General features: G+C 35.9%; 1 long non-coding RNA gene across 2 annotated transcripts; it reads left to right on the top strand.

The window, feature by feature from the left end:
* The first annotated feature begins 27,230 nt into the window (after positions 1 to 27,230).
* Positions 27,231 to 31,907, top strand: LOC140689497 (uncharacterized). Of its 2 annotated transcripts, none has more exons than XR_012064513.1 (2): positions 27,231 to 27,321; positions 31,695 to 31,907. It is a non-coding gene; the product is annotated as an uncharacterized lncRNA (long non-coding RNA). The 2 variants fall into 2 exon arrangements; XR_012064511.1 differs by having other exon boundaries at positions 27,269 to 27,334.
* The last annotated feature ends 40,182 nt before the right edge of the window (positions 31,908 to 72,089 follow it).

Below are 72,089 nucleotides of genomic sequence, written 5' to 3'. Positions count from 1 at the left end.
TTGATAATTCTTGAAATATATCTTTAAAAAATTCGTATAACTAATGAAACCTTCAACAGTCAACTAATACAACTGAGAACATCTCTCAAGATGATGTAAAAAATAAACTCTTGCTGGCAAAAATATAAATCCTGAGCGCAGAATCCCTGAATTCAACTTAAACTGGATCATCTTGACCATGTCATTTTATGTTTCTGAGCATCTGTTTCTGCATAAACCAAAAGTGACTAATAATATATATTATACTTCACTCCCAGGGCATTTGTGGAGATAAAATAAGAAAACTCAGATGATATTCAAATCACAATAATAATACGGATGATGCATAGAAGAAAAAATATATTTTAATGATCATAATGTGTTTTTCCTGCTCTCTGGAATTCTGAATTCAACAGATGTATTTCTAAATAATTGAAATAATACAAACTGGAGTGGAACATTGTAAACCAAGCAAAGACACCCTTATATAACTGCCATAAGCTGAAACAAGAATAAACTGCATGAGACTGCTGACTGCAGTTAAGCCCCAAATAATTCAATTTGAATCCTTTAGCCATGGCCAAAGCAAGGACCTATAACACTATATGTATCACATTAAACCTATTATTTTGTTAAAATTTCATCTCTTATTTTTAGTGCCTAGAATAATTTGTTGGGGGTTGAAGGCTAAGGTAAGACCTATACCTATTAATATGATAGAAACATCAGTCAAAATCATGGCTTTGATTATTAGTCAATAGGCAAATCCCAAAAATGGATTTCTAGTCCCAATCTTTATCCAGAGCTCCAAACTAATATTTTTTTCCTATGTGCTATGAATCTCAAACTGTATATCCAAAATCAAATACATCCACTTTGTACTTAAATGTACTAGAGCTTTTGTTTACTTTTCCTGTATACTTCTTAAATAGTTTGTGCATATTTTCTATAAAAGCACATAAATGGTGAAGGTGAAATAAAAAAATGTATTTATATATTTCACTAATTTTACTAAATGGCCTGGATGCAGGTATGAAGATGAACTCATCTAAAACTTTATCCATCTTCTTAAAATCAAGACTTGACAAGGAAAATACAACCGTAAAGGAACATACCAATACCAGTTTACCACAAATTGTACAAGCAGTATAACCCTTGTATTTGAAACAGAGAAAATAAAATGAAATCTGCTTTCTAATGACTGATGTGACATGCTTAACTCAACTCAAATTAACTTTACCCTCTGCTAAGAAGGAGCCCACTGAGAAATAGTTGCACAGCACTTTTGCAAAGTCCAAATAGCACCACAGAAAGACAATGGTTAGGAAATGCCATAGTAAGTGTGATGTGAGTAATTAACAGATGAGAACAGTTTTATTCCCTTCTAAGGGCAGCAAGAGATTAATTTAACAGTACATAATGACATGACTGATTCGTTTATTTCGAGTATAAAAAATGAGCAGCTTAAATCAAATCCTCATGCTAACAGGTAATAATTATGGTTCCTTGAGAAAAGACGCAACATGTTCATAATAAGTAGCAAAAACAATTAGGTTGGCAAGTCTTCTAAGAGTGCTGCAAATATATTTAAGAAAGGGAATAGACAGCATCAATCTCCTATAGTGATCCGAGCCCTGAACTAGAGTGGAGTAGAATTTCATGTTATTTTTCTGACTTATATATTCTCTAACTTCAGAAATACTTAGATGAGATACTTACAACAGAAATTAAAAAGGATAAGAAAATCAACAAACTTATCCTTGACTTATACCTTTGAAAACAAAAGTGAAACAAAAACTTCTCTGTTTTACTTTAGAAAGGGAGACATAATATTACTCTATAATTAATAAAACCTTTCCAATTTTTTTCAAAAATGCACATATCAGTGATAGACCATAAGACAGGATAGCTGAAACCAAACAGGAGTCTATGAAAAAATACATAAATGTATTGCAATATAAAGGTCATAAGCAATATTCTGTTTCTTGGATTGGGTAGTGGTTACAAGGATTTGTATTTTATAATTATTCACTCTAGTATGTATTTATATTGTATAAACTTTTATATGTGAGTTGTATTTCATAACTTTTAAAAGGTTATTTTAAAGTATTACAAGCTAAGTAAACAACAAAGTCCCAGTTGTAGTTACTCTGTGGCTATGTCTTCCCTATCCCAAAATACACTTCAGGCAGTCGATCAAGCTACTGGAAGCATTTGTCAAGAAAGGCTGTTGGCATCATGTACATAAGTTCATCATGTAGACAAAATAATGAATTGACATGTTTCACTAATTCTTAGTAAATGGCCTAGGGGCAAGTATGAAAATGAACTCATGCTGAAATGTATCTATTTCCTTAAAAAAAAATCAAACCTTAACGAAGACAACATAATTAAAAATGAATTACTAATATAGTTTACCATAATCACCAAGAGGTACTCCCAGTAAACCCTTTTATTTGATACAGAGAAGATAAAAATGAAATCAAACTTACTAGTGATGGCTACGACTTACTCAACTCAATCAAATCAACCTCACTAAGGGGAAGGCAACTGTTGGTCACGCCAGTTACATAGCAACTCACTTCTCTGCTCTTCAAATTCACATCTGGAGATGCTACTTCAGACATGATTGTGGTAAATAAAATGTGTAAATCTACTCCTGGTTCTTATTCTCAGGTCACAGAGCGTGAAATTTGAGTATCCTCCAATCTGTGTATAGACATAAAAAGGTAAACAAATGCATGTGCTGGTATAGGAATAAGAGAGATGCTTACTGAAAAAATGGGATAAGCATTTATTAAAAGTTCTGTGAAACCAAGCAGTGTCCAAAATTTATTAACATGGTTGTAAATGCAGGAATGAAGATATAGCATCTAATAGTAAGTCTAATAATGAAACACAGTGGGTTAAATATAAGAGTCAGTAATACAGGCTTTAAAAACTTAGTCTGTAAATATTCTTCTCTAATATATACTGAAAAATCTCTGAAGAAACAAGTGTTAATATACAGACACACACACACATATACACACATACATGTACATACACATTCATTTAAATTGACAAACTGTGGCAGCAGCTAAAATTTAGGAAGCAACCTAATTTCTTTTAGACCATGAGTCCACAATCCTATGTTAATTTGATTGTTTGACATTCACAGCCATCAGATGGGAAAAAAAAAATTGGGCAAAGAGCTACAGACTGAGGCTGTTTGTGGATAATGCAGTATTATTCATTTTGAATATTTTAGAATGTGATTGTCTTGTGAATTCTTTTCATCTAATTCCTCTGTCTTATATCTTTAATTACAGAATCACAGAGAAATTATGGGATGTTGGGAGGCACTGGATGAATCAGGAAGATACACATTTGCTTATTACGAACTTTCTATATTTTCAGTAAAATTCCTCATAGGAAAAAGTATAAAAATTGTATTTTCAATAAAAAGAATTTTGACCCTGAAAACATTTTAGGAAGTTGGAAATAGATTTAACAGAAAAATAAGGGTAGGTCAGTGGTTTTTCTGTGTTAAGGAGATCATTAGCCAGGAGTAGTCAGAGACTGTCTAGCTACGACCTTTCAGCTAAGGAAGTCATTCTGATTTTATAAATTTGTATATTCCACCTCAATAACTTTTATTGTAAGAAATTACATTGGTAAAGTTACACCAGCTACTACAACAGATAAGCCCTAAAATCTCAGTAGTTTAACACAAATTTCCGTGGCTTAACCCAAGTTTATTTTTTGCTCCTGTAAATTCCACTTTTCTTGTTTAAGGGTGTCATTTGGCCAGAGGTAATTCAGGGACTCAACAATTCTACATCATGGAAGAAGCACAGCAATCTCTGGCAGACAACTAGCTCTCTCTTCCACAGAAAACTGTATTTTTAGGAAATCTCAGCTTATCAGGAAAATCCAACTCATAAATACTTAAACACTTGACTTCAGGAGACTCCTTATGCTAGGTCCTGAGATAGTCTAAAAGTGGAATCACTAGAAAATTGTAGTGTGGGACACTCCATACACAATAAAATATACAGAGTGTGGGAACATCACAGTTCTATAGTCAATAGAAAACTCCAGGAAGAAATGGTAAATTACATATAACACATACAAAAGGACAAATGTTAGACACAGATTTTAGAGCTCAAAAGGAATTCTGATAGATTTAATAATAGATATTGGATAAATTATGCTATAAATATGACAATATACCTGAAAGTTACTCTACAACACCCCTAAGGAATCATCTACATTTATTTTGCTGACGTTTTCATTTTAACCCATAAGAATTAAAAGCTCAACTATGTAGAGTGAAGGATGGCTTTAACAGAAATAAGCAAATTTTTCTGGATTCTCTGCTGAAGTGGCAGCAAAGGTCTGAGATTAAGCTGCTGTCGTCACTATTTCTCCTTGCTTGTTCTCAAAGATTAGACAATGCACTGTCTGGACTATATCTGTCATCTGTTATTCCTTAGATATGCACTGGACTATTGGTCACTATCTGTCCTTTTTGTCATAAAACATTTCACTATGACCTTAACTGTTTTGTAGAATCTGAGTAATTCAGATATATGACTGCATATGTATGAGACCCAATTGTTACTGTCATTGCCAAAGATGCAGAGTTAAACTATGATACTTTAAAATTGATGGGGCATGAGATTTTTTTTCATAAGACATGAGAGATCTCTGAAGGTGACCATCTCTTAGTTAGGAACAGAGATCACAGTGGTAGGCTGACTCTTTCCCTAATAGTGTCATGGTGATAGATCCTGAAGTTGGGAAATAATGGTGAAATAGCAATCAAAAGTTATTCCTCTGAGGAAAGGAGCATTCGTGTATAACAGGACTCCCATGATGCTGCAAATATCAAAAATCTTTAGATTCCAGCATCATATCAGTCTTAGTCTTCATGAGACCTTTCCAGGACCCCAAGTTATCACAAATTTTAGAAAAGAAATGCTAGTACACGTTACAGTTGACAATTCCCTGCCATCTTTACACTAAAAGCAACGGGAGGAGACTAATTTCATTGGATTCATATTTTACCAAGATCACTCAGGTTGGAGGAGGCAAAGACTGGAATGGATATGGGGAAGACACATGGGAAGCTTTGCATTCACCCATACGGGTTTCCCCAGTTTTCCAGTTAACTCAATTTAATTATGCAATGGAAAAAAGGGACTTACTTATTTAAAAAAATAATTGAATTTCACATGCCACAAATTTTCCTGATGTTATTAGGCAGCATAACACTATAGACTTAGCTTCTACTAAAAAAAAAAACGTTGATATTTCCATATATGTAGAACATCACATGTACACAGGGGTATACCTACAATCTCTGCTTTAGGTTAAAGAAAATAAGCCCCCTACTCTACTGCTTTCCAGTCCTTTATGCTTACTCTCAAGATAAAATCTTAATAGAAATTATTTCTTGCCACTTGGTTTATGTCTTTTTTCCCCTTAACTTTGAAAGCCTCTAAGCAAGTAAGCGTCTGAATAAGTGTCATGACATAAGATAGAATATTACCTGAAAGTGAAGCCCTAGCCATCTTTGAACGGGAAATTTTATCTCCATCGGCAAATTCCTTCTTTCATTCATTTCACACCTCGCCTATTTCACAAAAAGTGTTTTGTGGAAAGTACTGACGAGCACCTAGTCTTTCCCCATGTCTGTGGATTACCTAAATTTCAGAGTATAACAGGATACTCTGACTCTCTATAATTGTGAGGTTTGATGGTATCAGCAATATTACATTGTCAGATCTTACATTAAACATTTGTGTGAAAATTAAACATGATTTAAATTCTAGTTTCTAAGATTTATTTCTCCCTACTACTATTATACAAAACCACTATTAATATGCTGTGAAATGAGACATCTACAGCATCACTAGTCAAAGCCTTTAAGTGGTAATCCTTCTGAATCCTTTCTTGTAATAGCTGAACATTTGCTGTACAAAACCAATGAAATTCACACATGCTGCTATGGAGTAGTGGAGCGATTATTACAGCATTTTTTCCACCAAAGTACCTTAGGCTTTAGATGATTAGAGAATAGTCTTATGTTTTAAACTTCCTGCCAACAATGTAGCTTTTTAGTTGCATTGGATTGAGGACAAATTATAGTGTAATGTATGTTGACAGTTTAATAACATGGGTTACTATTCTTGGTGTACTTTATGATGTAATACATCCTTATAGGTGTCTCCAGAGATTTGTGCTATGATTTTCAAGGCACAGAAAATTCAATAAACTAAAACAGTCTGAATAAGATTTCTGCCTTCTATATACTTTGGACATTATCCTAAAAAATACATAGGTGCTACCCTTCTAAAATATTATTCCGACATGACTTTCATGTTTTCCTTCTCAAGCTGTAGATTTTAAGATTGCAATGGTACAATTCTTATTAAATTATACATTAAAAGTATAAAAGTCTCTTTCTTTATATAATAAACAGTCTTTTTGAGGTCTCAGAGGTAAAGTTCCTTTTCTATAAAAAGGTATAATTGTGGCTTTAAAAAATCTCATTAAATATTTAGATCTTTTAGTGCACAAGTGTTTTCTGCTGAGGTTTAAACACATTTAGGCTAATTATTTCTAATGTTTTGACCATTGTACAAATAGTTGTAGTATTAAATAGCTAACAGTATAAAACAAATAGCAAGTCTTATGTGCAGAATTCATATAATTACTCCTGGATTTTCTTTTCATTAAGATATTTATGGGTGAAATAAAAATGGCACTTTAACATATTTTTAAGTGATACAACACATTATTATTAAACAAGTGCAATTCTAAGCACAGATGTTACTTTATATAGCCTTGTCCATCTTTGTTTGCATTTATATGATCAAAAATGTAAGAAAATATTCAAGTTCTCTAGCACACCAAACCCACTGTGATTCCAGGATGGACAACTGCCTGGTATTATAGTGATATACAGAAACAAAAACACACTACATACACAGTATGAAGATTCCTCAGAAGACTAAAAATAGACCTAGCATATGATCCAGCAATCCCACTCCTGGGCATTTATCCAGAGGGAACTTTAATTCAAAAAGATGCATGCACCCCAGTGTTCACAGCAGCACTATTTACAACAACCATGACATGGAAACAACCTAAATATCCATTGACAGATGACTGGATAAAGAAGTTGTGGTATATTCATACAATGAAATACTACTAAGTCATAAAATATAATAAAATAATGCCATTTGTAGCAACATGGATGGACCTGGAGAATGTCATTCTAAGTGAAGTTAGCCAGAAGGAGAAAGAAGAATACCATGTGATATCACTTATATGTGGAATCTTAAAAAAAAAAAAAGACAAATGAACTTATATATAAAAACAGAAACAGACTCATAGACATAAAAAACAAATTTACACTTACCATGTGGGGGAAAGGGATGGGAAGCAATAAACTGGGAGTTCGAGGTTTGCAGATACTAACTAATATATATAAAATAGATAAACAGCAAGTTCACACTGTATAGCACAAGAAACTATATTTGATATCTCATAGCAACCTATGGTGAAAAGAATGAAAATGAATATATGTATATTCATGTATTAAAAAAAACACACTACAATATCCTAAAAGAAATATTCTCCCAATACCATTTTATAAAAAAAGAGAACTCAGTAATTTTAATCATCTCCCTGTAAGATGAAAAAGGAGTTAGAGAAAATGACTATAAATCACTACATACCATGACTACCATCCTTTACTGAGTCTTTTCCAAAAAGCTTAATAATATAGGAATAAGAAAATCACAAAACAAATTTCCTGTTTAAAAGATAATATAGTCATTTTTATTAAGTACTGTTTAAAATATTTGACATATATTATTCCGTTACTACTCCAAGCAACCCCAGAGGGTATATTTCTTATTATTATCTCCATTTTATAAGAGAGGAAAGAGGGGAGAGAAAGCTCAGTGGTTCATCTAAGATCTTAGAGCAAATAGGTGGAGGAATTAGGATTCCAGCCTCAGCAATCAGACTTCAGATCCTGGAACATATTGCCTTCCCCACTGGCCAAACAACTGATATAGATTTTTTCAAAAGCATATATGGGTATTTCAATAAAAAATAATATGAAGTCAATATAAAGAATATTAAATGAATGTAGGTTTTATTTCTTGCTTGTTTGAGGACTCAGAAACTCATCCCTTTGGGAAATCTTTTCTGAAATTCCTTCACTTCAGAGCATTTACCCAGGGTAGAGCAGCGTCCGCTCCCCCAAGAACTCAACATGACGGCTCCTGAAACTCTTATGCAACTTAAATGATCTCACTGTCATCAAGAGACAACTCAGGGCCAAACTGTCCACATGTTCAAAGCAGAAACATATAAAACCATCACCCAAGGTTTTGTGAAGTCCCTGAAAGCTAAGAGAATGTGATCTGAAAAACAAATGGAAGTACTGACTGTGAGGCTCAAACCAGGAAAAAAAAGGTTAATATGAACTTGAATTCTGGCCCACATTGAACTTTTTGGTTCCAGCATCTTTGTTGCTTTTTCTAATTTTTTGGCCCAGAGCTTGTGTGCTTTCCTCCCCTCAGGGGTTCCACTGAGCAGGCTTGGTTGGAAGAAATCCCAGAAGAGAGCAGAGGTCTGAGGATTACTGAAGTGGTTTTCTTTTTAATCACTTATAAAAACAGAGACAAAGCCAATCACCAGCCATGTGATTTGCTCCAAGTCACTGGGCCTCTAAATTCCCTGAAGAAAGCCAGAATCAGCACTTTCCCAACAGTGTTGTATTTTGAGCTACTCTCAAGTTTGAGAACCGTGTTGCTCTGGGAAGGGGAGGGAGGCAGAGGAAAAAATGACTTGAATACCTCAACAAAGTAGAGAACTAAGTTAAACGATCATGCTCGAATACAAAGTGTATGCTTATGTGTCTCTACTCCCTTCCAGCACATTGAAAATTTACTTTCACTTTATTTCCTGGTTGATGAAGCTTAACATAATCTCTATGCCTTCCCCTCATAGCCCTCTGATTTTTCTTTCATGGGGTTTGCAATCAGAAAGCACTCCTTAAAAGCTAAATTAGGAACAGAAGATGAAGAGACTGAGATAAATCTGATTGCCTTGGTCCTTACTAAAATTTAATTAACTAGCATTCAAATAAACACTCTCTGGGCAATTGCAGGAAAGAAGAAAGGCTCTGAAAGAGAAGTCTCAGCTTTAACACCCTAGTGGCTGAGGGTTCTATGGCATTGTCAATGGTTTCACATCAAGTCTCCATCCCCAAAAAACGGCAAAACTCCGGATGATTTGCACGAAGGATTAATTTCATTTTATTGTGTATTTGTAATTTTCAAAACTTTAGCCCAGTGACAACATTCATTTCCACCCACCTCAACCACTCCACCCTCCCCCAATTTTTAAAAAGAAAGCAATCTGTAAACTCAAACCAAATGTTTTCCTTTTTTTTCTCCTCTGTCAGAAACATCAGCAGACTTAGTCAAGCATGGGCAGAGTGCCAGCCTCAGAATGATTACACTAACCCCAAGATCTGGGAGTTGGCTTTGTTCCTCTGGGGCTTGCACAGAACTGCATTAACAGTAATGAACACACATAGGAACCCTGTAGGGCACGATGTGGTCTGTGTTTATGACTCATTGGAACCCAGTAGGTATTAGCGATTCTTCTAAATCTACATGTACTTCATATTTTCCAATTTTGAACGCATACTGACTCACTTTTCACATATTCAGGCTTCTTTCCCTTTCAACTGTCCAATCCCCATACTCCAAACCTATGTCTGTCCCTCCCCTCCTCTCTTTCCCCCAAAGTATGGGCTAACTAATTTGATAGAAGCTTTCCAGTCCCTTTCTAAGTGTCCCTGTCTTCTCAGAGCTGTTGATGCCTCAGGTTACACTCTTAATGTGATGTCCACAAATTGAGAAATTTCAAATTCCACTGTATATTTAAATTATAGTTATAATATCTTGGATCTAAACTGAAGGTTTATTAATTAATAAATAAAACTTTAATTTCTTTATATATAAACCTTACATGTATATAAAATGAAGCTTAATATTAAAAATAAAAAGCACCTAATAATTTGATTGGAACAGTCCCAGTCCCTTAAGAACACTGAAGAAATGTTGCATATATAATTTTATGTTCAAAACATACAGATGAGCTAGGTATACTAAGAGAATTTGAAAATAGAGAGAATCAATATTCCAACATTTACTGTTCATTGAGACTTATGATTTTTTCCCAGTAAGGAAAATGATGCAACTGTGAACTCTGCTTTATAAAGAAGAAAGACAAAATAAAAATGGTACTGTAGTAACTCGTCCAGTCAGTTTCATCTTGTGATGTTTTATTTGTACTTCTGCTCCACAGGAGGACCAGAAATTACTTTATTTTAAATAGCTTGTAAAATAAGAAGGCAATAATGACAATAAAATTTCAGAAATCAAGGGTACCATAATCTCTCTCCTTAGTAAGTGATTCAAATCAATTGAGTGGACCATCCGAATAAAATTGGATATATGTGCATCTACTGAAGCTTTGGCTCATGGCTGAGTGATTTCCAAGTGAAATAAAATCTGTTATCGGAAGAAAAGAAGTCACCAGAAAATTCATTGTCATTACATGGTTAACATTAGTCAGTTAAGTGAGGTTATTTCCTGTTAAGGCCAGACTATAAAGCTGTGATGATTTCTTTGCACATAATAACAATGTACCAAGTAAGGGACTGATTAGATTACAATTGTTAAGAGCCATTGCAAAGCCCTAAATATATAATTGACAGGGTTCCTCTGAGTTGAAAGTGCTAATCTCCAATACACATCAGCTCTGGCTTGGCTTGTCTTGTTAGGTAAACAAAATGTGTCTTGCCTGTCATTGCCATAAAATATTAATGCACTGGAAGTCTCTAAACCTTGCTAAGCATAAGGCCTATTATCACACTTAAGAGCAAAGCAATCTAATAAATCGCTGGCTGTATAAAAACTAAGTCAGCTGGCAGAGACAGTAATCTCCCTAAGGGATAGTAAGAGCCTCATCTTCAACTACAGCAGCTGCAGTTTCAGAGAAATTATGTTTCTTCTGCTCAGTAAAAATACATTTGTGCTGAATTCTGTTATTTAAACTCTAATGAAATCATTAGGAATATCCATACATTATGAGTAATAGAAAATTAACTAAAAAAATCATCTACAATGCTGTCATATAATAGGCACGGTATTTTTATTAGGCGTGAAGTTTAGAGGGCTAAATCTGATGTAAAATCAAGCAGCTTATTTCTAATACCCATTTTGAAAGTAGGAACCCCCAACTCATACATAAATAATTGTGTGTAAACACCAAGCACTGAGCCAATATCCTTAATTGAAAGCAACTTACTTGTTTGGCTCTGGTGTGAGGTCCTTCAGGCAGTATGTAAATGTAAAAGCTTAAACAGTGCTATAAAATTGCTATTGTGTTGCTATCTTACACTGCGCCTAACCAATCTCTGAAAAGAATAAGAAAGATATATTGTAGAATGGACCATACCTTTACTTACCACCCCTCTAGACACACACACACACACACACACACACACACACACACACACACACACACACACACACACACACACTGAATTAGTTAAATCAATGTACTTCCAATAATGGAGAAAGAGGGCCAGAAAGATTTTTAAAATAGTAATAGTAAGTGCTTTCACATACATTATTTCATTTTAACCTGATAACTACCAAGTAAGATAAGTTCAGGTATCATGTCCATGTCAAAAATGAAGAAACAGACAATTTTTCCATAGTCAACCAGTTAGCAAGAAGTACCACCAGTTAGTTCCCATATCCTGCTCAACTGATTTTGAATTCCACATCTCTAAAGCAGCCCAGTTGTTGCTGTTTTGTTTTGTTTTCTACTTAAACAATTTCATCCTACCAACATCGCTTCAATTCTTAAAAAGCATTTAGCATACTGATATGTAATTGCTACCCAGGGATGATAACATAGGTTACATGAATAATGGACAATACGCACCTTTCATGTCACCTTTGGTAATAAAATGTTGATGACCTACACACATGAAGAACATGAACTAAAAACCCTGCCATATTTAGAAGTAATGTTAGGAGATGAAATATTAAATCAAAGAGGGAAAACTACCTTTTTCATGGGTCAGGGATTATAGTCTTTAAACTTACATGGAGACAAATGTGGGCACTTAACAAGTATTCCTTATACATATGATGCCGGTGCTTCAATAAAGGAATGTAGTCCTCCCCTACATACTGTTTATGGTGTTAATGTTCTTAATAAGGCCATGCCATTTTCTCTACGTTGACAGTAACCTTGGTGTCAGACAAACTAAAGAAAACTGTCATTACAATTAAGTGGGCATTATTTCATCACTTAGGAAGAACTAAATCATGAGTTGGAAGCATAGAGATCTTCAGTCCTGTGAAAAGTGGGTCTGAAAGTTACACACTTACCTAATTACTCTGGTAAGATCTATGGTAGACAGTGCTATCAACCTCTCTGAATTTCTAATATTTACTTCATTTGTTTAATCAGCACATAGCTGTTGGTAACCTGCTCTGTATGCAGCATGATGTGAGATGCTGAAGTTTTAAAGGTGATTAACATTCAATGCCTATTGTCAAGGTGCCCACACCTTTGTAAAGAAAAAGAGATTAAAATGAAATTAAATAATGCATTCAGATATGTTGATAATACGGACAAAGTGCTCAGTGAGACACAAGATGCCAAAAAATTCTGTTTATTCATTTTCTGAAATCACATCTAACCTGGGCCCCAACACTTTATTTGCCACTGTTGGCAAGAAGGGCATTAGCAGCCATACTGGCTCCACGCTCCCTTGCTTTACTTAATCCCAGGAAAATGGCAGACCACCTTGAGCCTTAGAGCATGGTGGCCATTCTTTTTTTTTTTTTTTTAATTTAATTCTTACTTTTTGTTGAAGTGTAGTCGATGTTAGTTTCATATGTACAGCAAATCAATTCAGTTATATATATACATACATATTTATACATATATATCTTTTCTACTGCAGCTTATTACAGGAAATTGAATATAATCCCCTGTGCTATACAGTAGGTCCTTGTTGTTTATATATAGTAATGTGTATCTATTAATCCCAAACTCCTAATCTATTCCTCCCCTGCACTAACCCCCTGGTAACCAGTTTGTTTTCTATGCCTGTGAGTCTATTTCTGGTATTTAAGTAAAATTTTTATATATTTGTTTAGATTCCATATATAAGTGACATTATATGATATTTGTCTTTCTCTGTCTGATTTATTTCACTTAATATGATAATCTCTAGGTCAATCCAAGTTGCTGCAAATGGCATTATTTCATTCTTTTTCATGGCTGAGTAATATTCCATTGTGTGTATACCACATCTTCTTTATCCAGTCATCTGTTGATGGACATTTAGGTTGTTTCCATGTCTTGGCTATTGTAAATAGTGCTTCTATGAACATTGGGGTGCAGGTGTCTTTTTGAATTATAGCTTTCTCTGGATGAATGCCCAGGAGTGGGATTGCTGGATTATACAGTAAGTCTATTTTTAGTTTTTTAAGGACCCTCCATATTGTCCTTCATAGTGGCTGCACCAATTTACATTCCCATCAAGTGTGTAGGAAGTTTCCTTTTTCTCCAGTGGTCATTCTTGATGTGATAATTCATTCTCTTGCACTATGCCAATGAAGCACTTCCCCTCAGAGTTGTGTCTTTATTCTCCTTTCTCTGATCTCTGCTGACACTTTCAGGAAACAACCAACAGCCAGCTTCTACCACTCAGAAATGTCTTACTTTAAGGCATTATATCCAAGTGAGTTTCCATTCCCTACCTCCCCCAAACCCCACAGCATTATTTGTTTGTTCCTCTCCTTTCTTATGTATTGAGAATTATTTTATCATTGGCCTTAGCTGCTCTCTCTTCCTGCTGTGTAAAAGATCTAATATTTCTCTCTTGGTTGCTTCTTTTAACAGCTGAGTGTAACGTATATAGCAGCACTGAATGACTCATAGAGTTGGGTTCTAGACCCTCAAACTATAAAATACTCATTTACCTATTCTAAGGCAAAAAAAAAAAATCAGTTCAAAGAATTGTAGTACCAGTCCACTAGTCTTTTCTTCCCCTAAGAATGAAGCTCACAGAACTATAAGGGAAAATGGATAAATCAACAATTCTAGTTGTAGATTATTAACTAATAATTGCCAATAAATCAAACAGAGCAAAAAAAGCAAATAATTTCTTACAAATTAAAAAAAATAAGCTCTAAGTAATAAACTTTACATCAAGAGAGACTATGCCTTTGCTTCAGGCAAAATTAGAAAATATTGAAAATGTAACCTTGTAGAAGGCCACAGTCTCAATAAATTCCTAAGAATCAATATTATACAGCCTTTATCTATAAAGTAATAAAGTTATAAATCAATGATAGAGAGATAGCTAAAATACTAATGTCTAAAACAAAGTATTCTCAATAACCCTTTGATTCAACAAGGAAAATCAAAGTGAAAGTCCTAGAGCAGAAAGGTAGTAGAGGCACTATATTTCAAAATTTGATCATCCTTCAGAAACAGATTTAAAGCTATTTTGGTAGCAGCATTATTTACAATAGCCAAGACATGGAAACAACCTAAATGTCCATTGACAGATGACTAGGTAAAGAAGCTATGGTAAATTTATGCAATGAAATACTACTCAGCCACAAAAAGAATAAAATAATGCCATTTGCAGCAACATGGATGGACCTGGAGATCATCATTCTAAGTGGAGTAAGCCAGAAAGAGAAAGAAAAATACCGTATGATATCACTCATATGTGGAATCTAAAATATGACACAAAAGAACTTATTTACGAAACAGAAACAAATATATAGACATAGTAAACTTATGGTTACCAGGGGGAAAGGGGGTTGGAAGGGATAAATTAGGAGTTTGAGATTTGTAGATACTAACTACTGTATATAAAATAGATAAACAACAAATTTCTTCTGTATGGCACAGGGAACTATACTCAATATCTTATAGCCTGTAATGAAAAGAAGTATGAAAATGAATATATATATGTGTTTGTATGACTGAAACATTATACTGTACACCAGAAACTGACATAATATTGTAAACTGATTATATTTTAATTAAAAAAAAAGCTGTGTTGGAATTTTAGTTGACTATAAACTCAAAACAGACTAACATAGCTGAAAAAAAACAAACATTAAACAAAGACCAAATTAGATTTAACACCTTTTTTAGTGCAAGTACAGTACCCAAAAGAAGCTCAGATTTCTTTCTGAACATGTATTCTGTACTAGATGTTACAATATAAGGAGAACCATGAGGAAAATATTTTTAAACCAGAATGGAAAGATACCTAGACTCAACATCTTATTCAGATGGTTGGGAGTTTAGGACAAGCACACTGACCCTCAATTATATCAGGAGCTGCCATTTGCACGGTGGTGGAGCAGGTAGATTGATGGTCCATGTGACTCAAAAGAGCAAAAGTGAGACCAATGTCTGAGAATTCCAGGAGGCAGAAATAGGAAGATAGTAATAAAGCTATTCCTAACTGTAAGAGTGGAATAAAAGCAATTGTTCAAAATAGTTAGCAACTTATGACAAAGGATGTACAAGCAGAGGTGGCCTTCTGCTGCAGTAGAAGGAAATCCTACAGAGAATGAGTCATTGTAGAACAGGACCTTTATGGCCCCTTGAGACTCAAAATGTCTCAAGTTCTCTCTTTTCACACTAAAACTATCAACTCTTTGAAAAGGAATAAACTCTTTTAATGGTTTGTTAGTGATTGAGTATGGAGGAAAGTGGTGATTTCTACTGAATTTCACACTTTCATGTTTCTGGTTAATTTACTTTTAGTTTACAATCTTAATGATGTGAAGTAATTTTGCCCATAATTTTGTTTATTTTTTAACCTTGATTTATCCCTCTGCATTACAAATAGAAGGCTAAGAGCTTGTGTGTTTTTCTTTTACAACAGTGAAAGACTATGAATTCTTGTTTCTATTATCAGAAAAAAAGTGTTCAGAAGAGGAGGTTTTCCAGTTTGCAGACAATGTAAAGTGTCTTTTAGTAAACATCTTTAATATGAGTTTGAGCAGCTAGGGATGAGGTGTTTCTCACTGAAAAATAGAAGAAAAATTGCAGCATAATCTGTGTAGAATGGACACACAGAGGACAATATTTTCATTCATCTGTTAACTTATTCATGTATTATGTCAGTGGCACCATGTGTACTGGTAAAGGACACAGCACTGGACCCAGTCTGTGTGGGTTTAACTCCTATCTCTGACACATGAGAGGTATGAAACTTCAAACAAGTTGCTTGATTATCCTGTATGCTAGTTCCTTAGTGTGTGAAGGATGACAGTGGGTTGATATGAGGATTAAATGATGATAGAGAGAGAGAGAGAACAATAACAGTAGATTACAATGCACTTACAGGTATACAGCACCTAGGACAAAGACTGGCCTGTGTGCTGTCTAAGTGTTAGCTGTTACTATCAGGTTCCAGGTACTGGGCTAGAGGCTGGGGAGACAATACTGGGTAAGTGAAAGGTGGTTTAAGATCAAATCATACAGCATATGACAGGGCAAATTATGGAATTTTACTTAATCCTAAAAATACAAGGGAGCTGCTGAAAGATCTGAAATGGGCACATTAAATGATCACTTTGCTTGTTTTAAAGATAATTCTGGCTGCAGTGTGAAGAATGGATTGCTCAAGGAAGGGCAGAGGGTTTTAGATGAATGGACCCAGAGAGATAAGAGAAATGTTACTAAATGCTAAAATTGGTGGCAAAGAAAGGCTGAAATTTTCTTATTTTCTATTCTGAAATGTTGGCAGAGAAGAGGTTTTGTGTGTCTGTGTGCATGCATGCATCTGTTTGAGGAGGTGAGGTTGTGGTGTGTGTATGTGTGTATTATGTATTCTGTGACCAAATTATTTGTGGGATCAACTTTGCATTTGGAGCTGGAATAAATAACCCTCCAACCTTTGCAAAGTTTCTATGCTTCTCTAAGACTTAATTTCCTTTTTTTTTGTAAAGTGTGGATGCACAGCATTTTCATGAGAACAAAATGAAAAACTGTATGTAAAAAAACTTTTTAACCTTAAGCCGAATATAAATGTTCTAGCTGTCATAATTATGTGGGGGATGTGGAAAAAGAAACTAAATCTCAAGATTTCATCTAGGATGCTTATTTTAACAAGTAAGGAGAGGCATAAAGATGGAAATGTGATATCACGAGGCAAGAAGTAGTTGTATGATTAACAGCTGTGCTTACAAATCAAGTTTTTCTTCTAAGAATGTCCTTCATCTAGAATGATGTTTTAAGTTCCCCATCTCTGACCAACTGCTCCTTTTAGGGGTCCAGCTCACTCCCTCTTGACTCTAATTCTTACCCCGCATGGACATTGATCCAAATATTTTTTTTTTTTTAGTTTTCCCTCACCACCTTCATGTCCTCACATCTCTCTATAACCCAGCTTACATTCTATGTTCAATCAATGTAATCATTCCTGAGTGCCACCTCTCCAACTACTTCATCAAACAGCCCTGGAAAAATCCCAAACCTAGTTAAATTCAACTATTCACATATGCTGCTCTCGCCCCTGCGAGCTGAATATATAAAGAAAAGCAAAACCACATTGACTGGACTCATTTTATAATCATGTCTAGTAACTACAGTCCTGTTCCTCTTCTCTGGTCTGTTCTTCCTCTCATGCTTCTAGACTACTGTCTCCTGGTTGACCTTCTGCTCTCCAAATTTCAGCACCTTCTCCTTCATGCTTATCCTCAGCTTCTGCCCATTTCACCGAGGAAAGGAAAAAAATCAAAAGGTAACTTTCACAGCCTCTGCAACCCCACCTTCCATGAACACATGACTGCCCCCACACCTTCAGCCTTCCCTCCTGTCACTACAGATAGACGCTCTGCCAAATTGAAGCCAGTCTCTCTGTGCACCAGATCATCCCAAGCCCTCTGGCTACTCCAGGACATTGCACATTGCTCCTTCACTGTCTTCTCTCCTCTGTCATGATTTTTCTTCACTCCACTACATCATTACTATCAGCATACATTCGTTCTAAAATCTCTCAACTGCACATTGTCCTCCAGATTCCATCCTACCACTCTGCTCCCCTACATGAGGACATCGTTCTGAGAATCTGCCTCTCTCTCTTCCTCATTATTTATCTCTCTCTCTCTCATTCTCTGTTTCGGTCTCTCTCTCTCACACACACACACATCAATTTTTCCCATCAGTGTACAAACATCCTATTATTTCTTCCACTGCTATAACCTCACAATCCGTCCAGCTAATAATATTCTATTTCATTTTTTCTCCTGGCAGAAAACTCTGTCAGGACTAGTATTTGATATAATATCTCCAATTTCCCTCTGTCTTGTTTCCATAGAATCCCCAGACTTCTATACCTACCACTGCAACTAAAATGTTCTTATCTAGTTCACCAGTGATATCCGTTTTGCTAAACCCAATAGTCCATTATATTTCTTAACCATATCAGCAGCATTTTACACTTTTCTATTTAGCAACCTCCCCAACCTGGAAAGTTTGGATTCAGCCTTTGTTCAGGTCCTCTTCTCTTATGGTCACCTTGTCATCCTGACTAGCTGCAGGGAACAACAGTCTTCCTCCAACACAAATACACACACACACACACACACAGGCACGTGAATCCACACTTGTGTGCACACAGACTCATAAGTGAGATCCTGTCTTCTTTATCCTACTTGATTTTTTTTCCATTGCTTATGTCACCATTTGACAGAATATATATTTATATTTTGTTTTTTACATTTCATCTCCCACCATTAGAATGTAAGTTCCACAAGGACAGGACTTTGTTTTATTCATCATTAAATCTCCAGAGCCTACAACAGTGTTTGACACTTCATAGGTATTCAATGGGTTTTATTTGAATGAATGAATAAATAAATAAGTGAAGTCAACATTTAAGTTTAATAAATTTTTCAGAAGATCAAAACCATTGTTTAAATAGCAGTGACAAATCACATGTTAACAAGCTGTGACAAATATTCTGCACATGTACTTATTCATTTGCAGTATTTATAACTTGCCTATTTCCAAAAGTCGATTAGAGGTAGCTAAGTATTGTTATTTACAAACTGAGAGGTGCAGAGTATTTTGTCTCTTATGAAGCTAAAAAAGTGCTATTTAATTTCTTTCATAAAGTATGAGTAAAACTTCAAAAAAAATGGGGGGAAGGAAGAGACTAATAAGGATTTCTTCAAACAATAGCTGACCAGTAATTTGTCTGATTGTTTTATATAGTAAAATACATACAAGTGGGCCAAACTTGAGGGATATTTGATTTAAAAGAAAACAAGAGGATTTTTTTATTTCAAGAGAGAAGACAACCTCAAAAGGGCCTCTACTCTCTTCTTTGATAAACCTATGCTTATTTCTAGCTTTACTGGCTCAAAAGACAATTCCACATACACCAAGTACATTATTAAAATTTGTGTATGGTAAAAAAAAAAGTCTTTAAAAAATTTTCCTGTTATCTTATCATTTGGCATAAAACCAGAAGATTTTTCCAGTTCTAAAATGTTTAAATTAGTCAGGATGTTAAATCCCTCTACTCACATTTATTTGTTGAATATAAGTTTTTACCCTCCTCCCCCCAAAATAGAGATATCTTTTAATTTCTGGTAAGAAAGTAATTTTCATGATGAGATTGGCTAGTGTCTAGAACCAGTTTTCCGTAGAGGTGGAGAGGGCATTGAGACGATTAAAATAAAACCATACAAAACAATGGAAAATGTACTATAGTATGAGGAAAAATGCTGCCTAGATCCCCGGAGGCTGCAGCCCAGAGCTGAATAGGCCTTTTCAATCTCCAGCCATTATGATTCTAGGTACCTATTCTGAGAACAGATGAAAAGGAGTGGTTTTTCTATCCATGTTGAGTTCCTATGAGCCCCTTGAGAAAATAGGGGTTTTGCAGAAAGTGTGAGTTCTCTAAGTGTTACCGAAATGATCTCGTTTAATTTCTCTATAAAACAGGGAATCTAATAATAGCTACATCTTCTAATATTAACAAAGCCGCAAAATTACACAAGTTAGAATAATTTTCCTTTGCTTGGATGACAAAATCCTTCAATGTCCTTGTCTCTCTTTTCCCAATGTGCCACCCCTTTTATAGTCTATATTTGCTCTTTAATATTTGATTTCACATTTGATTCCAGTGATCCTGATACAAAGCTGCAATGTGAAGTTGAAAGATTCAAAAGGGAGAGATGATATGGTTGCCACCCCTCCATGACGGTCCAGTGAACTGTAAATCTACCCTGCATTTAATTACTCAACTAGACAGTGCAAGGATAAGGTCTCCAGAGTGTACTATCATGAGTGATTGAGTCTGCTTGCAGTAATAAGCTTTTCTACAGCTAAGCCAAAAGGTTAAAAGTATACATAGAACTTCAAGGAAAGCATTGTTTTTAAATAGCTGCAAAACCCAAAGAAACAGAACCTTCTTTGAAATGAATGCCTTAGTTTCAAAACCTTAAGGTGAATTAGGAGAATTTCATGGAAAGAACTGTGTTTCCTCAAGTACATTTACAATTATCTGGGTCAGTAATGGGGGTGGAAAGCCCGCCCTCTCCATGCCATATCCACGGTACCATTAGATCGTGTTTGTATAATGAATAGCAAAGATGATTGCACTTGTGAAATAAATCAGCAATTCCCAATTAGAGCAGCAAAATGAGACTGTTTTCTCTCTGAATCACTGTGGAAGGCAAATGGAAAAGTGACAAGAAGACTTTGTTCTCTATCAGTGATGGGAGAGGGATTCATGTTGGGAGCCAGACTTTCAAAGTAAGGCATACTGGGCTTGCCAGCCAAACTGTTCACACCCTCACAGAGACCACAAAACCCTGCAGCTGTAATTGCAGAAACACACAGGTGTATAAATCAAGTAATTGCGCACCTAACTATCCACTTGCGGCTGTGTGCCTGGGTTTTTTGTAGGTGCCCAGGGCACTTCTGCTCTTTGGCTTTGAAAGCAAGGTTTAGTTTAATTGACAGGATATTATCAAATTCAAGCTGACTTGTATGGACAAACCTCCAAATATAAGGGTGGCATACAGAATCAAGCAGCACATATGAATGTTCCATATGTGCATTCTGCAAGGTCCTTGCAGCTGACTGAATTCTAAACAACAGAAAGGGACACAATTAAAATGTCATCTCAGTTCTAATCCATGAAAGTATGTTTCTAGAGCATTCAATGAAACAACACTGCTTTGGAACACCCTTGCCATTTATAGAAAAAGAGAGTAAGAGAAAGACAGAGACAGAGAGCACTAAGTATTATTTTCCTTTATACACAATGTTTTAAAAAAAAGGATGGAGGGGTGCTTTGGGTACACTGGCCAAAAGAGCAAGCACATTCATGTTTCCATGCTCCAGTTGGCAGAAGTCCCAGCAGATAACCATGGAGCAGGCTGTTGGCTGCCCAGGAAAGGGGCACTCACCACAACATGGAATCTGCCAGCAGCCTAAGCCTGTGCTCTAATTTTTCCAGGAGAAATTCAGATTTGTGAGACTTCAGAACAAGTGTAGTTACTACTAGTCCCCTGCAAATGCTTTACATGTTCTAGTAAAATAAGGTTAATGTGGAAGCAGTTCCCCACAAAAAAATTCTGCTGTAACTCAGCACAACACATTTTTACAATTTTCACAACATGGCATTGCTTTAACAAAGATATTTAAACCACCAACCTCTCATCTATCCCCATCCTCCAAAAAGTTTATAGTTTTTTTTTAAGAACACACACACACGCGGGTATGCAACACACATCCACGCACGCGCGCGTGCACATCATAAGTCAGCAGATTTCTAATAGAATGATGCCAAGCTTACTAACAAATAATGAATGCTGCGAGCAGTGTTTACGATTTCTCATCCTATTTCTAAAGCATCTACTGTTAAAACTAACACATACATACAATGGGGAATTAACAGAGGTTCTAAATGGACTATGAGAAATTCTACCTCAGTATTCTTGCTTCTGGTTCATATTTCACTATTTAAAATAAAGAAATGGAATCAGAGGTCCTTTGCAAGTATAAAAGGTAATATAGTAACTATAGATAAAATCAATTTTGTGATAAAATGTCCCATAAGGACAAGTCAGTAGTCAGCCAGAGCAAGGAGAAAAGAACTCTACTCAAAATTTTGTCCTCAAAATGTGTGCAAAGTCCCATTGGTCCATTTGGTCAAAATTTCCAGTGTCTTATTTTCATACAGTGAATACCAAAGAAATCCTTTATATTTGGATTTAATAGTAGCCAAAAATAACATTTCAATATGATAGCAATAAAATTTAACCTTTTCTAAAATGACTTGCAGATTTGTTTTATTGAAAACTTTATCAAAGGCCTGGTTTTGAGACTTTTAGAACTGACATGCTCCTTTTGCTGTGTTATCAGGGAACCTGAAAATGTATAAGGTGTTTATGACCTATTAAAGAACCATTAGGCCATAAAAATAATCTGCCTGTAAAAACGATGAGGGAAGGTGAAATGTACAGTGTATAAAGTACAATCTGATCACTGTATAAAGGCCTAGTAGGAAAAGCTATTGATTTCTTTTCCAGTGAACAAAAATTAAATTCCAGATGGATTATATAACGGAAAAAAAATTCAGATCGATTAATAAGTTAAAAAATAAACTTGAGTCTAACGTGAAGGAAACAGTGGAAGCAATAAAGAAAAAGAATGGCAACAACCTACCACACATTTGAAATTGTGTCTGTGTGTTTTGTAGGGGAAGTTTATGGAATTATCATCAATAACAGACTGAGGGAATACCTAGAGGTTGGGCTATTTACTGTTTAAACATAAAATATCTCCCAAAGTAACCATCCTCACTCTGGGCTGTAAGAAATGGTGTTATCATAAAGATATGAGAAATATAACAAGTTTTTTAGCAAAGTAATAATTATGATTAATTGTTAATAATTGTATTATATATAATAACTATATTGTTATATAATGTTATTATAAATTAGTTTAGTAATAATTATGTTATAGATTTAGAACTTTGAAACTGGCTTACTTCAAAAAACATATTAGAGTGTAATCAAAGTTACTCGTATAATAATGTCATTTTATTTAATTTGTATTCCCAAAACCTTTCTCATGAGAATCTTGGGAAAACCATGAATAGTTCACTTATATTAATGTATATATTAAATTTTTTGTGGCAAGGAAATTGGTAAGAACTAGTCCCCAAAAGGAAACTCAAGATATTACTTTAATTATTTTAATGGGCAAAAGAATCAATGAGTGGACCTAATAAAATACTGATACAGTCTGTACAACATAACTGGAAGTTAATTGAAAATGCTTGTGCCTTAAATTGGACACTTAGAGATAAAACAGAGGCACATTCTAAATTCTTCCAATGTCTCTGCATTCCATGTCCACTAAAATAGTCTTTTACTATACTTTATCAATTTTATGTATTAAGATACTTCTTTAAAAGCCACGGTTTCTTTCTTTCTTTCTTTCTTTTTTTAAAAAAGATTCTAACCCTATGACTCAAGTTTTTCTTCTGCAAAGAATTTACAGAAGTTTCCAAAGTTTCTTTAAAGAACAAATAAAATTATTACATACCAGAAAATGGCCCCGAGGGGAAAAAAAAGAACTCAGGAATGCCCCACACAGGGAGATAAGTTCCAAGATAAGCTTCCTAATCTTATTATTACTGCTTTGCTTTACTCTTTTTATTGTTTAGCTCAGTTCTCCAAGTAAGTTCTGGGAACAGCTATCAACATTAAATCGCAACTTGTTAGAATTGCAAATTCTTGTGAGGCCCAGTAATCTGTTTTAACAAGCCCTCCAAATTGGATACATGCTAGAAAACCACTGACCTAGGCCACATACTCAATAGTACTATTTTAAAATGCGGAACAAGCCAGGCAAAAAAAGAATAATACTGCATCCTATTTTCTCTATATTGTAAGAAGTTAACTCACTTATGTGTCCTCCATAAACCACACTGAAAGATCCCAATAAAGTTTGACAATCTCTGATGTGCTCTGTATATAAAACATAATGTGCATAAGCCAGTGGCCCCATGGTCAGTTTACAGCTGCATGCTGATTCTCAACCGGTCTTTAGGAAAACTCTGTCTCCAGCAACCTCTCACCACAGAAATTCAAACCACCAATGTTATTCTCTCCTCTCATCTCCTTCCAGTTTCAGGAGAATTGGCTCTACTCTTCAAGTGAGAACCACAATGAACAAAAAGTGGGTCAAAACTGTTCTGATGTTTTTGTATGTGTATAAGTGTGAGAAGCTATTCTGTGAGTAATTTCTTGAAGATTCATGTGATCACTCAGCACTGCTAATATAGATAATTCCTTCCACATTTAGTAAAACAACTACTTTGGTCAAACTTGGGTTAAGTATTTTGTGGAACTGGAGAAGAGAAGAAAGAGGGAAATAGCAACACGAAAAAGTTAATTTCCATTAGTAACTTAGATTCAACTTTAGGAGTAAAGTAGATAAATACAATGTAGACTATTCAGGCAATGAGAATAGAGTAATCCTTCACAGCTACGTAGAACAACATGAATGAATCTCATCCACACAAAGTTGAATACAAGATGCCAGAAACAAAAAAAGAGTACCTACTATATGATTCTGTTTACACAAAGCTCAAGAGCAGCAAATTATGCTATAGTTTTAGAGGTAAAGATCGTGGTATCACTTGAGAGGACAGAGGTGAAGGCTGTGGGGATGAGTAGTAATTGTAAGGGGGCACAAAGGAGCTTCTGGGGTTTTGGTAATAGTCTGTTTCTAGATCATGTTACATGTGATTGTTTGCTTTGTGAAAAGTCATTGAGGAATACATTCATAATTTGCATACTTCTCCTTATGCAGTTTATACATCAGTTGTAAATGTGTGGTTAAAAACACTTTAATATGATGAGGGCAAATGTCCCTAATAGAGAGAACTGCAAAATATTTATTAACAAACAAGACCACCCACATGAGAACAGGCAAAGGTTTATTTAGAATCTGCTTCAGTTAACAGTCAACCACCACCATTTGTGTTTTGGCGGAGACTCAAGGCTTATAGAGTAATGGGAAAGCTTTATTACACTGAAAAAAAGGAAGGCTCCTGTTAAGCCCTGATGAGGGGCTGTTGCAAGGGGAAGCTGAAGGTAGGTTAACTAGATGTGAGGTATCTCATGTGATTGGTTAGGGATACATTTTTGGCTTTCTCTATTTGGTCCTCTATTGAAAACAGGGGAAAAATTAGGGATGCTCTCAGTTATTAACCAAGTCCTGACCATATGGGGCCAATTGTTACAGGGATCATTGTTTGGCGTCCTGGGCTGGTTGCTGCAGGTTGTGAATGAGAGTCTTACTATTGTATATAGTCCGGTCTTTATCTATTTGTCTATTTAGGTTCTTAATATCAAGAAAAAGACCAACAATCAAATTTAATAAGGCAAAAAGAAGCAAAAAAGTGATCAGAGACAACAGAAAAGGCAATCTAAATGACTTTTCAAAATTAACAATCTCATTTATAATAAAAGGTATATATTACTATTTTCATCAGTCCAGTTTGAATAACAAACTCTGAAAAGATCAACAAGTTTGACAGTAACTTTGTAAAGAGGGTCTGAGGAAATAGAGACTCTATACTTTGATGGTGGCATTTGGAGGAACCTCTGTGGAAGACAATCTAGTAACACCCATCAAAATTACAAATCCACAGACCCTTTAAGCCAGGTCAACTTCTAGGAATTTTACTCTACAAATGCCCATGAACACATGTAAAATGACATAAATAAGGTTACTAATTGCAGTTGCTTAATAAATTAAGCAAAAGATAGGAAACTATCTAAATACCCATCTAAAGGAATATCAGTCATATATGGTAATAGTACAGCCATAGAGTAGAATGCTATATAAGCATAAGAAAGGATGAGAAAGCATTTTATCTGCTGATATAGAATAATCTCCAAGATACTTCATTTAGCAAAAAACACAAGAAAATGTAAAATAGTGGGAAAGTAAAGAATATACAGAGACACATATACACACTTATATGTTATATACCTTACTTGTAAATGCTTGAAATACACACAATATATTTGCATGCTTATGCAAAATCTTATGTATATACAAGAAATGAATAACATGAGCTACCTTGGTAAGATATTCTGAATGGCCAATGACAGGAATGAGAAAGTGATAGTTAACTGAATGCATTTTTTTACTTTTAAAATTTTCAATCATTGAATATATAAGTAACTTTAAAAATCTAAATTTAAATCTTAAAATATCAAATGATAAACTAAGAAAATATTACCAACATATAGGACAGAATGTCTGTACACAATAAATAGAGTTCCTATGTGTAAATAAAAAAACACAAAAAGCAGAAACAAAAATAGTAGTAAAATATGATAGAAAATGTTACAGAAGTTGAAATTCAAATCACCAATAAACATATAAATATGCTCAAATTTATAATAGTTAAGCAAAGATATAACAGATTATATTATATATTTTATACTATATTGTATTATATTATGTTAGCAAAAGGTGTAAAAAAACCAATATCCAGCATTGTTAAGATTAAAGAAGTAAAGGCACTCATGTATTTCTGATGTTTGTGTGAAAGGCTTAAAATATTTTTGTAAAGTAGTCTGGAAATCTCTTCTAAAGTAAACACACATAACTCCTTTGACCTACACATATCATTTTGGGAAAATTAGACTACAAAATAATAATCTCAGTATGTAAAGTTGTCTGTGGTACTTACAGCAACATGTCTTGTAGAGGCAAACTATACCAAAGCAAAAACTGAGCCATCTGAAAATTCAACAGTAGGGAAATGATGAAATAGGTTACAGTTACTATAGAATACAATTCAGCTTTAGGAAGGGATGGCTAAGTTCTAGTAATAATGCTAAGTGAACAAAGAAATTAGCAGAATAATATGTCTACTTTGTTTTCATTGTCTAAATGAAATACATAAAAATATATCACAAGCTACTTGTAGAGTAACACAGTGAGGGTTTATGTCTTCCTCACACAAAGCCTGTGCCAGTCAGGAGGCCTCCTACATTTGGAAGTTATACCACCTGGAACCTGGAACCTGGAACCTCTCAGGTTGCCACAGCAAGGCTCAGACACTTGTCACTTCCTCAGATTTTACTGGTCAGCACTCAGCACGTGAATCCAACCTATCAGCAGAGGAGCAGGACTGGGAAATGCAAGGTATATTCAGTAGGTACTGACCATCTCTTCCACAATATGTATAGCTTAGGATGAATGCATCAAATTGTTACTATAGTTGTTCTTGAGGAAAAGTAATAGAAATGTAGGAACTTCAAGATCATGAACATTACTATATACAATATTTAACCTGTAACAATAAACTGTACCAATATAATTAATTAAATTTTATTAAACTCAGAGATATCTGTTTACACAACTAATAATAAGTGTATTATACCACACGCTCCTATATCTATAGATAAAGCCCACTACATGATTAGCTAAGAGGGAAGTTTGAAGTAAGAGAAAGAAATGGAAAAGTCACCCAGGGTTTTCAAGTTCCTGAGGTGGTAAAAGAGGATGGGACAAAATAAAAAAACTGAAGAACTGATCTTAATAAGAGAAAAATAGACCTTCCACTATAAATAAGAGGAAACAAATACAGAAAAAATAGAGAGAGAGGTAAACATCCATCTTTGATGTCTACAACATGAGAAAGTGTCTTTCTCATCATTACACCTATAGTCTCTATAAAAAAGGAGCCAAGGTTTTCTGTTGTCTGTGAGGGAATAAAATGCAGTTTGACTAGATCCAAATTTGAAATAACAGTTGTGGAGGATGGAAAAATGAGTTGGCCAGAGAAGCATGTTACTTAGTGTGACCACCGTATTAGATAAAATATACCTCCTCAGGTTTCATCAACTGTTTTCCCCTTTCAGAATGTACCACCTCCAAGACCACTGCTCCACTGTCACTGTCACCATTTATGAGATCTCCAAACCAGCTGTAGACCACGTTGAAACTCAAGGTCACTTCCATAGCTGGTATACCTCACACACTGTCTCCATGCCACTGCCCATCCTATTCTGGATTTGGGTGAAATAATACACTGCAGGGTTAGGATGTGGCTTCCAGAGCATCTACCAAGATGCCAGGTGAATAAGCCAAGAAGTTCATGATGATGATCTTTTGTGGAGTTGCAAGACATCTGAAAGCTACACAGTTAGTCTCCGTTTCAGTTTTGTCACTCAGATAACCAGATCCTGGGCTTAATTTCCAATACAGGAATTCTGGAAGATGTACTCAACCTAGGCAAGTTAACACATGCCTCTGCAGATACAGAAGATCAGGGTCTCCTTTAAACCCATCTCAGATAATTTGACTTTTAAAACACCCTCTTTTTTTTTGGATGGGAGGGGACATGATTGCACTGCACCTGTCATTTTTTTCTTGCATGGTCTCTAGAGTTGTCTTAAGAAGCCATCCTAATGTATATTTTTATATTAACATGTATTTTGTACAAAATGCCACAGCCACTGATTTCACAATGCCTTGCTTTCTACATACACTTCATTCCTATTAATCAAGGGTGGAAGCTTAAGTACCACCATAGGTTCTCCAATCATGCAAGGCACTTGCTTCAGGTTAGTTTATTATTTAGTTTCCAAGGAAAGAGTTGCTCTTTTTAGCAAAGATGGCTCAGTATTATTTGGAAATTTCAAGACTACTAGGTTCACCCACCATTTTTCCATCCCAGGTCTCAGTGTCCCACTGTTAGTCTTGAATGCCTTGCACAATGAGGCATGTTCTTTCAAAGCATGGACCCACCATTCCTTCTCATGAACTCTGAGGAGTATAGCTGAGTTTCACTAACTCACTTTGCTTAGTCATCTAGGAGCTAAACACTACCTTGAAAGGGTCTCTGTGGCTGACTGGACTCTTCAGGAAGGAACAAGGGCATCTTCAGTCTCATATACAAAATACACACACACACACATATGTGTGTGTGTGTGTGTGTGTGTGTGTGTGTGTGTATATACATGACTTGGATATAAGGAGGACATAAGAGGCCGTGAGGTAAAAGTGGTAGACTATAGTGAACAAAAACCTTGTTCCCCTCCGCATCCGTCAGGATTTCACAAACAAATAACTTCTAGGTATTATTTGACCTTATGCAGTTGTGGACACTGATGAAACAGTCTCTGTGAAACCGGTATCTTTATTTCTGATGTTGGAACTTGAGAACAGGTGGGAGAGAAGGAAGATGGATGCAAAATGGGCAGAGCAAGAAGAAACTGAAACCTATGAGGACAAACTAACACCTAACCTAGATGGACTAAGTGCCCTTGAGGAGAAGTTGGTATCTTCCATCATGAAACTAAACACATACTTGGCCCAGGAGTGACAGTAAAGGAAAATTCACAGGAAGGCAGAACACGTGTATGGAATGAATTGAGCCAGCAGATGAGCGAAAACGTATGTGAACTATAAAAGCTCCTGCCCTAACCTTTTGAATGTGAAAAATCAGATGGCTGGTGCTTTGTTTTTGTCTTTTATATCTCATGTGAAAATGTCCTTTGTGGTCCACCTAAAAGGAAATCTACAGGAAGAGGAATTCTGGGAGATGTATGCAACCTAGCCAAGTTAACATATGACAATGTCACCATATCCTCCTTAAATCCCCTCCATTATTATTAGTTCTTTTTAAGAAAGGACTGCCTCCCTCTTACATCATGCCAATGCCACCACTGTTGCCTTTGGCAAGCTGCCCAGGGTGGATTCTGAGTTGGAGTGCTCCCCATCCCACACACTAAGCTGATCCCTATGAAGCCACCTCTCCACTATGAACTTGAGTAAAATGCTACACCATAGGGCTTCTTGAGCATCTGTCAAAGGGCAAGAAAATGCACCCTAAAAACACATGGGAAATGGCAGAAAAAAAGGAAGTAGATGTTACACTCCCCTCTTTTTATTCTTCCACGGACTACTTTGAAATACACATCATCCCTAGAGCCCAACTGTAGAAATTCTCCCTGCCTGACGGGAGAACGTGCCTGCTGAGTGATCCACTATGTCACTTAACAGCTCACATGAAGCAGGGAGGCAGCACAACTCATCACATTGTGTTGCATCACATTTGTGCATACCTCACTTCCCATTTCAACACCTCCACCATCATCCCCATCAAGCACAGCATATTCATCCTTGCCTCAAGCTCTGTGCTTTGGAAAAGTTGGATAAAAAACACCAGGCAATTTGAAGACCCATTTGAGATTGGGGCTGATGGATGCAGAATAGAAACTACCTGCTTTATTTTGGTGATTCCTAAGTTGCACCTTCTGGTTCAAGTATAAACAAAAAAAAGACAACTGCTTGGTTCACCAGGGCTAAAGTTTTGTCAAAAGTCTTAACGAGAAGATAAATCGGCCACATGTCATACATTTTATCAATGAGTGACATTTTAGACAGAATTTTTTATTGCATCCTATCCAAACATTCTGTCAGTAAAAACAAGTTTTGAAGGAGGAGGAAGAGAAAGGTGTTCTGGAAGAATGACCTTCCTAAGAATCTAGGGAGCAACATGGATGTAATGGAGCTTTAGAAAGGAGAAGGAGGCACTGTTTGAGAGGATTCCAATGCTGAACAAAAAGGTTTTTAAAACTCTCTTCCTTTGGATGTTAACACAAGCATATTGTGGACTCTTTTTGTTTTCTTAACACTTAAACTACCTTCTGATTGTAAGTGGAACGCTTACATTGGAAAATCCCTTGGGATTTTTGGATACAAAAAACATCATTGCAATATATATCTGCTTTTACAAAAGGAGGACCTATGTGGAGACAATAGAAAATTAGAGACTTAATTAGAGACAAAAATTAGAAACTTAACTTGAATATAATATGATGATGAGTGTAGAAACTTAACTTGAATATAATATGATGATGAGTGTGGTAAGAGAGGAAAACATGAAGGACTGTGACAGGAAGAAGCATCTATTCCTGGGACTTCTAGAGGACTTCTGGAAGAAATGACAACTACCTGAAATTTGAAGGATAATTAGGAGTTATTCAGGCAAAGGGGGGACAGTGGTATTTCAAAATGACCTTTGATATGTTTTTATCACACCACTTACTAAGTAGTTAAATATGCTCCAAAAAATGTCTTACACATCATTTCATTTCTCAAAACTCATTTCTTTAATTGCTTTACCCTTCAAAACAAAGAGACCAAAGAGAACAATTCTTTCATTTGACTCAAACATAGAGACATTGTCAAAGAGCAAAAAGTAACTAAACTTGAGGCTTTTCAAAACCAGCAATGGATTTTAAATTTAAATAAATGTATTAATATTCTATTGGGAGCTGTTTTTCACAGATACAGAGGTTTTTTTCAAACACACTTATTTGTAGCTCAAGTTATTTCAGTAGCTAAATGTATGTCTGGAACCTCATGGGGTGAAATGAAAGATGGAGAGAAACAGAATGACAAAGAGCAAGTGATTTTCACTTATTTACATACTGAAAAGAGTTTTGCTTCAGAATTCCTGGTACATTATCGGCACTAAGTTCCTTTTTTTTTTTTTTTCTCAAAAGAATGAGGTCTCCTTCTGAGTCAAACAATAACAGCAGCCAAGCTGGTGTTCAAGACAGAAAGGTGCTTCCCACAGTGCAACCGGAAATTCTACCTGTCCCAGTACTTCTGCGTGGTTCATGATGGAAGGGACAAAGGAAGCCCGTTATGTGCTCTCTTCCGTCCATGAAAGCTGATTATTATAGCAAGTTATATAAAGCCAATTTGGTGAACTATATCTTTTGTCTTTTATTTTTGCCCATTTTCATTTTCTTTTCATGTCTTCATTTCAGTCTTGCCCTATTAACAAACCACATTTTTACTGTATTTTTCAATATTTTCTCTAATCCCTGCCTGAACATTCACTCAGGCAACTAAATGAGTATTTTTTAATCATTTTTAAAATACATCTGAACTACACAGAAATTTTTAAAAAACCCTTAGGCCATATCAGGTTAGACCCTCAGAGTAGGTCCTTGACCCAAGAAAAGTTACTCTCCTTTCCTTTCTATGAGGTCTGTACATAGATAATTCCTCTTCCTGTATCCTTCTCCTTATGTTTGATATATATTTCCAGTGAGTCTTTGAAGCATGGCTAAATAAAATCCATGGTTTTTAATATTTTGCTTTCCAAAAATTCATTTCTGACAATTTTCTTTAGTGTAGGGGCACCACTGTGTCCAGTGTTGGATCAGCCAGCAGAGCAGAGGGCTCCTTGAATCAGTTCTCTGGTCTGTGTATATGCACATTTAAATTCAGCCTTATCTAAAATGTTTCCCTTATCTTGGATGGGAAACTTTAAAATTCATCCCTAAACATATTCCTTAGATTTTTGTTCCCCTAAACTACCAAAGTAGTGCAATTCTTTCGTTTTGTTAGTTTCCCACTTCTCCCCAGATGTGATTTTACAGTTGGCCCCCTGGGTCCTGTTGGGATCTGACTCCACCTACATGATTGGTTGTTTGGAGGGAAGTAGGCAAATGGTGAACTGTACTCATGGTTGCAAGGTAACACTCACAGAGGATACTCCAAGCAGGGAGGGTATCCCTCATCAAATAAGGGGAGATTTGCTTAAATGATCAATACAGGCTCAGCCGGGGAGGACAGTCTTTCAATTACTCTAATTGATCCTCATCTAAGTTGTGGAAGACTACTCTTATCAAATTAATACTCTAACATTCGCAGAAATGACCTGGTGAGGCTGTAACTCAAATAGCAATGTATTTCAGCAATATGCTGAGGCAAATTTTTCCTTTGATTTAGTTTAGGCACCTTAGCTCTGTAACTAAATAATATGAAGTTGCTGTTGACAGAGTCATGGAAAATCTCTTATTTTCAGTGCATCCCTGTGACAAGAATTTATGGATTTGGGTCTGGTTACTCTTCTTTAAGCTTTGCAGCATTATTTGAACTAGTTATTATTTTTCATAGTGTTATATAGCAATGTGGTTACTCCAAATCTTAACTTCAGAAAGCACTTCACTCAAGGTGACTGCTGATGATAATTTAATTAACTTCTTGGCCACTACTAAAAAGGGCTTCCACAGCATCATCACAGGACATTAATGGGTTTTCATGATCCTGACCAAAACCAGAACAGAAGGCCAATCCCAGATTCTCTATTGCCTCATTTTCCTGAGGGACTTCTACCTAAAATCCATGTACCAAAATCTATCCATCCAGCGCTCTTGATTGCAAGAAAGAGAACAAACTCTGGTGAATTCAAATAGAAAAGGAATTTGTTTTAAGGATAACAAGTAGGTCATGGGATCAGTGGGATGCCTGAAAAACACAGGCTTAAATGGCAGGCAGTGTAGTGTCTAAGGAAGGCTAGACGGGGAACATAGCCAAGGTAACACATAAAATAATCACAGCAATGCCTCTGGCAGAGCCACCACCTGACACGCAGCAGTGTAGCTGCTTGAACTTGCTGCTTCCTTTACAAACTCCTGAACTTTCCTTAAATGTTTGAATCATTCCCTCAAGAGTCAAGGTCCTGGGTAAGAACATCCAATTAGATAAGCCTATGCCCATTTCTCTGGCTAAGCCTGAAGCTGATCATCCCTTAAATATAAAAGTATATGGACACTGTCTTACCATAAAAAAAGCTAGATTTGTACTTACACTAGCAATAAGCAGAAACAAAATATAGTAGAAAATATCTCATGCTGTATACAATTAAAAATTAAAATATGTCTGAGCAAATATAAAGTGACAACAAAATTAAAACTTCGTTTTGATATGAGACATACCATTATGTTTAGGGACTTGCTGACTGGAAAACTAATATTTTCCATTTAAAAAATTGAAAATATACAAAGTTCATGAGTAAAGAATAATGAGCCCAACTGGAAAAATGGGAAAAATAAATCAGCAGGCAATTCAGAAAAGAGAAAAATTCCAAAGATTAATAAAGCACATAAAAGATGCTTAATCTCCTTAAAAACAAAATAATACAGCAACAGTATACTTTTATACTTTTATAATATTTTTCATCTACTACTTTGCAAAACTTAAAATGTTGTCAAGGATATAGGGAATGGGGACGCTCACATTATTCTCACAATAATGTAAATATGTACAATATTTTGAAGGCCAATTTGATAGTATTTATTAAAATTTAAAATGTGCCAACTTCCAAAAAATCTGCTTTTTGTTATCAGCTCTTGTGAAAAACTGATTCATATGCACAAGGGATGTAAACAAGGATGTTTATTACAGCAGTGTTTGTAATAGCAAAATACTGAAATCAATCTCAATGTTTTATTTAATAGGAGAAATAGCAAATACTACATTATAGGACATGTTTGGTAGCATTAAACAGTAAGAAATAATGCTATTGAGTGAAAAAGGCAGACTACAAAACAACAAAATACTTGTGCTAAAATCATATATACTACACAAAAAATTTCAATCTGTGAATTCATCTAAGAAGTTAAGAAAACTATACATTGAGTTGATAAGATGACTGCTTCTAGAGAAGAGAATGGAAACGTATATAGCAGTTAAGGGATACTTTAAATTTATTTCTAGTGTTGGATATTTTTTAAATAATATATTTGCCTATTACCTATATAATTTATATTAAATTTTGATACAATTTGCCTGTTGATTTAAGTGTTGAGAGAAACAGCAAAATTTATTGATACAATGACACTGCAATCACCAGGTACGTATACTTTTAGACTTGTGAAGAAATGCGTCACGTATACAAAGCTGTTTTTCCCAATGAAATTGAATGAACTTCCCAAGAAAGATGATGGAAAGATTCTCAAATGAATTTTTGAAATAATAGATGTGATAACATTTCTTTACGTAATTGATAATGTGCATAAAGGCTCTTTCTATTATGTTAAGCAGCTTACTCGAACAGCAGCTCTCAGCAATCTGTTAAGTATACGGCATGGGCGGAACCTACATTTCAGGACTGAAAAATACAGAATTTTTTTTATCAAGACCAAACAGGGCTACAAATGGCTCCATCTCCAAGAACCTGGTTTTTCCTATGTGACTATTTTTTCATTCATTGGAGAAACAATTTATGATGAATTTTGGATCAGATTTTAAAACCATAACCAAAAAATAACACAGAATGTAATGAAATACATTGCAGAATTAAAAGTAACCAAAGCTGAAAGCAGGTGTCCACCCAATGGATCTCCACAGAGAAGTATTTAACCTTCCAGGTCTTGTCTACGCTCCCCCTGGGAGCATCTGAAAGAGTTTCGGATGTAGTTTCCATGAAGAAATTCACTCTATCATTCCTGGGTCCACATTTGACCTAAATATCCATAACCTTCTGCTCTAACTTTCAAATACTTGTTACCATTTCAATGGCCTCCTACAAATTAGGCTTTCTAGATTTAGCAGAAATAAAAAATAAACAAATTATCCTCAATGTGGAATATGACTTCGAGTTTTAAGCTCACTGTCATCATGCCCAGTAGACAAACTCTGATTAAAGGTTTGGAATATATTATCCCTCATGGGACAGAAAGTACTTTCTGTAAAGGGCCAAATACTTGACTAAGGTTTTGTGGGTCATATAGTTTCTGTTGCATCTACTCAGTTCTGCCATCATAACACAAAAATACTATATACAATAAATAAATAAATGTGTGTGGCTATGTTCAAATAAAAATTTATTTATGGACACAGAAATCTGACTGTCCAATAATTTTCATGTATCATGAAATAGCATTCCTTTTCTTTTTTCGCAACTATTTAAAAATGTAAAAGCCATTCTTCGCTCACAGGTCTTACAAAAGCAGGCAACAGGTTGTATTCGACCTTGGGCCATAGTTTGCCTGCCCTTTCTCTAAATTATAGAAAATTACTATTAATGTTTAAACTATAAAATTTAATTCCATTTATTACATTATGCTAATAATTTTTTAATTTGTCTAAAATTAGTGGGTCCTGTGTGGGCCAATTAACCAGTGGCTAGTAAAAGATGAAAACAAATGCTATTTGAATTGTGTGGCCTTTGGTAAGTTTATTTGTAAATTAAGATAATTACAGTATTTCCCCCCACATAACTTTGTTACGAATAAATAAACAAAAGAGCATCAAAATCCTTTAGGACAAGTGCCTGGTTCCTAATAAAAGTTCGATAAATGACAGATTAATAATAGGCTCCAAGTCTCTGGTCTCGTGGGCAAGCACACCTTTAATGTGAAAACAGACTCTGGCAGCTACAGTGAGCAGATTTCTAACTGTCCCGTCACATTGACAAGACCATCCCAAGGATGAGAAGGATGCAATTAAACATTCAGTTCATCTAACCCCACTGATTCTGGCTCTATACTCATCAAGAAACCTCTTCTAACAGTTCAGCTGCTGGTGTAGTCTATTTTAGATGGTCTCAGGCTCTATAGTATGCATGTATTATTGTAAATATTCATTTTTGAAACTAACTGTGAGCTTAGTTCAAGAGAGTGCATCCCAAAAGTTGAATCCCCTTGTGATATTCTAAGGGTTTTGAGGCTGAAAGCCAAAGGTCAGACCCTGGCACTTGGTAAATTCAGCAAGGTCATGAGAGATGGCCATGAAGGCCCTCTGCAAGGTGCTAGCCATCATCCTGGTATCGCCGGGCCCATGTGGATGCTGAAGAAGTTGTTCTGGCTGCACTCCTGCCTCTGGGTGTTGTGCTCACTATACTCTTCTTCGTTTGCCTGGGCACCAGAGCTCTCCAGCGAAGTGTCAGGAGAGCATTAGGTGGTCAGGTGAGGAGAGTCTTTTAGTAATCACATCACCTCGCAAAGCAGCTAACATAATACGACAACTGGGGAGAATGATTTTTGAAAGAGGTGATAAAAGAAAAAACATAGAAGAGACAAAGGGCATTTCCTTTAAACCAAGATGATTAATTCTGCTTTTGTCAGAAATATTTATTAAAACACCAATAAACCCCCTGTTACTTAAGGTATTTAAAAATACACATTGTGTCCCTGGGCTTTAAATGCAGACACAGGCAAACTGTTCCAGTTGTCAATATGAACCTCAGCTGTCTTTGGGGACTCATTCTAGACGGTGCGAAATTGCACTGCACTGACTAATGACCAGTTTGTGGTAGGAGGTGGAAGGCTCTGCCCGTCTCACAGAAATGCTCATTAGTGGTTTAATCTTTCCCCTTCAACCTGATTCATCTGTTAACCTTCTTACCCAATGTACTTCTGAGTGGGCAGTGAGGATTTGGGGTGAGGTTTTCATTATGTGTGTCTCTGATTTTTATATATATATATATATATAAAATATATATATATATATATTTTTTATATATATATATATATACATACACACACACACACATATTTCCTTTAATATTCATGGCATATGCATTCAGCCTGCAAGTGAAGCGAAGCACTCTCAGAGTAACTGACTCATTTAGTGGTGCTTGGCTTCCTGTGCGTGTCAGCGGCAGGTGACATTTAGCCCAGGCTTTATCTCAGTTGTGGTAATTACGGGGCTGACATGAGCTCTCACACACCAGCACAGATTGTTTTCAGCAGATGTAACCAAGCAACTCTGTTTTCTCTTGAGCAGTTTATCTGGCTCTCAAATTGTGGCATTCCACACAGGCACACGCAAAATAGTTTAATGTCATTTTTATGGAAATACTCTATCTTTGTTGCTCTGACTATATTGATTTATGCCATGAGGTGGTGGAATGGGATATCTTCATTGTGTGCAACTTCTGCATTACACGCTGGTAGTGAATCCTATTAACGGAAAGGTTATTGTTATTCTAATGTATCTCAGCAGTGTACCAAATGCTACTTTAATGATGTAATTAATATGCTTGGATTTAGCATTTGATGTTCTTAGACACTAATTGTGTTACCAATTGGATAGCAATGATTTTTTTTAATTCCTGTGAGCGGTACTCTTTTTTCTTAGAGAAACTGGAATGGAAATAAAACATTTTAATAAAAGAAGTCATGATCCCCAACAACACCTAATTATCTGTGTCAGACATATCTTAGTGATCAGCAACTTTCAAGATAATTCTTAACTTCAGACAGCTTAACATTATTTATATTTAATTGAATTATTTATCCTGAATAACCAGATATGAGAAAAAAGAATCACCTGGCTTTCTATTGTTTTCTATTTTAATTGACATTCTTGTATTTCCAGTTTCTAAGATTACTCTGGTCAGTGAGCAACTATATTACAAAAAATGCATAATCATCCAGAACATTCAAAACATGTCAGTTACATTGTCTTTGCTATAAACTGTAACCATACAAATGTTCAAATTTTCACTCAACTGATCTGTGTGACTAGACATCATGCTGCTCAATGAGTAGGGACAAGAGGAGAACTACTACTAATAAATCACTACATTGTAGATCATGAAATATATGCAGGTTTCAGCCCAAGGGTTCCAGCAAAGTAAGTTTGAAAGAGGCTTAGGTCAGGTCAGGGCTGAGGAGAAATGATGAATGAGAACCTAGACAATCAGAGCAGAGCTGCCCAGGGCCATTATGAACAGAGACAGACAGACAGAGAGAACTTGGGCATACCACTCATGAAAATTGTTCCATTCGTTGAAAAAGAAAAAAGAGGCAAAAACATCTCAGAGGTATTTCTGAGACCTTTAAATGTTATAATAAATGTTGGATGAATTGTGGTTGAGCCAGATTGTAATTATGCAAAATAAAGCTTTCTGTTAAGAAGAATTTCCATAAGAAATGTTAACCTCTAGCATTTAAATAGGAAGGCAAGGGATGAGGTGCCATCATGAATAGATGTTAAACCTGAGCAAGATACAGACTAATAAAAAAAACGGAAAAGAACTTTCTAGCCTGTCCTCAAATTTCACCAAGGGATTAAATGGATTGTATGAAAGTATCTGCCACTTAATATGCTGAGCAGGGATGTGAAATAAAAATACTAAGTGACACTTAACCTCATATAGCACTTCTACTCTATTATGGGGGAAGCTGTCTTTGATGGAATTCACCTACGTTCCAGAAGGCACTTTAAGTGGCAGCTATCTTTTAAGTATGCATTTGCTCATAACGCCATTTTTCAAACAACTGAATGTTGATTGGAATTAAAATTCCATTCACCTGACACAGACTCTATTTCTATCTAGTAGAAAACACCAATGGTGCCAGGTTATTACAAAGTATTGTATTAACTTATAATTGACCTCAGTGATGCTCCAGACGCAGGATCCCATCACAATGCGCGTGTTTACAGTGCTCAGAGAGGCATAACTTTTGTATTACTTCTCTCACTGTTTCCTCTGCCCAGAGAAATGAAGGAAACCAGATGGGCTAGACAAAGAAGGAAGAAAGATTCTGAGCAGGAAGAAAACATAAGTTCAAATGCTGTCTGGCATTCTACCACCTCGCCACTTTGAGCTCCTTCATCATAGAAAGTCACTGATATTTGCCACTTCCCTCTGCTGCAGAGTGGTTAGCAAATAATCACATTGATGTGTTAGAAATCTTTACAGGGAAGCCTTGATATTACTATAAAGCGTTACTGTTGAAGTTAAATCTCAGAAAATCTCCTAACAATCATTCCCCACATAAAACATCCACCCTCTTTGAAAAGTGAATTTCAAGTTTAGCAAAAAATCACCATAATAACAGGGCTGAAAACTGAATCCTTCCACTTCCTTATGGACCACAAGAGAAAAGCAAACCATGCTGTAAGTATTCTCCCAGTGAGATGAAAGAGAACAGACAGTAACCAGCCCTGCACACAGCCTACACCAGGCCACAGACACGTGCGATCAATGCACCGCTGTGGGCTGGCTTTGGAGAGAGACCCTGTCTCACAGCCCATCACTTAGAGGTCATAATATTTTGTGGCTCTTCTCTCTGAACAGAATAAAACCTGCACATAGTTAAAGAGAATGAAAGCTCTGTTTAAAGCAATGAGTGGGAGGAAGGGGAGAAGGGAGCTGATGAGAACCAAACATCTCCCATATGGCTCTGCACAGAACTGCTGGAGGGCCATGTAAAAAATTAATCCAACTCATATAATTCTGCTCAAAGCCAAGTATGTGCACATAATGAAAATGCAACTCAAATATGACACATCTGGGTTTTTTGACAACATTGTGGGATGCAGCATTAATCTGCCTTAATAATTGATTAAGTTTGCAATTTATTGTGGTTATTTTCTCCTTAAATTTTAGGACCTGACATAGTCAGGAATGGAAGAGATCTCTTTCTATCTTAGGGAGTAAAAGGATTATGAACATTTACCATCCCTTCAAGCGATATCACTTTCTTATATACATATGCTTAGCAGTTACTCTTTTCACATGTTATGGGATAGCTAAATTCTTCTAGGAGGTAACAAAGATTTGTAATCCATGAACAGAGCATTCTGTGAAGCTCAAGCTCTGATTTCTGCCCTTTGCTTTTACCTAAATGGTTGTGATGGCAAGATTTTAAAGAGATGTTCTTACAGATAATTTTAGCAGAAACAAAGGGCAGGAAGAATGAGCTTGAATGAGATCAGATGTGGAGGCAGGACCGTTCTTAAGTGCACACTCACCCCCATTTCATTTGTCTTCCTCTGGAAAGCATATGTAGAATGAAATGAATCAAGCTGTAGCATGAACCGAGTGAATAATTCAAGGCCTATATGCCAAACTAGAGACTGACTAGAGGCACACACAGACACTGATTTATTTAACAGTCAAGTTTGTGCCAGTCAATCAGTTCTACAGGTTTGTGACAAAATACAACCCTCTTTAAAGAGGGACTGGGAGCTTTGCAGGAGGGTTAGCCTACAGACATGAGGCCAAGATTCAGTGTTAAATATTGGGTGTTCAGGATCATAAACATCATAAAGTGTCTCTGGCTAATTAATTCCCTCATATTTGGCCCCCTAGCAATTTCATATGTCTGCATTATACCACTTTTCCCACTTAATTATAATTGCTTGCTTGTCTTTTTTTCTTTACTAGACTGAGTTAACTTACTCTGTTTTATTCACTTTTACATCTTCATAATGCAGCACAATGTTGAAGACATACTGGTACTTGATGAGTTAATCCTATATCTAGTGTGCCCACTGTTTCACACGTTGCTCTGGGCGCTGCAGATTCAGAATTGATGGGACCCAACCAAAGCCTGCCTTCAGAGAGCTCACAATACAGAGGGGCATGTCTGAGCTGATGGGCAGTTGCAAAAACACTGTGCTAATCTACTGCTCATGTTCTCATACAGTGTAAGGGTTATACTGGCAACGGGGGGGGGGGTGTCGATTTCTTCCATGCTTTAATGCTCATGGGCTAATTGTAACTGGATAAAATTGACTGAGGTGGGTCGAAAACAAACCTTTTATTTGGCTCTGTGTTTTGATGATGCTAGCTTAAAGGGGAAAAGCAGAAATATAAGAACTGACGGAACATTTGAACAGCTGTACCTCAGACACAAGTAAATTAATTAATAAACAAAAAAACAAAAATGTGAGCCTGGGAATGAGAAAATGAAGAAGCAGCATTGCCTAGAGATTAGACTGAGATCATCGTTTCTAAAGGACCCATGAAAGAAGGCCAGGAAGATGCACAGACTTCATGATGTAGTGATATGGCAGGCAGGGAAACTTCAAAATAGCCTGCCACTGTGGCCTGCAAGCATGATTAACAGAAAAATATAAAGGTCAAAGAAAATCTGTAAATAACTGTAGTCAGGCACAGGCTAAACTGTAAGGCTGCGGACCAAGCATCTTGATCCCGTGGCTCCTGGGTTCCCACAGGCAGCATCCGCAGAGGTACATTCTGCCTGAGCCCAGCCCTGCAGGCAGAGCTCAGCTGATACAGAAGGTGGTGTTGGTGATCCTCAGGGACATTTATTTACATGTGTTGTCATATATGGAGACTTCCTTTAAAAATTCTTTAATATTTATTTTGTTCTATTCCTGAGGCATGAAGCTGACATGGGGACCATGGAGAGGACACACAGACAAGGAGCGAGCGCACTGTGGGCCTTTGCCTGTATTGTAGTTGGTGGAGAGAGGAGACAGGGGTAGGGCTGATGGAGTTTCTTCCATGAGGTGTTGTGGGGACTGAGTGGTACCAATGGGTTTGTGAGTTCCTATGATACAATAATTGTATCACAGAAATAGTTGAGGGTATTTGCAAGGGACATAAAAGTTGCATTAACAGTAAGTGACAAGAACAAGAGCTATTTATGCCAATGTGGCTTGGTTTTATGTACAAGGCAGGTGAGAACTGATGAGATTTGGGTACACTCTGATATGACCAATGAAGCTGAACTACACTTCATCCGTTCACTTCTTCATCCCCTAGAATTGCACTCTCTTGCTTCCTCTCTGACTTCTATTTCTTCTTCACAACTCTTGAGATTTTCATTTATTTTTGTCAAGTGGGAACATTTCCCTCTGGTAGATCTACGTATTCTTATGTACATTTGTTTAGTTCAGACTTCAATTCATTTTTTTCTTTATAAAATATTCCCATTTCTTTATGTTTTTCAAATTCTAAGATTAATACCTGCTTACTGTAACAAGTCAAATAATATAACAGAAGATACAAAAAGAAGGCAGTACTAATCATCACCTCCTAGGGTAACCAACATTAACATCTGGTGTGTATTATTTGCCTTTTCCCCGGCTCATGTACACATAAACATATACACATATGTAGGTAATTTATTCATTTGTTTGTTTTACCAGACTAGAAGAACAAGTATATACATACCTTACAACTTAACTTCTTTCACTTAACAATGTAATTTGGATATCCTTACAGATCAGCAGCTATAGCTCTAAATCCATTTTTTAATCTATTCACCCACCATATCATAAAAATATATTTTATATTAATAGGCTCACACCATTCATGGTGAATTTAGGACTATTTCATTGAGTATATATTCAGAAAAGAGCTCCCATTATAACTGTATGTAGCTTAATGTATTTTTTCACAGTGAACACATCTATTTTGTCCACCCAGACAAAAACAACAACAACAAAAAAAAAACAGAATACAAGCTCCTTGCCCCGCTCACAGTCACTTCCCTCCTCTGCCCAATGTTCACTATCCTGACTTCTAACATCATGGTTTTGCATTTTTTAAAAAAAATTTTATAAAGGAAACTATCAGTATGTATGCTACTATGTTGGCTTCTTCCATTCTGTAGTATGACAATGAGTTTCATTCATATTTTTATATGTAATTTGCTTACTTTCCATGGTGGATGGGAGTCTAGTAAACAAACATAACACAATTTGGGTTGTGTCCAGTTTAGGACATAACACAACTAATGTTGCTGTGGACTTCAAAGTATGGAAGCTGCCCCCAAACTAGTCTACTATGTATCGAAAAATAAATGAATTACCTTCTCTCTCAAAGCTCTTGTTTCCACCACTGGCACAAAAAGTCTGTGTTGAAATTCAAAGTTGAAGTTTGATTGATTTGTTTTTTTTTTTTAGCATTTATGAAATACCAAAGACAGTATGGGTGGAATATTCTAGCTGCCTGGACTGAGAACTAGGACCCCACATTTCAAGGAAATACCAGCGTAGATGATGGAAAGGCACTGGAAGACACTGGCACAAACTTCCACAGCACATTCTACAACAAAGCTTTCGCTGTGAAGAATGGCAGTAGTAACCATCGCTCTGCATATCAGAATACAAGCTAGAGGCCAGGAATCCAACAGAGCTTACAGCCAGAAGGACCTCAAAAGAATTGCTGAAGAATTTCAATTTGTCTAGTGAAAGGTGGAAAGAAAGAATATGGAATTGATGCAGGGTATACAGGCAAAGTCTAGGGAGGAAGGTTGGAGCAGGAAATTTGGAAAGGAGAAGAGGGGTGATTCGGCAAGTGATGAAATAGCTAATATACTCTTTTAAAAATATGATTAGGTGGTCAAAAGATACAAATTCCCAACTATAAGATAAATAAGTCCTGGGGATGTAAGGTACAGCATGGTAACTATAGTTAACAATACTGTATTGTACACTTGAATGTTACTAAGAGTAAACCCTAAAAGTTCTCATCACAAGAAAAAAATATCTGTAACTACATGTGGTGATAGACGTTAACTAAACTTATTTTGGTGATCATTTCACTATATATATATATCAAATCATCATGTTGTTCACCTAAAAGTAATACAATCTTACATGTAAAAAAAATAGGAATGGATATAAATCTAATATAAGTGGTTTCCACTGCTTTGATTATGCTATTTTCCATATCACTGAATACAGCTGATCTTTGTTCTTCGCAGATTCTATATTTGCCATTTACTTGCTAAAATGTATCTGTAACCTCAAAATCAGTCATAGAGGTATTTTCAGTCATTTGCAGACATGTACAGAGCAGTGAGAAATTTAAGTCAAAGTGCCCATTCCCAGCTGAGGCTGAGTAAGACGAATCTCTTCCTTCTTGTTTCAGCTCTCGTGTTGTAAACAAGTGTCATTTTCATTATCTATTTAGTGCCTCCACTTCCTCATTTTTGTGCTTTTCACTGGTGAGTCCACTGTTTAAAATTGCTCCCAAGCATAGTCTGACATGCTGTCTAGGGTTCCTAAGTACATGAAGGCTGTGATATGTCTTAAAGAGAAAACTACACATGGTGGATATACTTTCTTCAGGCATGGCTGTTGGCCATGAGTTCAATGTTAACGAATCAAAAATATATATTAAATATTGTGCCTTTGAACAGAAACACACATAAAGTTATACAGTGATCAGTTGGTGAAAATGAGACTAAAGGCTTGCAGGAACCTAACCCTGTATTTCCACTAGAAGCAATAATTCAGTATTGGTTAACGCAGTGTTTACACAGGACTGTCTAGAACAAAACTACTGCAAATAACAAGAACAGACTGTATTAAATAAAGTCTGCCTCAGCCAAGGATTTTTTGAGAGGAACTTTATGAATCTTTGAATAGACGCAGGGCTATCAGTTCGGAAAAGAGAGGGAGATGCAATTTAAATTATGCTGATGCAGGAGGACTGCACCCTTGTGGTGGTGTAATGCTCCAATAACATCAGTTGGATATGAACAGGAAAGCAACTAGTCCAGAACTGAATACTGACATGCAGTTTAAACATGCTTTTGTGTGCTCAAATAACTTCCTCGGTATGACAACATCTTTATCTGGAAAATGAACAGCATGCCATCTATCAATCTTGAGGGAATGTTGTCAGCTGGAAAGTGACAATATCTAGAAAGCGTTAAGAATGTTTTTAAAAGAACTGTGTTATGATGGACTTGTTAGCTTTTGCCAAAAAGAATACTACAAGACAATGTTCAATTAAAATTACTGCCTAGCATGTTATATAAATTCCATATTTGAAATCAATTATGTGATGTATATCCCTAAAAGGAACATATCATTAAAGAAAAAAAAAAGATTTATTTTTTTTTTTTTACTTTTAGAATACGTAACTGGAATACACAAATAGCTAAGCAGACAAGAATAGCATTATTTATATCAAGTTCTGCATAAACAGAATCTAGTGATTGCACCACTAGTTTCACTGTCTCATCAAATATAAAATGAAGGTCAAAAAAGAAATGAAAAAATATAATGTACAAATGAAACTTCAGCATATGGCTAGCTGTGTCTCTGAAGAATTCATTACATTAGTATGTTCTGTTTTTTTTGCTTATTTTTGCATTAAAATCAGACTCTAAAAGAAATCAACAAAATGATATGCTAAGATACTATTAAAGGGATGATATTGCCCATTGAATACCATTTAGCTTGAATCAGTGGTAGTACTATTAATTTCTCCCTTTTTAATGCACACTTTAGCTAGCACATGACCCATACCATGAACATCAGTTACACCCCAGGGACCAGATATTAACAGCATGTGCTACGAGTGGTTTATTTTACAATTGCTGTGAAATAAAAGCTGATGGAAATGAGCCACTGGTGAATTACTTGCCAGCAAAAACAACAATATTTGTATCACTACTGAGAAACTGCCTTCTGAAAGTGGGGCGAAGGCAGGGGTTTTCTTGTGTTGTTCACGCAGAAACATAGAGATGGAGGAGGTGAAGGAATTAAACAGTTAAGACTCTGAAGTTTATTATTTGCAGTTAAACAGAATACATTTTAGTAGCTAAGATCCTTTACCATAGCTAATTAAACCACAATTTGGACATACACAATCACACAAACAAAATAATAAAATAAATATTATTTCCAAATGAAACAGTCCATCAGGTCTTTCCTCTCATAAAAAAATATTAATATGACTTCAATCTTTTGATGTAGGTGATCTTTCCAGAGCTATATAGAGGAAGAAAATTAAAATCTCACAGCAGGTTTTTCATAGAACTAATTTATCTCTTGTTTTTTTGTTTGTTTGTTTGTTTAAATTTAACATGATTCCTTCTTCTTGCATATTGCTTATCTACTAAACTCTGTCAATATCACAACTATTTATGTTCTCATAGAATATATGCAAATAGACTCTGATATTTTACTATACTTGTAAAATACATAGTTCTAACTCAATGTAATCCATACACAAAGACCATATGTGCATTGAGAAGGTGGAATTGACTTATTTAAATACAATGCTCAAATATATCAATTACTCCCAGCTTTTTCTTCTAAACTGAATTTAATCTGTTAACCTCTCACCTTCCTTTAAAGAGTCAGAATAAGCAATAGACATGAAAGAAAATGGGGTTTGCAAGAATAAAATAGCACAATGGTATACACTAAAAGCAAGCAGACCTGTTAATTATTCTGCTTACAGGTTTACATGCACACACTTTTGTCTGTGATTAACTGGATTGTACGGCTGTTGTTCCTTTTGCTGAAAGGTTTGACCTTTTGCTCAAGTCCAATCTAACACAAGGAAATCATTATTCATTTCTCTCCCACTCAAAGTCTAGATGCAGATTTGAAAATGTTATTTATTGTCTGGCTGTTAGTCTTTAACGTGCAGCCGTTATTACTAAAAGAGACAGCTGGCTGCATCGACCTATCCTTTACTGCCCCCAAGGCCTCGCATACCTAATTCAAGGATATCAGATAATGGTATGTGGCATGATTTACATGTAGAGAATTCAGAATTCATTGTGAGCCTATTTATAACTACAGCACCTTCGATAGAGAAGATGATTTAATACAGGTTGTAAGGGTTTTCTGACAAGAAGCATTAATATTAGAACCTTTTCCCAAGTGCTGCAAACAGTGGTGAGGAGATGTAGCTCGCCTGAGCTATTTTTCATTGGCGACCCTTTTTCTGTTCATTAGCACTTACATTCCTGGGGTTGGGAAGCCACTGTTTTAACTCTAATTGGTATGTAATGAGCGTATTCAAAGCAAGGAGACTTTCCTTCATTAACAAAGCTGAAAAGGCGCTGGTAACTCTGATGAAAAAGGACGTTTAATCTCATGGAAATTTAACAAGTCTAGTTTTTGCAGATGGTATTGGGAAAACCAAGGGTCTGCTCTCTAGAGATGGTCAAGGTGGATGATAAAGATTCTGTAAGGTCTTTTCAAAAGAGTCTTAGAAACAAGCTGATGTCTCAGCCAATATATCTCCCTTCAATAAAACTAACTCTAATGGATGAAGCTGCTTCTGGGTATTGCTAAGAACATACAGGGAGGCAGGTCTATTTGCTTTCACAGATGCTGCACTGCCAATTACCTCAGAAGGCATTTTGGGATGGCTCAAGTATTTAAAAAAACAAAACACAAAAAACAAGACACCACTTATCTAATAGTCATGAGAATTAACCACACATTTGAAAATGCAGTTTAATGGGGCATGTTATCAAAGAAGTCTTCTTTATTAATAAGGCCTCTGGTTTACAATAGATGAAACAAATCAGCACCTGTGGTGGTGCATTATATTTGTAATTTGAAATGTAAAACCAGTATTCTATTTCAAACAGCAATTTTCACATGAAATGTATCTCAAGATTAGAACTGGTTGGCATTCATTTTTAAAAGTATGTATGGTATACCTTTAGGGGAGCAAGTTTGGGGAATAAAATATTTCCTCTAGATTGTATCAACTCAAATTCAAGCTTTAGAAACCTCTAGAAGTCATAATGAATGGCTTACATGGACCAGATTGGATTTTCCTGTCTGTTTATTAAATAGGAAAAAAAGATTCTGAAGTCTGAATTTGAACTAATACCTCATTTTTATTAGTTTTTCAGAGTAATCATTCTAACTCATCCAAAATTATTTTTTAATTCATTCATCATGTACAACAAAAAATAACATCTTTCAAGAAATCTTCTAATAAAAATAAAAGTAGTCAGTGGAAAATAATGTCCCTAGTACATCTATTATCCTAAATCCAAGAACACCTAGCATCCTCTCTGTTCACTGCTTTTTCGTGTTGTTGCTGCACTTACATACGTTCAAGGGTCCTCATTTGGCTGCCTGGAATTGTGGCCGTGCAGGTAAAGCACAGAACTCAGACTATGCAAGTTCTATTCTATTTGAACCAAAGGGAAATAAGGCATTCCCATTTCATTTGGCTCATAACAACTGGTGAAAGTATGCCTTCCTGAAAAATCAGAGTTAGATCTATTTCATATTGTTTATAAACTATCACTTCAGTTGTATTTTTTAAGAGGCTAAAAGGCAAATACAACAAAGATTATCAAAAGTAAGGCAGATGGTATGATCCCGTAGTCCTGGACTTACATCAAATCAAATGAAATCAGAATTAAGTTTTTTTGAAAGATACAAATCCTATGGTGCAGATGACTTAGTGTTTTCCTGTTTCCTCTTATTAAATTGCCATTAGTCAATTTAAACTCAATATGTAGGATAATGCCTTCTCTACAGCTTTTTTTTTGGTAGTGGTAGGGATATGACAGTTGATCATTAGTGTTTTCAATGAAATTAAAAGAGAAATGTCCAAATGTGTGCTAAAATTTGTGATGAACATATAATGATTGAAAATAACAACTAGTGACAGAACTATAAAGATAAATAAGTTTGTAATTAAGAATTTATTTCCACTAGAGTAGAAAAATGTATTCCTTGATGATTTGAGTAAGATAGCTTTATATTTTTTCCAAATTTAACAAAGAAATGTAGCCTTCCAAATTAATAACTTCCTTGGGGATCTGAAATATATATATTCTAAGACTTAATTTAGAATCAAAGGAACAACCCTATCAGAGTCTTTGAAGGTATATATTTCCAAAGCAAAACAACAATGCATGTACTATACTTGCATGAAGAAGCGAAAAAAACTGTTTTCATAATGTTTAGAGAAATGTTTTAAGCTTCACATTTTAAGAAGCATATTTTTAAATCTCCAAAGAGATGACAACTAGGCTTATTCTTCTCAAAGCTGGGCATACAAATTTGATATATGTTGTGAAGTAAAATAATTACTTTCAACAATATGGTGGTGAATTTTTCCTTAGAAAATTTTATTATTTTGCATTTAAAAGATCAAACAGCTATTCAGTTGAGGACCAAATATCCAGGAGAGTGGCCATTTCTATCAAAGGATAAAAAAATTCAGAGAGAAGCCACTTTTCCTTGTTTCTTCAGGCATTGAAAATGTACTATGTGCAGAAAAACAAACAAAAAAAGTAGGACATCATATGCGCTAGCTCAGAGCCTCACATATATAGGAACTTGATAAATGCTTACTGGCTCTCTATTCAGTAGTTCTCAAACGCAGGGAGAAGGAGAGGTGCAGAGTAGAAATTCTGCCCCCCAGGTATATGTGCCAACATCTGGCGAAACTTTGGTCATTACAACTTGAGGAGAGGAGTTGTACTGGTTGTCACCACTTGGGGTGGTAGGTTTCTACTAGCAGCTAGTGTGTAGGGTCTAGGAATTTTGCTAAACATCCTACAATCTCAGGACAGCCTCTGCAACAAAGAACTTTTCAGCCCAAAATGTCAACAGTGTCCAGACTGAAACACTCTCCCCCAACTGCATGTTACACAACACATTGGGAAAGCTGGGTGATGGGTACATAGGATTCTCTATTTCTGAAACTACTTGTAGGTCTACAATTATTTCAAAATAAAAGTTTTTTTGTCAATGTGTTAGGCAGATAGAAGTGGGAGCACTAAGAGTAGATGAATCTAGCCCAAGAGAGTGACATTTATAACAAGAAGAGCTCTGAGAATAAACTCCTGGCAGGCCAATACACATGGCAAACAAAAACGTCACAGAGCAACATAAGAAGAGTGTGTGAGCATGAAACCCAAAAAAATGGATTTTCTCACACACACACACACACACACACACACACACGATCAACAGCATCAACTGCTAAAGGGGGAGCCTGGTGTTGAGAATGAACACTGAACTAGAAGTAGAGGGACAAGAGGAAATAGAAGCAGCAAGTCAACTCTTCCAAGAAATTTGACAGGAGAAAGAAAAAGCCATACAACAGATTAAGCAGAGCTGAGAGGAGTAGATTCAACTTGATTTAGAACAGAGAAATACTGAATACTTAAAAATGAAGAGTCCTGTAGGGAGGGAGAGTGATTGAATATCCAAGAAAACGGGAAAATAAATGACAGAGGAGATGCTAAAAAAGGGCAAAGGAGAAGGGCTCAAATGCTCAGACAGAAACTTCAGCCTCCTAGAAACAAAGTCTGTTTCTAAAATTTGAACATATGAACATATGACTAAATGTGACCAAATTAGAGAAACAAATATATTAAATTTGAAAAGCATTGTAATATGAATGGTTGCTATTGGACTCACAATGTATAACATATTTTACAAAATAATATAAGCCTAGATTTAATCAATCAAAACTAAAACTGACCACTATAATTATGGTTAACCTGCAGACATATAATTCTTACTTAGGAATTTGGTGATGGTAATTCCCCATAGGCCATAATGACACAGGCTCATTGAACGTGAACTGATTTATAACTCTAAAACTAAAAGCTATGAATGATTGTGCTTTCCTCTACAAGCTTTGTTAGTCTGCAATTCTTAAATCTTTCTGTACATAAAAATTTTAAAGTAAAACTCATTTTATATGGAAGTCACATTAAAGATAAATAGATGTTGTACTAAAGTCTATTTACAAAATTAAAAATTGGTCTTTTCTAAAGGAGATACTTAACATATAGAATTGTTCAATAATTAAGTGATGATAAATTACACTTACATCTGAAGCCAAGCTTGTTACCTTTAGCCTTATTTGAAATACACTTGTCACCTACTTCTCTGACATGCATTACAGACCAATGACTGGTGATGAAACGAAATAGTCTCTATGGAATGGAAGCCTTTACTTGAAGCATCTGAAAGTCATCAAAGTTCTGGGAGATAGCTAACAATATTCTGTTTTGTCTGACAAGAGGAAAGAAAAGAAACTTAAGTAATTGGCGGAGAGGAAGCTATCTTATTTTCATTTGTTTGGACCACAGCTTTGAACTGTATTTTCTGCATGAGTACATCACAAATAGCACCAAATATTACCAGGGTCAAGTATAATAAGTCTGAAAATAAACAGGCATGAAAATTCATGTGAAAGTCCTAGAAAGATACACACTATACTATTAACCATAGTTATCTCAGAAAAGAGAAACTGAAGGAGAAGTCTAAAAAGAAATTTCATTTTACTCCATACATTTCCATATCATTGAAGTTTTTCTCCAATAATCATGTGTTCATGTTTATGTGTATAATTAAATAAATAGATATATAAAATTTTAAAGAAAATATTTGAGACATACACATGTCCTGTCCAAACATTTTAATAATGAATAAATAAAATAATACATCAGGTAGGGAATGCTCTATGCAAGTTGGCTGTTATTTCACTATTTTGCCAATATACTGTGAATGATTCTCTGAAGGCACTTGGCAGATAAAGTTTGCAAACTGACACTCTTCCCATTTAGAGGTGGAATGTATTTCCCCTCTTTCTGAATCTGGGCTAGCCCATAGCAACTTTGACTGATAAAGCATGATAAAAGTGATACTATACTGGTTCTGAGGCCAATCTTTAAGAGGACTGGCAGCCTCTTTTGTAGTCGCATGAAGCCCTAAGTCACTAGGTAAATGGGCAACTACCCTTCAGCTGCTGAACTGTGAGATGCCCAGGCTACCTGGACAGGTCCTAGAGGATGAGACACTATCTGGTGAGAAAAGAGTGTATATGACTATAAAGAGGCAGCACAAGGGGGTTTCTTTGTGATGAAGGAATAGTTCTGTACCCTGATTCTAATGGTAGTTAAATGAATCCCTTTATGATAAAGTATCATAGAGTTGCACACAAAGACATGCGAAAAAATGAGCTCATGTTTAAAGTGGTAAAACTCCACTAAGAACGGTAATCTAATTCACTGTACTGCACCAATCAATTTCCTGGCTTCAGCAAAGCACCAGGTATGTGAGTGAGGATGCCATCTTGAAAATGGATCCTCTGGAAATGACACCCGATAAATCAGAGATAAATTATCCAAACAAACATTACCAGGTCTACAAAACTGTGGATAAAAATAAAACGGTTTTTAAACCTCTAAGCTTTAAGGTAGTTTGTTACACAGCTATAGATAACTAAAACAGTGTAGTAATGAGGGTCTTTATTTTTCTTCTTTTACTTCCATTTTCTAATTTTTCTACAGTAATCATGTAGTTCTTTATTGTACAAATAAATTATAACCTGGAGAAATTATTTTGGTCTAAGTGAAAAGGCCAAGAGAAGATGAAAGAGTTTCCAGTAGAAAAGCGCTCCACAAAAACAACTAATAAGGCTGGACATGTCTATAGAGCTCTGTGTAAAGATCCGTTAAATGACCCCTCAGATAGCTGTGGAAGCAATGAGAACTAGAGTTAAAATTTTGTACAAGAAAAAAATTCTAGATGTTGAGCTAACGATCATCAAGTGTCTGTTCCCTGAGGAAATTGTTAATATTGAGCATGTGCTACAGGCTGAGAATCAAGGCTTGGCCCAGTGAGAGAGTCTCAACGTGGGGACAGTGAAACCAGAAGAGCTTTCAATGATACAGTGGGAATGGAGTGATAAAAGTGGAGACTTCAAAGAACCTCAAAACACAGCTAGTTGACTCCACAAGCCATTTGCCAAATGTTGAAGTACAGTGGAGTTGGATGCTTTACAACATTACTGAGAATTTCTGAAAAATGGAGAAAAATTTTACACAGTCCCTCGTATACAGAAGGCAAAGCTCACCAAGGTGATGATGTTCATGCACATACCAGCTAAAAACCTTGGGGGAAATGGTTAACAAAGTGTAGCTGCATTTTCCCAGGAGGCCTTTACCAATTCTGAGCATTGGATAGAATCTGAAAATCAAAAACAAGAACCAGAGAAATGGTGGTGGTCTCAATAGAACTAAAGGGAAAAATTGAAGACTATATACTCCAAGTAAAGGCTAAGTTAACCAGAGTGGATAAAAATAAAAAACAAACTATATACTGCTTATAAGAAATATGCCTTAAATATGAGAACAACAAAATGGTAAATTTAAAATGGAAAACTATACCATGTATATGCCAACCAAAAGAAAGCTGGATCAGCCAAACTAGTATCAGATGGAGTAGAACTTAGCAAGAAGAATAACTAGAGAAACAGAAATATTTCATCATGATAAAGTGGCAAGCACAATAGTAAGATATAACAATTGTAAATCTGTATGTTCACAATAAAATATCTTCAAAACATACAAAGAAAAAACTGACAGAACACTATGAGGAGAAATAGACACATTCACACTTGAATGAAGACATTGACACACTTCTTGTAATAGCTGATAGAATAGGCAGACCAAAAAAAAAAAACACAATTCATGAGGATATGTGAATTAATATTAACCATAATTAACAAAATTGACCTATTTAACATATATGTTGAATAGCACCTAACAATGACAAAATTTACATTATTTTCACAATATTTTCCTTTCACTGTTTAAGCCTACTTGAAAAGACACTACACAAAAGAGGCTATTCCAATGCATAATATACATAAGAAAAAAAGGTTCAACGTATTAATCATCTGGGAAATGCAAAGTAAAACTTCAATGCAATATCTATCTATATATCTAAACCTATATCTATATATACACACACACCGGAATGACTAAAATGGAAAAGACAGCAAAAGTCAAGTGTTGGAAAGGAAGAATGTGGAACAACTGGAACTCTCATACAACTTGGAAAATAAAGTATTACCCATCAATTCTTCCCCCTGAGTATATACGCCTCACTCTAAACCCCAACATTCACTTATCAAAAGGCATGCATGCAAACACTCAACCTCAAAGACATGTATAACTTTCATAAAAGCACCATTTTTAATAGCCACAAACTGGGAAATTTCCTTAATACTCATCATCAACATAATGGATACATAATTGGTAGTATATTCACATAAAAAATACTAGACAACAATAAGAATGAATGAACTACAGCTACACAAAACCCATGGATAAATTTTATAAAATAATGCTGAGCAAAAGAGATCAAACAACAAAGAGTAAACACTGTACAGTTCCTTTTTTATAACAGGGTAGACACACAGATGCACCACCCAGATACCTCCTAATGAAGGAAATGCTGTCCTAGTTGCTGGGAATGTAGTGAGCAGACAGAGCCTTTAGCTGCCAAACCCCTCAGGAAGCACCTCTGCAAAGAACGGCCTCACCCATACCCAATGATTGATGGAGACAATGTGGGCCAATGTTGGGGAACTCTGACCAGCCATGTCAGCTTCAGAGCTCACAGAGGGGTGGGCTGAGGCTGGCAAGTCTACACAGCAGCTCTACTCCTGCAGCAGCATCTGATTGTCAAAACAGGCAAAACTAATCCATGGTATGAGAAGTCAGGTTAGTGGTTATCTTTGGGTAGGGCTTGGAAGGAATTATGCCTGAGGGAGGTAGGAGGGGGACTTCTGCAGTGCTGGTGACAAACTGTGAGATCTGTTTCACTTTGAAATTTCATCAAGCTGTACAATTATAATTTGTGCATTTTTCTATATGTATATTACACTCTGAACGTAAAAATAAATGTGTATAAATGATAAAATGTAAAAATATATTAAAAGAATAAATACTTTACAGATATGTTATACTCTGATAAAATGTTCACTTAAAAATTATAAATTTAAAATGAATGAAAAAATAAAATAAAATAGATGAATAACTTATTTTTTTAATTAAATATAAATACTGAATGGGAGATTTTTAAAAGATACAAGGTTAATCGTTAACCCATTTATTCATTACTTTGGCTATTAAATTCCCCTAGACCACAATTCCTCAACTATAAGAGGTTGAAAACACAACCAACTCATCCTTATCTATAAGTCATTTTTTACATATATGTGCTCACTTTCCAATTTCACAACTATCCTGAGTAATGGATAACTAAGTTTTATACCCATTTTTTTTGATAGTGGAACAACCTTTGTTAAGGTTAGGCAATGTGCTGGAAGTTACGAAGTCAGTGAGCTGCAGAGGCAGCTCTAAAATCTGAGTTACCTGAAGCTGGTGTCTTCAACATCAAAGCAAAACAATATGCTTAAGAGAAGTATGCAATTAAATATCTAATAGCAATAACCATCTAGGAGGATTTAGCACAGAGAAAAACGAGAGAAAAGTGATCAGAAATTAGGGGAAAGGATGATGCTAAGTGATGGTAAAAAGAGAGAATTCAGACTTCATGGTGTAAAAAAAAACTAAAATTACTCAGAATAAATAACCCAATGGAATAAAACAAAAGACAACAGAGGAGAGGGGAAGAGCAAAGAATGTCCACTTTAGGTTGTAGGAGTTACAGTCTTGTGATGGAAATCTTATGATTCAATTTTCTATCTTCATTCTTATCACTCCAATTATAAGACATGATCCTGTCAGAAAGAAAGGAATGTTTCTTAGTAATCTGTCATTGCACTGGTGAAAATTCAGTGCTTCCTCCAAAAAAATTTGACTCTATCCTATTCTGGATAAAACTCATTAAATTCTATTCACATTCACCTATCAGAACCACAGAAATTTTCTTTAAAAAGAAAAAAAAAATCATGTCTTCTTTTTCTTTCAAAACAAGCCCCAATATAAATTTACGAAAGTATAAATTACACAGCAACTTCCATCCAGCCTTCATCACTTAGTAAGCCCTGACTTCCTCACTTTGATTTATAGGTACGTTGGTTTCTCTTAGAAATCTTTAAGGGACAGTTAGTTGGCCCAAATTCAACTCAGTCACACTGCTTGCCAAATAAAAACAGGCTCCAGTGTGTCTTCATGTTTTGATGCCCAGCTTTTTTGAATACCTTATAAAGTTCACGATTCCTCAAGTCTTGGGAAAATGCCCACCCCTTCCTTGGTGCACTGTCCAGTTACCCTTTACTCCTAAAAGATCTCCGGTTTGCCAATTAAATCAGTTAATTTGTAGGCCAACTACATTAGATCAATCTGTCAGTTTTCTTAAATTAATTAAATTGGTTGTTTGGTATCATGTAGGAATGACACAGAACAAAGTAAATCTGCCCATGAGTAAGAAGTAGCTGAAGCAATCAATCATTAGAATGGGTCTTCTTACAATAAACAAGATGCTACGAAGAAGGACCAAATTCAGACAGCTAATGCTTTTTCCTCAATTTCTGGTGCCTCTCACCACCCCAAATATTTGGATTATATGAAATACTTATAACAGCAATTATGAAAGATATAAACAGCAATTCCTCAAGAAACTATTAAATCACAGTGGCATTTTCCCTTTTATATGTTTTCCACAGAAAAATACTAAACAATTAAACTGCCTGTAAAGTGAACTAAGAAACTGAAAAAACCACAAAGCCACACTCATTCATTGGCATTTTAAAGGATTTATATAGAAGCAGTAGTTCTCAGAGTCAGAAGGCCCTGAAGTTAGTTAGGAAAAATACTTTAGAATTCTCTTTGCATTCGATTTGAGTGAAATGGCCCCCAAAACTTTATAGGCTAGTTGTATAGTTGAAACTAAATTAAACATGAATGATTTTCTCATTTAAAATGTGTTTCTATTTCAATAATTAGTCTGTTTATACAAAAAAGAAAAGGTAGAAAACAATAGGAAGCCTCTTTGAACACAATCCATATTGATATTTCAACCATAACATCATTTTAAGTCTGACACTTCTTTTGCTTTTTTTAATTTCATGGTCAAATCAAACAACCATAATAAGAATTTCACTTACTCATCATTGTACAATGCAATAATTATGAAACTAGAGAATAAAAAGGAACACATTTTTGACCAACAAAAATCATACTATTTGTTTAATCAAATCCTTGACAGAATCCTTCTCTTCCCCTCCACCACCCCACCCCCAAACCACTCTATTTACTCTGCTGGCTCAAGAAAACAAGTGGGAAAAAGCCTCTTCTACCAGGATGTCAGATAACTTATGACTCACAATGACTGGTGACAATATATCTCCTTGAATGTTAAGGGAGGCACAAGCCAGAGATGAAGCAAACAACGTATTTCATAAAGTTGCAAAGGCGTAAATAGACTTCAGATAATAGGGACAATAAAAAATCATCATGCAGGTCTGTAATGTAAGTGTTATGGTGCTTATGAAATGTGCTGAAATATCCAGCAGAATAGTGAGAGATGATGCGATGCGCAGGGCCTGCAGGGCAGCCACAGGACACCTAGTGCACCACCCTCCTACCACCACAGGGAGGGCGGGGCATGCTCCTAACACACCCACTAAACCCTTTTCACAGGGCATGGTCTACCATGTCCTGGCCAGAGCAGTCTAGGAAGCAGAGCGTAGTGCTCCTCACACGTCTGCTGAACTGTTAGTGATCTAGGGTGAATGTTTGCTTGCTCTTGTGTGAAGGTCAAACCTTTGTTCAACTCTGGGCAAATTCTTCTCAGATATTCAGATATTTAAACTCATCACTCCAAACTGCCCAGCTTCAGAAGGCAGGAGCAGCCACATTTGGTTTTTCTGGTGTAATGGCAGGATTTGTAGGGCTGTCTTTCAGTGCTGCTGAGAGAAGTGTGGATTGCTCACATCTGACAGACTAGTGTGTGTGCAGTTTCATTCCCAGAGAGAGTTACGGAAAATGAGAACTCGGAAGATCCCCTTTATACTCAGTTGCTGCTTGTGGTATGGGCAAGGTACAAGACATCACACATGCTCTTTAGAGATGCTTTTCAGAGAAAACAAAACAAAAAAGACATAAAAGACAGCATACATACATGGAGAGAGAGAAAGAAAGATCAAAATTATTCTCACTATTACTTTATAATCAGAACCTTGAACTTCGCTTAACTTACTTCTTGATCCACTATGTTTCCATTTATTTTTTATTATTATTTATTATTACTATTATCATTATTATTATTATTATTATTATTATTATTATTCACAGCAGTATTCATTTTCCTCTGATTTGGTCTTAGAAACAGAAGAGTCCTAATCATGGTATAGTTCTAGGGACACAGAGCAAGTGCTCACTTCACCCCTTCCAAAATTCTTCCAGCCAGCTGACTGATTCCTGAAATGCCACAATTAGTAATTAATTGCTTCATCTAATGTTTATTCCTTGATGGTATGTAAATTTCAAAATAAATGTCAATTAAACCTTACCAGTTATTTTCAACTGTATAAAGGTGTTGATAAAAGTTTATCCTTGAGAGCAAGTGAAAAAGATGGCACAGAAAGGCTATATATTAGCCTTTACACTGCACGGAAGACACTCGTTTTGGGGAAGAGAGGAAACACCTAAGTAGAGAGTATTCAGTAAGGTAGAAGAAGTAAAGGTAGAGGAGTGTGCATCTCATGGATCCTCTATGATCCCAAATTTCCTTTTGCACACATGGTAGTTTGTCCTCTGATTGAATGCTAGGCATTAAGAGCATCTCTGAAGATTAAGAGGCTTCACAAGATGCTAAAAGAAGGAACTTCAGGAATGGGTTTGCTGAATTCCCTCCTCTCCATTAGGTTAAACCAAAGCTAAAGCTCAACAGAAGGAAAGAAAATAATTAATTAGATTTATATATATTAATTGGCCTTTCAAAAATTACAGATTATATGTCTATTTCTATCTAGTGACACTAATGCATTGTGGTGATGCTGGTGAAACCTACAAAGTTTAAGTCCACAATTCCTCCTCCGAAATCCTCAAAGACAGAGGTCTTACCTCATTCCTAATTGTTTCAGGATTTTCAAAACATTATATAGTACAGGTATCAGATACATGTCACATCATATCTAGGTGGCTATTCATTATCAAACACTATAATTTCTACCATAAAGTCTGGTTTTTAGGCCTTTTTTGTTGGAGAATCAAGGATAAGTGACTAGAGATCCTACCACAAATGTTTCTCTGATCAATTTTGGGCTGAGATCATCAAGAATTGCTTCTACAGCAGTTTTCTGCAGCACAGACAGTCCCTAGTTTATAGTGTGTGTGTCAAAAGCACCCATCAGGGGAGGAGGGGGTATGAGTGGATGATGTTCAGGTAACTGCTGCAAGCCTCAAAGTCTCTTGGCCAAGCACTCACCAAAGCAGATCAAAGGGGGCTGGGAATACAGCTTTTCTTCTACTGCTCTTCTCTGATCCATATCTCAGGCAGAACAGCACTGCTCTGAAGTTAAGATACCATCATCATTCAAGTGTGGTCAAGTGAGGGGGCTTGGAAAGGTATGATGCACAGCACCAGCTTGCCATCTTCTTTTTCCATGTTAACAGCCTTCAGGATCCTGCCTCTTTTACATCTAAATGTGATTTTCATCTTCCCTGCTGTGTGCAAACATCATAATCTTTTAAATTTTCTGTCCTTGGGCGCAGGAGCTTACAAAGAGCATTAGAGAGTTGCCCACGCTCCTTCTAGTCCAGCCTTTTGTACAGAATAACTATTTCCATCTCATCTGACTAATGATGGAGTTATTGTTTTCACACATCCTACGCATCTCCACCTTATATCCTTAATTTCTTTCTTGATGTTTCTTCTCGGATAATGTACACTCACTCCAAACTAAAGCTGAGCTCCTAATATTCTTCTTAAAATTGGCTTCCCTCTAGTCTTCTCTTTTCCACAGCCAAGGAGGCTAAATATCTTTAAGGCATCATTGACTCCAATATCTACTTTGCCCTCCAAATAGAGGGCAGTGAGTAAGGCCCACCAGTTCTCTATTCAGAAAACACCTCATGTCTTTTCCAGTCTATTTCTGAAACTCATATCCTTCTCTGTCCATACCTGATCTACTGGCGCTCAATATAAGAGAGAACACTCCACCCCATCTTCATCAGGCCAAAGAACACATCAGAGTCAATCTTACTGAAGTAATTTTCCATCTTACCTTTGCTCTGTTTAGAACATCATAGTGTTGCCAAGAATTAGAAAAATGTATACACTATTTAATCTTCTTTCACAGCCCTCTGTAATAGAAACCCAAATTGTCTTCCAGTTTTATTTTTCAATTCTCTGCTCCAATATTTCTACAGATACACTGGTCTCAACATATACAAACTTGTCAGCATCTCCCCCATCCCTTGCTCACTTTCATGCTGCTCACCTGATTCAAACCTGATGTCATTCACCCATCAAAGTTCAAGTTTCACTTGTCCATTAAGGCTTCTTAATCATCTAGGACCATAACTGTGGAACAGACTGCTAGTGTCATCCTCCAATATCCATTCTCCTCTTCTCTCCCATAACACAGAACTCCCAGTTTTTAACTGAGCACATGAACACCCAGGTGAAAGATAGTACTTTCCAACCTCTCTCATTGGTAAGCATGATGTGTGACTAAGTGGTGACCAGTGGAATATGAATGAAAATAATGTGTTTAACTTCTGGGTCACACACTTTCGAAGAAGGGGCATACCATTTTGGACCATATGGGTGAGAGTAAAACCATCAGAATGTCAGAACACAAAAAGAGATACCTGATGACTTTGCAGAGTGGAGTTGCCATAGGAGCTTATGTAAGAGAAACAAATTCTATATTGCTAAGCCATTGTTGTTTTAGACTTCTATCACAGCAGCCAAATCTACATCCTAACTAATCTTACATCATTTACTAACTGTGTTACCCAATTGCCTATTTTTATAGACATCCTAGAATTGTTAGTTTATCTTCTCACTTAAATATATCTTGTTCACCCAACTTTTTTTGTATACAGCTATCTCCAGTGCAGTCCCTCTCCTACACAACCAGGTCTAGTAAAGCTCATTAAGAATTTAGTAAAAACAAACATACCCTTTTATCCATTATTATTGGAGAGTGAACTACTTCACACAAGCACATTTCACAAAATAAAATTAAAATATCCCTTAAATCTCAAAAATATTTGTAAGAACTTTTCTTGAACAAAGCATCTAAAAATATATTTCACTCTTCACTGACCTATTACACAGAATGTAATAAATGTAATTAATTGATGTTTCATGTACCGAGATCATAATCATCAACGTTCACTTTGTATTATTCTCTACATATCTCAATAACAACTAAAGAATGTGTTCCTAAATATGAAGTATCGGGAAGCCTTTAGGAGAAGCCTTTTATAATACCTTTTTTATGGTATTTTTAATACCTATTCATTGCGGAGTATTTAGAACACATAGTTGAATTTTTATATTGTATTAGCAATATTTTTCTTGTCCATTACTGTAAGATTATCAGTCATTTTCTTTAATTTTCTTCATGCCATTAATGTGTTGTTTCCAGCAGCCCTTCCCCTCTTCTGATGTGCTGCTTCTAATATTCTCCTGTGAACTAGAATATCAGATATTCAAGCTTCCTAGATTTATGTAATGATGCAAAAGCAATTAAATCTGTGAGAGAACTGAAATGGTCTACTATAAGCAAAAAGATCAAGCATCAGGTATGAATCCATTACATTCCACCTGACTTTGGAGTAGGAGATATTAATTAAGCCAGTCTTTGAATTTTTTTCCTGGAGAAGAATCAGTGGGCTGCAAGAGTTGGGAACTTTGAGATTGCTGAATTCAGGTTCCTTCATACCCACTGTGTACTAAGACTTCTAAACCAGCAAAGCCAAAAATTATAGGGACAGAAGCAAAATGTTTATGAATCATTTAATGTAATATGAGATGTACTGTTCACACTTGTGCCACTTGAGACATGTTTCTTGTGTTCTGGATATGGAGATGACAGAGCATACATTGGTCATTGGTACAATGTTGTTGAACGGCCACCCTAGTCTCTGCCAGCCTCCTGAGTCTCAGGATTAGCCTCTCCTGCTGGCATGGGGCACATATGGCAGGAAAGTCCAAAAAATTCATGCATGGCCACTGTGGAAAAAACAAAGTGTGGAAAATTACAGTGGATTACTGTGTAAACTTTATCTGCTACAAATCAAGATGAGGCCTCTTTACTCAAACAAATGAGCACGTGTCCTGGAACATGCTATTGATCTCAAAGTGAAAATATATAGAGAGACAATGGTACAGGGATACGATCTGGTGTCAAGATTGATCAATTCTCTGGCTTTATGTCATAATTCAGTCTGCAAAAACTTCAATTGTCTCATTTGTCATAGTTTATTATACCACTCCACTAAATTAACAGCATCATATTGATAGGACTCAGAGAGCAGGAGGCAGCAAGTACTCTAGACATCTTAGACTAATACTTGTGTTCTAAATTCAGAAGATAATTATAAAGAAAATTCAAGACATGCCATCATACTAAAGTTCCTATGTATCCAGAAGTGACACATTTTACTGTCTACTAAGTGGCACAGAAATGTAAGGGTCTTCTTTGGGTTTCAGAAATAACTATGCTGTTTAAAACTATTTTCTGAGTAACCTGACAGGCTATTAACATGGAGAATACCCAAGAGCAAGAGAAACTTTTATGGTACAAAGAGCTTTCCTAGTTGGCCCTTATGACCATGAAGCTTCAGGTTGTGTATATCTGCATCCTAATCTCCTCTTCTTATAAGGACGTCAGTCACTTGGACTCATTTTACCTAATTACTTCTTTAAAAGTTCTATCTCCAAATACAGTCATATTCTAAGGTACTGGGAGTAAGAACTTCCATATATGAATTTGAGAGGGGGACAAAATTCAGCCCATAGCAATCATGGTTCTGTGTATTTGGAAATAGGATACAGAGCATACATTAGTCAGTGGTTTAGAGCATATTTAGTGCCATGTAAGAGTATATACCAAATTTACAAGATACTGTCTTCTAGCTTCTGGGTGATGTCGTATGGGGAAGGACCAATGAATTTCATGAGTATCTGCCGGTTACCTTATTTTTTTTCCAGTATAAAATTGGTAAACAGTTCCTTGGGTAGAGCTAGTTGCCAAGCTATTTATTTTAAAGCAGAAATCGTTAACATATAATCATAGTCTTTTACGTAGCTGTGTTTGTTTTGCAAACTAGTTAATTCTGCTGCACACACAGAAAACAATGCCAATGTGTTAAACAAGACTTCTTGGAGTCCTTAAATACTCTTATTCAAACAAACAAGAAATTAAAATGAAGAGGTATAGAGTTTGGGGTGAGGAAGCGATTGGTTTATGATAATCAGAATATACTGCTGAGTTCACTGAAGTTAAGTGGACACCTGAAATAGTGAACAACTGTAGGTATAAAAGAAGTAATTAATTTTGTCTTTTGATCAATTGTTGAGTCACAGATTAAGGACTCTCTGATTTTTGTCTTGGCTACTCATTTGTTGATTTGTTATTCAGCAAAATAAAGGATACAGGAAGAAGTCCTGTTTTCATAAAGTGGGTGAATGGAGACGGAGCTGAGAAATGAGAACATGTTTTAATTTACCCACTGAGACACTTTGTTGTGAAACCCAGTAGGTAGGGAGACACAGGGATCTTAAATTCTAAAGTTAATCTCTAGTTCACACTGAGCTTTGTATGATCCAGTAATCCCACTCCTGGGCATATATCCAGAGGGAACCTTAATTCAAAGAGGCACATGCACTCCTATGTTCATGGCAGCACTATTTACAATAGCTAAGACATGGAAACAACCTAAATGTCCATTGACAGGTGACTGGATAAAAAAGTTGTGGTATATTTATACAATGGAATACTACTCAGCCATAAAAAATAGTAAAACAATGCCATTTGCAGCAACATGGATGAACCTGGAGAATGTCATTCTAAGTGAAGTAAACCAGAAAGAGAAAGAAAAATACCACATGATACCACTTATATGTGGAATCTGAAACAAACAAACAAACTTATTTACAAAATAGAAACAGACTCACAGACATAGAAAACAAACTTACGGTTACCAGAGGGGTAACAGGGTGGGAAGGGATAAACTGGGGGGAATTTGAGATTTGCAGATACTAACTAATATATATAAAATGGATCAACAAGTTTATACTGTATAGCACAGGGAACCATATTCAGTATCTTGTAGTAACCTATGGTGAAGAAGAATATAAGAATGAATGTTATGTATGTTCCTATGTGACTGAAGTATTGTGCTGTACACCAGAAATCGACACATTGTAAACTGACTGTACTTCAATAAAAATATATTTAAAAAAAAAAGAATTCATGTGGCCACAGAAGCTAGGGGAACAGGTATGATCATTCAGGAAAAGAACATGTTAGAGTTAGAAAGGAAGCTTAGCAAATAACAGGATTAAAGAAATGGGCCACAAAAGCACTGTCAACAAAAGGAGATTAAAATTTAGCCATGAGAGGGCAGGAAATAAAGCAGAAGAGTTGTTATGCAAGCCAAAAGAACAGAAAGTGTCAAGAAGATAAGGGTAATCAAATGTCTCAAATGTCCGTAAAGGGAAGTAAGATAAGCACTAAGTGTTCACAGGATTTAGTAACAGGAGGTCATTAAATCCTACTTGGGCTAGGGAGAGTTTTAAGGAGTGGAGGCAGCAGAAGCCTCAGTAGCACACTGAGTTGATCGGTAAACAGGAGGCAAGAAAGGAAACAGATTGCACACTATCTGGTTTCTCTCTCCCCCTCAACAATTCCTGTTTTCATAAGTTAAAGCAATGAGAAAATTCACCTGAATTTCTCAGGGACACGTGGAGGATAACCTCACATAAGCAGTGCAAATAAAACACCTAAGACCACCAATTTGCCTCAAATAATACCTTTAAAGGATATTTAGGATGGAGTAGGATTTGGGGATGAGAATGGTTTTTTCAGAACATTTCCAGTGCACTGACATTTTTCTAACCCTTTAGATAAATGATCTCATTTTATCTTTACCATAGCACCTCTACGTTGGATAATAATACTTGAAATTTATAGGTCATGCTTCAGGGTTATAAATGTGAAGTTCCCAAAGTCCAGGAAGAGCTGGGAAGCCAAGCCCCAGCTGTCTACTCCCAAAGCCCATCCAATTTCTACCATGGATTATTCCTCACTTCTTAGCATGTCCTTCTGCTATGGTGCAGGCTAGGTTCAAGTTCACCCACTATCCCTGGGCTAAGGATATGTTTTTATACTTCCTAAAGGCCATCATCCCAAAGCTGTCTTCAGTGTAGAGCCTCAACACCCCCTCCTGGGAGAATCTCAACTCAGGTTCTAAAGAATTTTCCAATATTTTTCTTTATGCATCTCCCTTTCCCAAAATTCAGAGGCAAAAATATGTCAAATGAGTCCTAAGAACATGCAGTAATCTCACAAAATTTCAAAATTTACCAAATTCATTCAAATAATCATTTTTAAAATGGTTTTCACTTGTATTATTAGCTTTGTTGCTACTAATATTTGCTTTCAATAATGTAAATGCTTGCTTTTCCTGATTAGAAAATCATATGACATTGTGTGAAATTGGAATAGTAGAAGTTTTCTTAACCGATACCCATTTAGCAGACTTGCTGGATTATTCACCACTCTCCATTTTCTCTGTAAAGCAGACTGAACTGAAGCCCAGGGGATAGTGAGTTTGCTTGCGGCTGGTGAGTCTTTATGTGACATATTTGTAATGCCTCCTCTCACTGGTTGATTTGTATGCTTACCAGAATAAGGTTATTTATTCATAAACTCGTTTATGCCAGTTGTACCTATTAATGCGTTTATGAAGTGTAATTAAACGTCACATAAACCAAGAAAATATGAGTATGAAAGGAGAGCTATTGAGTCTATGAAAATAATTTGAATTCTTTGGAAAGACTTGATAAAGGTAAGTAATTAAAATTTGCTGTTGAATTAAGTGTGGGTATAATAACTTTTTTTTAATCATAATAATCTGCATTCAGATTGTTTCCAAACCTCTTTAAATCCTTTCTAAAGAAGCCAAACCAAAATAGTTTTTACAAGGAAAAAAAAAAAAGGAACTCCAATTAGCAGAACTTTACTTAAAAAAAAAAAAAGCCTGCATCTTTTAAGAAAAATTCAGGAAGCAGATAAATAAATGAACATTTATTGGTAGAAAGTTTAAATAAAATATAATACTTAGGCTATGTATTTTTTCTTTTGATTCTCTGCTTTAAATTAACTAATCGACTACCTATCATGTTTAATAAAACTCACCCATAATCCTACCAGCAACAATGTTAATTATGATTAACATCCCAGTATATTTCCTCTGCTCCTCTTCTAGCATTTTACATGGATTAGGGTTAGATTACACTGTATATTCAAATTTGTAGCTCTCACTTATTGACAGTATATAGGAAGAATTTTCCCCTATTAAAATCATTTTTTCTCTTCCAAATCTACTTTTAGTTTATAGGGTTTTATTGTGCTAATAGACTATTTCATATGCAATAAAAACGCACAGCTCAGTGACTTTGGCCATTTTTATACACCTACATACCAAAGGCTTAAATCAAAATATGAAACATAACCATCCTCAACCCCAGAAGTTTCCCTCATTCCTCTTTCTAGTCAATTATCACCACCAACAGCCTCAGAGGTATTGACTTCCTCATTTTTATTACCCTAGAAGACTACTGCCTAGACTTGGATTTCATGTAAATGGTTCATGCAGGATGTATTATTTTGTGTCTGGCTTCTTTAGTTCAACTTAATGTTTTTAAGATTCATTCATGTTATTGGACATCACAGTTTGTTTCCTTTTATTAATGAGCAGTATTATTCCTTTGTATAATTATACTACAGTTAGTTTATACTTTCACCTGTTGACAGACATGCAGTTATTTCTGATTTTTAAGGATGCTATGGACATTCTTGTACAAGATACACCGTGGACATACATTTTCATTTCCAGATCACTGAGTAGAAATATATTTACCTTTATAGGAATCTACTAGGTTTTGAAAGTGGTTATATCATTTTATATCCCCACCAACAGAGTATCAGAGTTCCAGTTATTTCAGGTCCTTACCAACATTAAGTATTCCAGTATTTTTGTTTTATCCATTGTTTTGGTTGTGAATTGGTATCTCATAATAGTCTCAATTTGTAGTTCCCTGAAGAGTAAAGATGTTAAACCTTTTTTAATGTTCTGTAAACATCTTTTCAATAGCTGAGTTTATTTTGTGTTGTGGATATACTATATTCACCTTCTCAGCTAGGTCCTTCTCAGCTAGGTCCCTTGCCCACCCTATTTAATTTCTCTGCATTATCTTGCCCCAGAACAGTCACTCTGTGTTACTTAAATTGTCTCATCTCTATTTGTTTTCATGTTGTTTACATATTTATTAGTATGTAAATACCATAAGATAAGGAATTTAGCCAATTCACCACTATATCCCTGATGCCAAGATCAGTGCTTGACACATACGAGTAATATATTTCTTGAATGAATTCTTTAACCAATAAAATGTCATCTGGTATTTCCTCAGACATTTCCTATTGCCTCTTTTTTGGGGGTTGGGGGGAGTATGTAACTAGGTTTATTTGTTTATTTATTTTTTATTGGAGGTACTGGGGATTGAACCCAGGACCTTGTGCATGCTAAGCACACACTCTACCACTGAGTTATGCCCTATCCTCTTTCCTGTTTCCCCTTTACAGACTTATTCTCATTCTGAATCTTCCTTCTCATGTCTAGACAAATAAATAAACATTTTGTACTTAGATCCTCAAAAATTAAAGATAAAACAGAATATAAATGGAGTCCTTCTGGCTTTTAGCTTTCAAGGTATATTTTTTTTTAATTCTCTGCAGAGAAAATAGGTTTGAGAGTTTGTCTCTTCATTAGTGCTTTCTTACTGATATTTATCAAGGCCACTTTAAAACACGGGCCTGTGTCAATAGTTTCACAGAAGAGGAGCCAATGGGCATGTTTCTGTGCCCAAGTACTAAATTAAGATCCTTTCCAGGCAGAGCTCTAGATTACATGAACTGTCTGGGGTTTAGGACCACAACAGGACTGGAGAAAAGGTCAGAAACAGAAGTGGAGTCAAGCATGGAACCACAGCAAGGAACATGATTAGGAAGTAAAAATCTGATCAAACGTGGAAATCTGAGCTTCCTAAAATTTCACTTCATGAGTTGATGCAGGACTGTTTTAGATGCCACATGATGCATGAACACTAACTCCCCTGTACTCTCTAATTGTAACTATTTTGGACAGATATTCTTGAACATCACACTGTTTACTTTCTATTCCTATAAACAAATGATTTTCCCTCAAATATATATATTTCATATCTATCCAATTTTCTCCATTTCTCCTACCATCAGTCTTCACCACATCCCCTCTCACCCAAACCGCTGCAATAACCTCCCAGCAGGTCTCTCCATTCCTTCCACTGTCCTAACACAATCTGCTCAGAACACACCTGCACAAATGATCCCAACATGTCATTCAGATCATGTCACGCTCCTGTTTAAAGTCCTTCCAGGGTTTCCCACTGCACTTAGAACACACTTCCAACTCCATACTTTTACCTCTAAAGTGTGGAAATAAAGACCAATCAACTGAGAAAAATAGGCTATTTATTCTGAACCTGCTATAGCAAGGGAGTCAGCCACCATCACTGGCATTCTGGCAGAGACTCAAACAGGCAGAGGGGTGGGAAAGTTTTATAATGGAAGGTTATGAGCATGGGAAAGGTACAGGCAGTCTTACTAAAAGGAAAGCATCTCGTGCAGTTGGTTAGGGACGCATATTTGGCTGTCTCTTGTTGGCGCTTAATTGGAAGAGGGGGATATAACAAAAAGCTGTCAGTTATTAATCAAGTCCTGGCCACTTGGGGCCAATTGTTACAGAAGTTATCATTTAGCTCCCTGGATTGTCACTGGAGATAGCAATCTGGTTTCCTGCAAGTCTGATTTATAGCCGGCTGGCTTCCTGGGTTGTTTATTGTAGATAAGGGGTTGGTTTCCTGGGCAGATCGCTGCAGGTTGTGGAGTCAAAGTTTTATTTTTATATATGATCTAGGCCATTGTATATTCAACCTCTTCATGCCCTCCTCTCCTCCTTTGCTTATGGGTACTGACCAAAACAGCTTCTGATAAGTCCCCTCAAACTTCAAACTCAGCCTTACCTCCCAGCCTTCACATGTGCCTCTGGCTAACTCTTTAGTCTTCATATCACAGCTTAAATCTAATTTCTTTAGATGGCCTTTCCCAGATCACTCTATTTAAAATCAGTTTGCACCATCACAGCTATTGTAACTATTAACCACTGTTTGTCTTCTTTCTTTCGTTAACAATTTTGTGATTATTCTTCTCTTACTTTTATTTCATCTGTCTGCTTCACTGGACTGTAAGTTTTGGAAGCAGGATACAGTTTTTACCATGATATTTCCAGTACCTAAGAGAGGGCCTGGAACAGAAAAGGACTTCAACAGAAATTTGTTTAATGAATACTTAGTCTGCCACTCTCACTCTTCTTATCTGGCTTGTGAGAGCACTAAATTAGAGTGTTTTACATATGCTGTGGACTTCTGCAAGAATGAGAAATATCATGATGAATGTAATTATTAAATATTCTCAAACCAACAAGGCTTAAATTGGAGTTATTTTCATCCTTACATAACATCTAGATCATTAGTTTGTAGTTCAAATCTATGTTACATGCCAAAATTATTCTCTATAATTTGTGTTACTTAGTCAACTAACCCAAAATTTCTAATGGAACAACAACAAAAAACAGTAACAGCAAACACACTGTAAAGAAGAAACAAACAAGATGCATTAAAAATTTAGTTCTGTTTCGTTACACTCTGGGAAACTGAGAAAGGCTCAGTATACTGAAAATTGATAATGGATAGCAAATAGTTTAGCGCTATACAATAAAACACAATGGTAAAATCACATAGGTATTCATTGGCAGTTTTTTTGACAATTCAGAAGGCACATCAGTATCTTCCAGTGGTTCATGTTCGTCTCTAACAATAGGAAGAGCATTCCTGCTTTATATATTAGTTTATGGAAGGAGAGAAAGGGAGCTGACGTAATTATTTGGACACTAACCAAATAGGAGTCATCCTTATCATTTTACTTAATAATTAGAGTCAAAAATGATCCCTTCCTAAGTTGTTCTTTCATATCAAACTGTCATTCTAGGAGAGGATGGGAAAACATGAGTTTTCCTCTTGCATACAAATATCCGTTAGGATACTGTGCTTTCTTAAGTCCAGAAACCAGGACACAAATTGATGGACAACAAACAGAGGCACTGAAAATGAGGATCCTATAGAAATGTATTCCCATCACTTCTCCTTCTTTCCAGGACGAACTATGGACACACGGTAGGAGGGTATATTATCCTTGCTATTATCCAATTGGCCCCAGTGACAAGAAATCAAAATGTCTTTTGTAGTTTTTCAAGGGGATAGGGATTAGGGATGGGAGGGGGTAAAAGCTTCTGTCCTTATCTTGACACCTTTTAAAACTAGGGAATCCATTTAATTTTGTGTGCACATTCCAAAATGGTGATTACCCTGAAAATATATGATAAACACATGCTAATGAGATAAGCCAATAAGGGCAAAAAAATCCACTTTAATAATGCAATCATAAGAGAAAGAGTTTTAAGTAGATATGGGGAAATTATCATAAATGTCAAGGCTCAAAAATATAATAAAAAAGGACTGATGTGTTTTATACATGCTAAATCACTGATCAGTATTTATTATCTACACAAGACTCCCAGCAGACAGAAAAACAGGCTTAGCACAGAACAACAACTTTTGTAAAACATTACCATTTAATTTTACATTTTTATCTCCTTTTATGCTGAGCTCATAAATCAAAATTTTCCCCATGCCCTAAAAGGATATCACATCCTTTGAAGGAGGTGTGAGAAGTATTTTCCTTCTATTTGCATGAAAGAAGAAACAGGTACTGGTTATTTTCATAAATATCACATCTATTTCTCTCTCAGGAGTGAATACCAATATCTCTACTACCAAGACTATAGTAAAAACAGTGTTTTCCAGGATAAAATTAAGTATAGTGAAGAAAGGGGTTAGGTTTGTTTTAAGAAATTTAAACAGTAAAAAGAGACATTACTTAAGCTTCCTCAGGAGAGGCCATAAAAATAACCTGCAAGGATTTTAAGAGGGAATTAAACCAACCAAGTGGAGATTAGCTCGGGGAGGAAGACCAGAGCAATCTGAAGAGTGCAACAAATTTCTGAAAGATAGAAATTGGGGGATGCGTGTTAACTGTTAACAGGAAAGTGAAGGAAGTTAGGAATACACTGAAATAAGAGTAGGATTTAGTCTTCTTGCTTCTCTCTAGAGTCCCCAAGTTCAGAAGTAGGAGTGAGAAGCAGGTATCAAAACAGGTAGGCTAAAGGAGAAAAACACGCACCATCTTCGTTTCCTCCCCATATGCAGAGCAACAGCAACCCATGGTGGTAATTTGCCGTCCAAGCAAATGTATCAGAGAAATCTACTCTACACAGGTTGAATAAATCGACTGGAGAAAACTAAGGCTGCTGGTGTGAGTGTTGGCTCTGCATTGTATTTTTATGAAAAAAAGAAAAAAAAAGGCCCAGAACCGCTGAAAATCATAAATCTTCAGACTAAAGTGGCCTTATGAGTACCAAGCAGATTCGCTGAAAACAGACTTACACCTCTGATTTCTAGATTAAAAATTAAAATTTATTCCAGGC

This window comes from Vicugna pacos, chromosome 3 (genome assembly GCF_048564905.1).
Source record: "Vicugna pacos chromosome 3, VicPac4, whole genome shotgun sequence".
NCBI classification, from domain to species: Eukaryota; Metazoa; Chordata; class Mammalia; order Artiodactyla; family Camelidae; genus Vicugna; species Vicugna pacos.
The sequence above is the reverse complement of the archived record's forward strand: the minus strand, read 5'-3'. Positions and strand labels throughout refer to the sequence as shown.